This window comes from Rhamphochromis longiceps, linkage group LG23 (assembly GCF_057381845.1).
Source record: "Rhamphochromis longiceps isolate RC_006_pf linkage group LG23, R_longiceps_female_GT1.1, whole genome shotgun sequence".
NCBI lineage: Eukaryota > Metazoa > Chordata > Actinopteri > Cichliformes > Cichlidae > Rhamphochromis > Rhamphochromis longiceps.
The window spans coordinates 19816779-19872300 of NC_140578.1; the positions used below are offsets into that span (position 1 = coordinate 19816779).

The 55522-nt window shown below is 39.7% G+C and overlaps 2 protein-coding genes across 9 annotated transcripts; both read right to left on the reverse strand.

The window, feature by feature from the left end:
• Positions 1 to 216: 216 nt before the first annotated feature.
• LOC146641789 (protein NLRC3-like) lies at positions 217 to 34648 on the reverse strand. 7 transcript variants are annotated; one of them, XM_085399707.1, is made up of 13 exons: positions 34544 to 34648; positions 32911 to 32989; positions 32324 to 32446; positions 32048 to 32170; positions 19523 to 19601; positions 19139 to 19367; positions 16800 to 18576; positions 16507 to 16680; positions 4093 to 4266; positions 3623 to 3796; positions 2850 to 3023; positions 1692 to 1738; positions 217 to 1516 (listed from the first exon to the last, which is right to left on the reverse strand). In XM_085399707.1, the coding sequence occupies exons 2-13, from the start codon at positions 32955 to 32957 to the stop codon at positions 990 to 992; spliced, it is 3648 nt and encodes a 1215-aa protein (XP_085255833.1). In that variant the 5' UTR covers positions 32958 to 32989; positions 34544 to 34648; the 3' UTR covers positions 217 to 989. The 7 variants fall into 7 exon arrangements, with proteins under 7 accessions (XP_085255833.1, XP_085255827.1, XP_085255829.1 ...); XM_085399701.1 differs by lacking the exons at positions 16507 to 16680; positions 16800 to 18576; positions 19139 to 19367; ... (3 more) ...; positions 32911 to 32989; positions 34544 to 34648 and adding exons at positions 4360 to 6157; positions 6306 to 6534; positions 6693 to 6771; ... (1 more) ...; positions 7829 to 7927; positions 8012 to 8357; XM_085399702.1 differs by lacking the exons at positions 217 to 1516; positions 1692 to 1738; positions 2850 to 3023; positions 3623 to 3796; positions 4093 to 4266 and adding exons at positions 12113 to 14399; positions 15230 to 15276; positions 15558 to 15734.
• Positions 34649 to 36317: 1669 nt separating this feature from the next.
• On the reverse strand, positions 36318 to 48716 carry LOC146641790 (NLR family CARD domain-containing protein 3-like). 2 transcript variants are annotated; one of them, XM_085399700.1, is made up of 12 exons: positions 48585 to 48716; positions 48403 to 48501; positions 47802 to 47918; positions 47007 to 47088; positions 46615 to 46843; positions 40196 to 42047; positions 39318 to 39491; positions 39003 to 39176; positions 38441 to 38614; positions 37918 to 37964; positions 37620 to 37825; positions 37257 to 37452 (listed from the first exon to the last, which is right to left on the reverse strand). In XM_085399700.1, the coding sequence occupies exons 1-12, from the start codon at positions 48671 to 48673 to the stop codon at positions 37393 to 37395; spliced, it is 3303 nt and encodes a 1100-aa protein (XP_085255826.1). In that variant the 5' UTR covers positions 48674 to 48716; the 3' UTR covers positions 37257 to 37392. The 2 variants fall into 2 exon arrangements, with proteins under 2 accessions (XP_085255825.1, XP_085255826.1); XM_085399699.1 differs by having other exon boundaries at positions 36318 to 37825.
• Positions 48717 to 55522: the final 6806 nt, after the last annotated feature.

Here is a 55522-nt window from a genome sequence, read left to right on the forward strand (position 1 = left end):
TTTGTACAGGAGAACAGATGCTACCTTTCAGGTGAGCATACACAAACCCTGAATCAGAAAGCCTGACTTACCCAAAAAGTTCATATCCTTATCTAACAGGGTGAGGCTGAATTTAAAAACACAAAGGGGTGAACTTAGGGAGGCAGCTTTATTGCGCTGTGGAAAAAATTTAATTCAGGATATAAGAAACAAAATCCAAAACTAGTAGTTGCGAGGAAACCGAGGAACACGGAGAAACACAGCTAGTGGGACGACATGACGACGGGCCAGGGAAACAGAGGACTCAAATACACAAAGGATAAGGAGGGAATGAGGAACAGGAGGGAAACACAGCTGGGACTAATCAGACACAATGAGACAGGAAGGAAGCAAAAATGAAGACAGGGCAAAGCACTATCAAAATAAAACAGGAAATATACATAAACTCAGACTCAAGACATGCAAGCACAGTGACTCGGGAGACAATAATAAACATGGAAACAGTACTTAACATGCATGGAGGCAAAAAGTGAAACAGACTAGATAAAAAACTCAAAACCAGAAATACAAGTGACTAAACTAGGAACACTACTGGAACAAGTAGGACAAACAAGGAAACTGAACCATAAATAATACTAAATCCCACATTATAAATGAAATCAGAAAAACACAAATACTGGGTCACTGATGCAGTATCATGAAATTTACTTCTTTATAAATCTGAATAACAATGTTATACTTCAGAAGCTTTGTCTCCAAATTTTGATGCTATTATTACGGTTATTTAATGAAGAGGTATCATATAAAGATTATGAGCTGAACTAAACTTCAGAGAAACATAACATACAAAAAAAAGAATCCTGGGATAATAATAGATTCCATTTTTCAATAACTGAAGTTTCCATCATCATTTAAACCATCAACTGATTGAATCCATGAATCTGAAAACATGTTTTTGACTGTGAGAGACAGACATGTACCGACTGAAATGTTCAACAAGACTATTCATACTAAACTACACACAGACACACTGAAGAACCAAATGAGACCGTAAACCCAGGATAAAGAGGTTCAGTGAATGTGGTGTTGAAGGTGTGGAGGTGGATCAGAGTGTTAGAGACTCTGTAGAAGGACAGAGTGCCAGCAGGACAGTCCACATACACTGCTACTCTCTTAGAGACAGAGGAGGAGGAAATGGATGTTTTTTGCTTATTGTGCCACGCAGAGTAACCACAATAATCAGAGCAGCTCAGGCTCCAGGACTGATCATTTTTTCCAAACACACAGCCTATCCTCCCCTTCCTTCTGATTGTTCTGTAACTCACTGATATATAAACTCCTCCTCTCCACTCGACCTCCCAGTAACAACGACCAGTCAGACCATTTCTGCACAGCAGTTGAGGACAGATGCAATCAAATCTGTCTGGATGATCGGGATATGGAAGACCCTCCCACACAAACATCACCTTCCTGTTGTTGTCAGACAGTTGGAGGTTTGTGTGTACTGTGTTTGTGTCGATTGTGAGTTGACAGGAATCTGATGGAGAGAACAAACACAATACAGCTGCAGTTATTGGTCCGTCATCTGTTCATTGATTGACACTTTGATGATGACTCCTGACATCAGAGATGTGAATGAGTGATGTGAGAGTTTGAAGATGGTTGAATGTGTGCTGCTTTGTTTTCATGAATCACATTAAGAACACACTTACACTTCCTCAGACCTGGTCTCAACCATCGGACTCCAGCAGGCTCCACCCTGAAAGGAGGAGGGGGGTCAGACCAGCACAGTCTCTTTCAGCAGGCACACATGGACATTACATCACTCTCATACACATGCTGTTAGACACTGATAAAGGAACAGTCCAACATATTTATAAAAATTGCAGGCTGAGCAGACATTTTGACTTTTTTGTTGTAAGCATGTTATTTACTTTACTCTTCAGTTTGTGTGAAACGTATTAAAAAAAAAAAAATCCCCAAAATTAACTCACGGTGATGTGGTCTGAAAGGTACATATTATGGGCGGCACAGCTTCACCATATAGATTCAGCACAGCCTTATAGATTTAAAATTATTATAATTTATTTATATCAAAGTACTGATATATTTTTGTTTGTTTCATAAAATAGTTTGTTTAATAAATGAGTCCATAATTTATAAAACAAACAAATAGACTAAACAAGTGATTTAAGCAGTGATTAAATTAATATCAGTTCAACTGAATTATATTTTTAAAGTGCCAGTCATGACAACAGCTGCCTGTGGGCACTTTAGTTGCTAAATAAAAAAACAATCACACAATCCTTCATGAGCATTTTTAGAAAGAAGCACTCCACCTTTAGAGCAAACAAATTTGGCCAACGTTACACTGCATGAGCCAGCGTGTCTGTGAAGGTTGTGTGAAGCATGTTCTTGGAGGGTTACACATCCACATGTTGTTATTTATTTATTAAGAACTAGGGTATGTAAACTTTGAATTAGGGTCATGTTGGTATTTTCTGTCTTCAGTAAGATTTTTAAAACAGGCAAACACAGTTGTTTAATAAATGGCTTCCCCCAACCAGTAACTATGAGTGAAAGATAAGTGCTCCCTTATTCTTTTAAGGGAGCACAGTTTCAACAGTAACGGTCAGAAACAGCAGCATAGCAGTGCAATGCATTTTAATTAGATGCTGATGCTTAATTATTTCACGTGACTAATATGTTAGTTTAACTCTTTTGATGGAGCTCATACATGTTTGATGTCCAAATATCATACACATCGAGCAATGAGGCAAGTGTACCAGAGGGAATAAAGGACAGAAAGAACTGTCATCTATTACTGTTATATCAGAGACTGGCTGTGGCTGCAAAAGACTTCTCTATACCTAAGAGTGTGGAGTCCCCAGGATGGATCCTTCAGTATAGCGGACAGCTGCTTTACTTGTTCCTGTCCTGGATGATTGTAGCTCAGGTCCAGCTCCCTCAGATAAGAAGGGTTGGAGCTCAGAGCTGAGATGAGAAAACCACAAGCTTCGTCTGTGATCAAACAACCTGACAACCTGCAGACACAAAGCATGACAGCTAATCTTCCAGAACAGCAGTGCAGTTAAAAAGAAACTTACGCAGAAAGACTAATATATATATATATATATATATATATATATATATATATATATATATATATATATATATATATATATATATATATATATATATATATATATATATATATATATATATATATGTAGTGGTTTAGTGTGTAGTGGACAAACTACAATGTTAACCAGAAGATGGCACTAAATTAAAACATAGATGATCATTTAGGTTACTATAAATCACTGAGAGGAAACATTAAAATCTAAATGTTTTATCATAGTCAATGAAATGATAAACAATGAAATATAATAGTTCAAATAAAAGTAGAATAGTTAAAATGAAAGTAAAAAATATAAATCTATGCTAAACTTAAACTAAGTTGGAACCTATTTTTAGTCTTTAACCAAATTCAAGTAAAAATCGGAATTATTTTTGACGATACATTATGGTGGAAAGAAGGAGAAAATTTATGAAAAATCTTAAAAACCATCTGTCTAACAATCATAAAAATTAAGCTAACGAAAGTGTTTATTAGTAATAAAAACAAATGTAGAATCCTGACCTGAGTGTTTCTAGTTTACAGTGAAGACTTCCTAATCCAGAAGACAACACTTTCACTCCTGATTTTGCCAGGTCATTGTTACTCAAGTCCAGCTCAATTAGACTACAGAACTGGGAACTGAGAATGGAGGATATAATTTCACAGCTTCTCTGTGATAGGTCACAGCCACTCAGTCTGGAAAGACAACAAAGCACCAAAAAATAAAAGATAATTCTTGTACATGCAAAGTCTTTACTGGCCTACTCTGAATAAATAAAGTGCTTAAAATGAAATGCTTAACTCTTTCCAGTAAATGTATATATGAGTTTGTTAGTCTCATCAAGTTGTCTCATCACCAGAGTTTATAAATCTTAATAATAAAAAACATGAATATACATCTGTAAAACATCAAATTCAAAGTCTGGGAAGTTTTCTTTTTAAATATCTACTAATTACCTTCTCACATCAAATTGCAAAATACATTATCTGACCTGATAGTTTTCAGTGTAATGTGTGGATGCTTCAGTCCAGCAGATATCAACTTCACTCCTGAGTCCCGCAGGTTGTTGTTACTCAGATCTATAGCTGTCAATTCACAGTCCTCCATTTTAAGCACAGAGGACAGAGCTTCACAGCTTCTTTCTGACAGGTTACAGCTATTTAGCCTGAAGATACAGTAATATAAAATTAAGCAGTGATAGATGTGTTTGTCATTCCTGTTAAAGGGAGAGAAGGATCTTTAAATCTTTATAACTTACAGAGCTTTTTGAGAAGCTTTGACCACTGGCAGCAGCCTCAGAAGAGCATCCTCTGAAGCAGAATATTTCTTCAAGTCAAAAACCTCAAGGTCTTCTTCTGACGACAGTAAGATGAAAACCAGAGCTGACCACTGAGCAGGAGACAGCTCATCTGTGGAGAATTGTTCTGAACTCAAAGACTGTTGGATCTTCTCCACTATGGCACGATCATTCAGCTCATTTAGACAGTGGAACAGGTTGATGCTTTTCTCTACAGACAGATTCTCATTGAGCTTCTTCTTGATGTACTGGACAGTTTCCTGATTGATCTGTGAGCCATTTCCTGTCTGTGTCAGAAGACCTTGTAGGAGGTTCTGATTGGACTGCAGTGAAAGACCCAGGAGGAAGCGAAGAAACAAGTCCAGTAATCCATTTGGACTCTGTAAGGCCTTTTTGACAGCACTCTCATAGAATTGAGACCCTGTATGTTGTCTTGTTTCAAAGTTCCTGGAGGTGTTTTGTTCCTCTTCCAGCAGATTGACTCCAGTGTTGATGAAGGTCAGATGGACATGAAGAGCAGCCAAAAACTCCTGAACACTCAGATGGATGAAGCAGAACACCTTGTCCTGGTACAGCCCTCTCTCCTCTCTAAAGAGCTGTGTGAACACTCCTGAGTACACTGAGGCTGCTGTGATATCGATGCCACACTCTGTCAGGTCTGATTCATAGAAGATCAGGTTGTCTTTCTGCAGCTGATCAAAAGCCAGTTTTCCCAGAGACTCAACCATCTTCCTGCTCTCTGGACTCCAGTGTGGATCTGTCTCAGCTCCTCCATCATACTTGAACTTCTTCACTTTTGTCTGAACCACCAGGAAGTGGATGTACATATCAGTCAAGGTCTTTGGCAGCTGTCCTCCCTCTCTGGTTCTCAGCACATCCTCCAGTACTGTAGCAGTGATCCAGCAGAAGACTGGGATGTGGCACATGATGTGGAGGCTTCGTGATGTCTTGATGTGGGAGATGATCCTGCTGGCCTGCTTCTCATCTCTAGATCTCTTCCTGAAGTACTCTTCCTTCTGTGGGTCAGTGAACCCCCTGACCTCTGTCACCATGTCCACACACTCAGCAGGGATCTGATTGGCTGCTGCAGGTCGTGTGGTTATCCAGAGCTGAGCAGAGGGAAGCAGGTTCCCCTTGATGAGGTTTATCAGCAGCTCATCCACTGAGGTGGACTTTCTAGGGTCAGTTATGAGCTCAGTGTTGTGGAAATCCAGAGGAAGTCGGCACTCATCCAGACCATCAAAGATAAACAAAACCTGGAAGTCCTCAAAGCTGCAGATTCTTACTTCTCTGATTTCACTAAAGAAGAGATTAACAAGTTCCACCAAACTAAACTTGTTCTCTTTAAGGACATTCAGTTCTCTGAATGCAAATGGAAATATGAACTGAAAGTTCTGGTTAGCTTTTTTTTCAGCCCAGTCTAGTGTGAACTTCTGTGTTAAGACTGTTTTCCCAATCCCAGCCACTCCCTTTGTCAGGACTGTTCTGATTGGTTTATCTCTTCCAGGTGGGGCTTTAAAGATGTCTTCTTGTCTAATTGTTGTTTCTTTTTTGTGTAGTCTCCTGGATGCTGTTTCAATCTGTCTGATCTCATGTTTGGCATTCACATTTCCAGTCCCTCCCTCTGTGATGTAGAGCTCTGTGTAGATCTGATTCAGAAGGGTTGGATTTCCTGTTTTAGCGATCCCCTCAAACACACACCCAAATTTCTTTTTTAGGTGAGATTTAAGTTCATATTGATAACGTCGAGCAAAGATTTCTGAAAACATAAAATAAATAACCCAAATACATGAATTATTATATAGTCAACATCTCATTCCTCTAAAGAGTGAACATATGTTTGTCTAGCTCTTGAGATATTTGTTGCATTTATCCAGCAGCTGCAGTCTTGAGAAAAATCCTCTTACTGTTTTGCAGACTATCAGCAAGTTCCTCTTGCTTAATTTTCCTCAGGAAGTGCAGTGTAATCTTCACAAAAGCCTCTCTGCTGTTTTCCCTCTGCTCTTTAACCTCAGCCTCCAGCATCTCTTCATCCTTGCTCTGACTTTCTAAGTATTCTGGAAAATCTGCATGTAAAACCTTCTGTAGCTCCTTCAGTTGTTTCTTCACAAAAGAGATGATGTTGTCCTCCACGAGCTGGAACAAAATACCACACGAATGATACAATAAATTGAAATAATTGAGCCAAACATTAGATCCATGTTGTACACACTAACAATCCACTGGTCTGCAAAATGCAGCATGGAGATGACTGTGAACAAAATATATGTAAAACTGGTTATACATGTACAGACCATAAATATTGACTCCAAGTGTGTTTGACACAGATGTGCAGATTGCCCACTGGGTACCTCTGAGCTCTCCTGGTCCAAGCTATGGAGGAATCAAAATAAACCTATCATATAGGTAACAAAAATTCTACGAGTGGCCAAATCAATAATCTGATATATATTTTTAAAGAGAAAGAATTCAATCACCACTTAAGCATTATCAAAAGAAAACAACACTGAATCTTAACAAAGTCAAGAACACTCTTAAAGAGGTAGGAGTATAATTGGCACTCCCAAGCCCAATCTAGGCCAAATCAAACATGTGGTCATCAAGAATGTGATTTCTATACCGGACTGGTCAGGACCTGGGTTAACAAACAACTCTGCGTATTAACAGGGTGACAGTAGAAACTGCCAGTATTGGCTAAAGGCAAAAAAAGGAGGAGAAGGGAAAGGCATATTCAAATCCAGTGAGAGAGAAGGAAAGTAACAATATGGGCTTTAAATGGTGGGCCACAATTGGTAAACAAAGCAAATTGGTTGAGCGAAAGAAGGGACATAGAAATGTTGTTGTTTGTGGAAGGACAGCAAGGCCAGGGGCGTTGGTGGATTCAAACTGTTGTTCAAAGGTGTAGATATGAAACATAATGAAGTAGGAGGAAGGAAAAGTATGTGAATAGTGCTGTGTAGGTCAAAAGAATGTCAGACAGGATCTAAGGAGCTTGGAAAGAAAAAGGTCATGAGTTTAACACCAATAATCAACGGGTGATGTTGAGTGTTTTTAGTGGGCATGCCCAACAGGTTCTTCCGAAATGTCATTCGGAAGAGAAACACAAATTATGAAGTAAGCTAGGTGAAATGCAGCAAAACAAAAATTAACAAAATTTATTTGTTTTCTATATCTTAACAAAGTCAACATGCTTCTGCTTACTTTACAGAATTAGCCTGTTCATCTTTAAAATCAGTAGGCTGTTTCCTTGAATTATTGCTCTTAAAGGAGACATTGCTGGATTCATCTTTATATTCATGTCCACGTGTGTCTGGTCTTTGATGAATCCTGACAGAAGAAAAGTTATTAAATTCCGCAAATGTTTCCTTGCACATAAAACCTTAAAATGTGTATTTGAAGTTCAAATCAGTTAATACCAATAACAACTTACATTTTACCAAAGGAACTTTTTTGTCTGAAATTAATCACAACTTCCTTCGAATCACTGCTTTTTAAGGATAAACAGCTGGGTTCAGCTCCAGGTTGGTTCCTGTGAATAAGGATGGAGCAGTGATGTGAGTGCTGAGGTGTGACATGGAGAAGAGTCATGGACAGTTAGAGATGGTCATCTCACCTCTGAGCTTTGGTCTGGCTCTCATGTTCCCCACACAGAGTGGTTTTAGATGGAGGGGCTCCCTCCTCTCTGTCCTCACACTGATCCATGCTGCTGAATTGACGTCAGCTCACACACACTTTCTACCTTCACCTTCCGAGGAAACACAAATCATTCATGTGCACATCAACTGAAATCCTCCTTTCCATCATGTGTGCTGTCCAAATATCAGCTGCTTCTTTTCTGCTTCATCTCAGTGTCAGCTGAATGCAGTCAGACAGCAGTGTGAGGCAGAGGAAGCTGCCATCAGCTGCTCTACTTCTACTATCAGTCCACTAGATGACGCCATGAATCACACACTGAAATACACTGAGTCACTGTAACTGGAAGCTTCAGTTCATTAATAATCACTCAGTTTAACACATCTAAACAGGATTTTAAAACAATTTGGATGATCCATAATTCAGAGAGGATCAGTAGTATTTAAGGTAAAGTGAAGAAGTGGATATTACTGTTTGAATATGTGATGATTATAATTATTGTGAGTACAAGAAAACAATGATTAGAATAAAATGGGCTCAAGTTTGTTTAGATGACAGGGTGCAGCTGTAGATCACACGAATAGGACAGGATTTGTGAATGTGTGTGTTTTAGGTTGGTTTAGCTATAAGCCTGGGTGTGTGTAACTGTAGAGAGAGAAGAATTTATTGACAGTGGGGGTCTGCCTGACATAAAACGAAATAGGAAGCCACAGTTGGAGGGTGCTAGAAATGTGTGGAACAGCTAGAAAAGAGAGAAGTAGTTCGTTGCCCTTCAGCCTGAGGTGCAGAGAGTACATCATACCCCCACACATCCTGTTTATAGGGTGCCTGAGCATTGGTGTTACACACAGACACGCACACTCACACACATATAGTGCTATGTATATTCATATATCATCATTTAGGAAAGTTGTTTTGAATATTGTAGATGACCATTAGAAATAAACACCAAGTCTAAATGTAAGGACCTGCTGGACTGTCCCTCAGATCTGCTTCTAGGTTGAAAGATCTCCCTCCGCGCAGAGCATCAGGGTGTTTGTAACTTCAGAGTGGTTTTTTTTTAGCTGGGTGATAAAAGGACCAGCAGTATAGAATGAAGATTACAACATTATCTACCCAATGTATGAGTTTTAGTTTAAAATTGTATAAATCATGGTAAACTAAGGTTCACAAGTGTTTCTCTAAATTGTGTTTTTATATTAAGTAAAAATTCTTTTATCTTTTGCCTGAACATATGGATAGGAAGTCACACATTTTGTTGTTACACATTAGACCAATGACATCAGTATTTGCAGAAATATATGGAGGTGACTGACAAGTTTCCATGTTACCATGGCAACGTGTTTCACTTCCTTTGGTTGCATTTGTATCTGTCAGAAAAAAAGAGAAGAGAGAAGACAGGAAACTGCTGCCAGCAGCATCTTTGCAATGTGGTTTGCATTTTTACCATGTGACGTCACATGTCTAGGATGAGTTTTAGTATAACAGGCTGACACGGGAGAAATCAGTGTCAGCTTTGTGCATTCATCCCAGTCTTTGCTGTTTCTTCTGTGATATATGCAAGCTTACATACATACATATATACATTATATTATTAAGATTAAATATGTTTAATATTTTTGCTTCAATGTAATAAAAAATTAAATAACTTCTTTTTGACCTATGGAACAAAAGTCTTTACTGCCAGATGTAGCAGGTGTAAATCCTCAGTAACAACCCACCAGGCTGGGCAATGAGTACACAGTGACAGTCAGAAAACTAGACCCTTTAATGGTAATACATACAAATTATTATTAGTTATTATCATTATTATCAAATTATTATTATTAAGCTTTAAAATGTTGGAGCAGGATCAAATAAAGTCCATTATAAATGTGTACTACTCAAAGAAATAATTAAAGCGTTCTGTTAATAGAGCAGGAGCGGGAATGGTTTTACAGGTGGAGGGCACTAACATTTTTCCCTCTTCATCTTTTCTGTCTGTCTTGTCATTAGTTTTGCTTTGGCTAAGGTCATTGTCCCTACTGGCACCAAGAGGTGATACCAGAACGTTTGCTGTAAAGTCTCGAGAGCATCAAGGAGATTCCAGGAGACAGTCACTCTGGTAGAGCTGGACGGGGTCATAAAATGTCCTGAGCCATCAGCAGTATCTGTTCTTTTGTGCAAGGAGGAACAGGATGAGCACTGTCAGAGCCTTACAAAACAACCTCCAAGAGTCCACTGGTGTAAATGACCGAACAATTAGAAACAGACTTCACAAAGGCGAAGATCCTGTGGTGAAGGTCGAGATCCTCTACTGGGCCCCGTACTCACTCCCCAGCACCACAGCACCAGCCTGATTGTCATTTGCTGTGGAGTACTAGAATTAGCAGGTCCACCACTGGCACCCTGTGTTTTTTACAGATGAGAGCAGGGTTACCCTGAGCATGTGTGACAGCTGTGAAAGGCTCTAAAAAAGCAGTGGAGAACGTCATGCTGCCTGTAACATGTCAGCATGTCCGGTTTAGTGTTGGGTCAGTGATGGTCTGAGGACACAAATTGATGGAGGGATACACAGACTTCTACAGGCTGGGCAACTACACCCTGACTGCCATTAGGTATCAGGATGAAATCCCCAGACCCATGTCCTACCTGACAGTGGTGGAGAGGGTCCTGGGTACCTCCTGATGAAAAATGTGGCGAGAGTATGCAGGCAGTTCCTGCAGGATGAAGGAACTGACAGCACTGACTGGCCCCCAAGCTTGCCTAACCTAAATCCAACAGAACAACTATGGGACATTATGTTTGAGTCCATCTGATGCCACCACGTTTTTCCCTCAGACTGCTGAGAAAGTCAGTGATGCCCTTCTCCAGATCTGTGATAAGATCCCTCTGTACACCCTCCACCCTCTTGTCAGGAACACACCCAGACATTGTCAGGCTTGCATACAAGCACATGACGTCCATACAGACGACTGAATACCATTTTGGGTTGGTGCCATTAAATTTCATCAAAATGGACTCAGAAAATTTTTCACTTTGGTTTTCTGAGCATCTTTGAATTCATTATGTTTATTATTTTCATTCCCATCAAACGACATGGCCTCTTTTCATTCCGACCACATTACCCATTTAATATCAGTACAAATATCCACTGTGTCCTTTTTCCCCACTGACATCTGATGTGTTTTCAAAGTGTTCATTTTTTGAGCAGTTACATGTTCACTCTGTTCTAGGAAGAAATCAGTAGAAATACACAAATGAAATGTCAACTATACATGATTATATCATTTCTCCAATAAACAGAAATGTTGAGCTCTTAATAATTAGGAAAAAAAAACCCTTAAAGGTAGGTGTGGTGGAAGACACCAAAATGAAAGCATTGCTCTCATCTTAACAAGTGTTCTCAGACAAATGTAGTAAAAGTAAAAATACTGTTCATTTGGAGCAGCTCCTGTCTATAGTTTAATCATTGAATTATGGAAGGTGTACTTTGAGTTGAAGTAACTGTAGCAGTGGGAATATCTCAAGCAGAAAAAAAGAAGTATTCAAAGTTACTCGAAGAGAGCAGTGAAGAAAAAATATTGAGTTAACTTTCAGGTCCAGGAGAAGATCAAATTTGTAAAGCCAGTTTCAAAATAAAAGACAAATCCTCACGGTGAAAATATTTAAATAGGAATTCAAATATAGTTAATAAGTAGGTAAGTTCCTTGGCTCACATACAAAGAAGCGCACACAGATAAAATTGTGGCTGACACATTTACCTGCTGGCCTCCTTCATTCACTCTGAGTCTGTCACTGTGAGCTATGAGCGGCAGAGTTGTGCTGGAACTAAACAGCGCACAGCTGATGTGATCCAGGAAAACATTACAGACCGCCTCACTCACCTTCACACGGAGCTTCATATGGAAACGATCATCTGATACGAAATACAGGAAAGTGAAATGAAACTTCAATGAGGAAGGAAACACTCAGAGATGCGTTTAAGGCCAATCAGAATCGACAAAATCAACATCTGATCACTTTATAGTTTTAATCTTTTTGGGGAGAGAAATTGACGCATATATCAATGTTTGTCTTACGGTGTAATTTTTTGTCACTTAAACGTCAAACACACAGGCCTATTTTTTTTTAACTTGAAGGATTAAGCTCTTAGTTTCTTCAATGCTTAAAACATTTATTTTTTGAAGTCTGACAGTTTACTGTTGTTTTGTGTGAGCTGCATCCTTGATTAAGTTCTGAACTGAAGTTGGGTTTTTGGGGAGCAGCAAAGCTTCACAGGGAGCAAAATAAATGCAGAACGTCCTACATATTTAATGAAAGCCAGTCATTTATATCAGAATGTAGTTCAAAGTTTTACCAGCAGAGAGCGACAACTCCCCAATTTATGTCAAACTCGTTCACAGTTGATATTAGTTTTACTAGAGCTTCAGTGAACGTTCATCGTATTTTAAACAGATAACTGAGAGAGAGTTCCTCTGATGATGAAACAGTAATGCGCCATTTGTGGTGTTGCAGAGCTGTGGGACTGTACTTGTGGTCATTATGGGACGATTCCTCTGGTTTGAGCAAAAAGATTTTAACGCTGGAAATCCATCAGCTCACTTTAACAGACAGCGGCTCGATTTACTAACAGTCCGCACCAGAGAAACAAACATGTTCAGGCATTAAAAAACTACGGCTGGAATTTTCAAGTGGTGTAGTGTCATTTTTGTGACTGAGAGGCATGGTCACAGCAAGTCTTTTTATGGCAGACCTATAATGTAGTTCACATTTTACATTAATAATAATATTTGTGGCATGCAGTAAATTTAACACTGGGATTTGTGATGGTTTGAGTGTTTACCTGGATTCAGGGGGAAAGGTCAGAAAAATATAAATGGGATGGGTGTACGACTCAAAGATGTGAGTGTAGTGCTAAAACTTTGTCTCTGTCCTGCAACTCTTCACAAAAGGGATTCTTTTCTCAGCAGTGCACACAGAGTGATTTTCATATAGTTCACCCCCCCCAATCAGAGCTATGCAGACCATATTGAAATGCAACTGTTAATACGACTGTGGCAGATTTTAAGAAGAACCTGTAGCCTCACACAGAAAAAAAAGAGCAAAACCCTTGTTTACCTACATTACACAGCATCAGTATGTTCATTAACATACAGAGTTTCAAACATGAAGACCACATGTTCTGGTGAACTGTTTAAAAACATCAACAAAAACACTTTTGCTGTAGCCTATAGATTTAAATCTCTTTATATTCCATTACAGATGCTACTGTTACTTACCCCAAACATTAGGCACTGTTATGCTACTACTATCATCTACTACTGTTACTATTACTACTGCAAAATAAAAAAAGGCAGTATAATAAACAAACAAACAAGATGAGAGACAAATAAAACTATATGTATTAACAGTGTATAAACAAATTTCATAAAGACAAAATAGTCTTTAGCCCAGAATTGTGAAATTATTTTCTTACAGCATTAAAACTAATTAAATTAAAATAAATACAAAATGAAGGTAAACACAACAAACATAAACAGAGCAGTGTACAGTACCTGGTTTGAAAGTTGACCTTTTCCAAGATTTTAAAGTCTAAAAGACCCTTATTATTATAATGTCTTTACATTACAATATAAATATATAATATAGGCAGCTGTTGTTGTGATTTGGCACTATATAAATAAAAGTGAAATGAAAAGTTCAGTGACACTCATCTCACTCTGGGTTTTTGTTCAAACTTGGTTCTGTCAGTTTTCATTCCAAAATCATATTTCACAATCTTCATCAGTTTTAAGGTTAAACAGTATTAATGGAACCAGTGAGTTTTCTGTCCATGCTTCTGGTCTACAGTGTGCACAGAAAGGCTGATGAGTTCAACTTCACCCCATAACCAAACCCAGGATAAAGAGTTTCAGTGAAAGTGGTGTTGAAGGTGTGGAGGTGGATCAGAGTGTCAGAGGAGACTCTGTAGAAGGACAGAGTGCCAGCAGGACAGTCCACATACACTGCTACTCTGTGAGAAACATTAGATAATGACGTTACTGTAATGGGAGTCCCGCTGTTGTTGTGCCAGGCGCTATACCCTCCATCAGTGCAGGTCAGACACCAGGACTGCTCATTGCCTCCAAATTTTGAGGCATCAATGTCTCCGTTCCTTCCGATCCCTCTGTAGCTTACTGCAATATAAACCTTTCCAACCCACTCGACCTCCCAGTAACAGCGACCAGTCACACCATTTTCACACAGCACCTGAGGCCAGTAATCAAATCTCTCTGGGTGGTCAGGATACGGGTGCTCCTTTCTCAGGTCTGTCACTTTTTTGTTGCTTTCGGATAATTTGAGGAATTTGTGAGCTGTGTTTGGGTCCAGCGTGAATTCACAGAAATCTACCAAAAAGAGCATAAAAATCTTTGGTTAATATTGTCTAAAGTTTCCTGTTTTTCATGTATATCTATATTTAAACTGCATTAAGTTGATTTTTGGCTAAGTCTATTTTTTTAGTAAGTGATGTTTCCATCTGGGGTAAAACTACCTCCTCCAGTGTGTTGTAGCCTGCCACTGGGGACGTTTGAGGACATGTCGGTGGACTCATATTTGATATGACATGAGAAAATACTTAAGGGAAACAAGCTCAACATATGCAGTACCGAAAACTGCAAATGGTTTGAAAAGAATCAAGACGTTCAAGATCAAAACTCTAAATTAAAAAGGTTTGCGATCCATCCCCTCCATGTATGAATTAAAAGAACGGGACTTAACATTCAGCCCTGATGTGGTTGATGAAGCACAAATAATACAATATATAAAATGTTTGTTTTAATGTTGCATTAAAGCAGAGGGGCGATCGTGGCTCAAGAGCTGGGAGTTCGCCTTGTGATCGGAAGGTTGCCGGTTTGAGCCCTGGGTCAGACAGTCTCGGTCGTTGTGTCCTTGGGCAAAACACTTCACCCATTGCCTACTGGTGGTGGTCAGAGGGCCCCCTGGCGCCAGTGTCCAGCAGCCTCGTCTGATTGGGACTAGTAAAGCGCTATACAAATACAGGCCATTTACCATTATACAGTAACATTTACTATGCAAGAATGCACAAAATGCTATATCATGATGAATAAGAGAAAGTAATTCAAAAGAAAAACTATGACTCATTGAAAGTGGGGGAGAGAGCTCAACAGGGGAAGTATAAACATAGTACATTAGAAAAAACAAAAAAAGCACTTACACTTCCTCAGACTTGATTTTAACCACTCGATTCCAACTGGGTCAGCTCTGCAAGATATGGGAGGAGAAATTATTATCTTCCTTTGTTACGTCGCAAATACTTCTAAACACTAAGATGCAGATAAAGTTAAATAAAGCAAAACACCAAATATAGAAAGATTGTTGTAATATTTGTGAAGTATCCCTTTGGTAAACACAACTAAGAGCAAATAGTCTGCAAAAGAAATCTTTGCATATCACAGAACTACTGAAAATCCTAATCCTAGTTAAGTTTGCATGTAGATGCGGAGGAGGACTTTTTCATGTTTTTAATCAGGGTGATTGCTGACCTGAGATTTTCTATTCTCCAGTGTGGATCATTCAACTCAGCAGCCAAAAGTTTCACTCCTGTGTCTCCAGGGTGATTGTAGGACAGGTCGACCTCTCTCAGATGGGAGGAGGGGTTGGAGTTCAGAGCTGAGGCCAGAGCAATACACCCTTCATGCGTGATCATGCAGCCTGTCAACCTGCAAACGCAAAACTACCATTAACTAGGATATATTAAATTTTATGAGATAAGATATATTATACTTCTTTTATCCAGGGAGTTGGAAAAGGGTGTCACAGGAGCCAATGCATTAAACAAAATCTATTTAAAAAGGCCATAAATGAAGTAGAATAACACAATTAAATAAAAGCGATTTAAAATAGCCCAGTAAGGGAAAAACTTATAGAGTGAAAAGAACAAGCTGCAAAGTGAAATAAAATAAAATTTAAATAATACAAAAATGAAACAATACTGCAATCTGTGAATCTTAGAGAAAGAGCTCCATTGTCTGTGCAGCAACTGTTGCAGATTGAGGTTATTCTATATTATATTACATATTATCCACACCCATTTGGCTTACCTCTGAATCTGCTGATGGACAAACCCAAACAGTGTATTCAAACTGAAAAGAGCATTTCCCATCACTAGCAGACTTTCAGATGCTCCAGAATCACTGTGGACAAATACTGGGTGACCTAGTCACCTTTGACACTAAACCCCAAATTACCTTCTCTGATCAAACAATCGTCACCCAGCTGTACAATAAAGAGAAATACACACACACTTTTTTGTTTCTTTTTCTTTTTCTTGTTTTTTTTTTAAATGTCATAATGCATATGACTAAACCAAGTACATTTTCTTAAATTGAGATTTTGGAAAACAAATATGAGGTGCAATGACAATGAAAAAAAGTAAATACATAAATGTTCATTTTTAAAGCAACTCAGTAAAACAGAAGATATTGAACTGACCTAAGAGTTTCCAGGGCGCAATGTGGACTTTCCAGACCTCTGGATAGTGCCTTGACTCCTTTGTCCTGCAGGTCATTGTTACTCAAGTCCAGCTCTCTGAGTCTACAGGATGGAGAGCTGAGAATTGTGGACAGAGCGTCACAACTTCGTTCTGTAAGGTTACAGCCACTCAGTCTGGAAAAACATAGGAGAATAAATAAACACATATTTAAAAGAAAAGGAGAAAAAAAAATCTGGTTTTAACAACTATCACATGAACCAAAATACCCAAACCAATATCTGTACCCACTTACAGAGCTTTCTTAGAGGCCGTGACCACTGGTAGCAGCCTCAGAAGTGCAACCTCAGAAGCAGAGTATTTCTTCAGGTCAAACACATCTAGATCTTCTTCTGATGACAGTAAGATGAAGACCAGAGCTGACCACTGAGCAGAAGATAGTTTATCTGTGGAGAGACTTCCTGATCTCAGGGACTTTTGGATCTCTTCCACTAGAGAACGATCATTCAGTTCATTCAGACAGTGGAACAGGTTGATGCTTTTCTCTGGACAAGGGATTTCCTCGATCTTTATCTTGATGTACTGGACAGTTTCCTCTTTGGTCGGTGAGCCACTTCCTGGTTGTGTCAGCAGACCTCGAAGGAGAATCTGATTGCTCTGCAGTGACAGACCGAAAAGGAATCGAAGAAACAAGTCCAGGTGCCCATTTGGACTCTCTAAAGCCTTATCCACACTACACTGGTAAAAAAGGTTTTCTCTTTGGAAAGTTGATTGTTGTTCTTCCATCAGATTGATACCAGACTTAATAAAGGTCAGATGGACATGAAGAGCAGCCAGAAACTCCTGAACACTCAGATGGATGAAGCAGAACACCTTGTCTTGGTACAGTCCTCTCTCCTCTCTAAAGAGCTGTGTGAACACTCCTGAGTACACTGAGGCTTCTTTAATATCAATGCCACACTCTGTCAGGTCTGATTCATAGAAGATCAGGTTGTCTTTCTGCAGCTCATTAAAAGCCAGTTTTCCCAGAGACTCAATCATCTTCCTGCTCTCTGGACTCCAGTGTTTATCTGGTTCAAATTTACTATATTTATTATACTTAATGTTGCTCAGTTTTGTCTGAACCACCAGGAAGTGAATGTACATCTCAGTCAAGTTCTTGGGAAGCTCTCCTCCCTCTCTGGTTTTTAGCACATCCTCCAGAACTGTAGCAGTGATCCAGCAGAAGACTGGGATGTGGCACATGATGTGAATACTTCGTGATGTCTTCATATGTGAGAGAACTTTATCAGATAGCTTGTCATCTGAGAACCTCTTCTTGAAGTACTGTTCCTTCTGAGGGTCAGTGAACCCTCTGACCTCTGTCAGAATGTTAACACAGTCAGAAGGAATCTGATTGGCTGCTGCAGGTCGTGTGGTTATCCAGAGGTGAACAGAAGGAAGCAGTTTCCCCCTTATAAGGTTTGTCAGCAGCACTTCCACTGAGGTGGACTTTCTAGGGTCAGTTATGAGCTCAGTGTTGTGGAAGTCCAGAGGAAGTCGACACTCATCCAGACCATCAAAGATGAACAAAACCTGGAAGTCTTCAAACCTGCAGATTCCTGCTTCTTTGGTTTCAGTAAAGAAGTGATGAACAAGTTCCACCAAGCTGAACTTTTCCTCTTTCAGCACATTCAGCTCTCTAAAAGTGAATGGAAATATGAACTGGATGTCCTGGTTGGCTTTGCCTTCAGCCCAGTCCAGAATGAACTTCTGTGTTAACACTGTTTTCCCAATGCCAGCCACTCCCTTTGTCAGCACTATTTTTGGTTCCTCTTTTCCAGGCAAGCCTTTAAAAATATCTTCTTGTCTAATTGTTGCTTCTGGTCTGTCTGGATTTCTGGAATTTTTTTCAATCTGTCTGACCTCATGTTCTTCATTGACCTCTGCAGTCCCCCCCTCTGTGATGTAGAGCTCTGTGTAGATCTGATTCAAAAGGGTTGGATTTCCTGCTTTAGCGATCCCCTCAAACACACACTGGAACTTCTTTTTCAGAGTAGATTTGAGATTCTGTTGGCACATGGAAGGAGATTCTGAAAGAACAAAGAACACCCTGTACTTAAAAAGAATTTACATCATAATACTGACACACAAAAGTTTTTTACTGTTGGCTGACGCAGAATAATTGTCATTTTGATTCTTGTTGAAGTGCAAATAAAATCAGCCTTTCATTACAAAAAAACCAAAAGCTTGGCATAAATGAAGCATGTGACTTCATTTAAGTACATTGGCACCATTTTATTTTTTACAAATGGTGCCAATGTACCATTTGTAAAAAAAAAAACAAAAACAAAAAAAAACGTAATTCTACTTTAAAGAAGTCTGTTGGTGTTATTAGCTTGCTTGGATGGTGAGGTACATTTGAAAATCGAATCTACTTAGGCTAAAACCAGCCAAAAGCGAAGCTTGATGCTGGGAGGAGGGAGCCCAAAGCCAGAGACGGTCAGAAACAGAAAGCAGACAAAGCACAGGTCCATAGTAACTGATCAAATATGTACAGCATTTGGTGGAAATCTAGCAAAGGTAGCATAAACTAGTTATAAATTATTTATGCTGAGCAAGTCTCTGTTTAAGCCTTTAGAGAAATATTCTTACTGCACTGCAAACAGTCAGCGAGCCTCTCCTTCTTCATTCTCCTCAGGAAGTGCAGTGTGATCTTCAGAAATGCTTCTCTACTTCTCTTCCTCTCCTCTTCATCCTCACCCTCCAACAACTCATCAACCTCTCTTTGATTCTCTAAGCATTGTGGGTAATCTGGACTCAGAACCTTCTGTATCTTTTTCAGCTCACTCTTCACAAAAGCGATGATGTTGTCCTCCAGCAGCTAGAACACAATACTCTGTGAATATCCAATCAAACTGAAATCATCAAGCCAATCAGATTCATGTTGTAAACACTAACAATGTGCTGGACTACAAGTGCAGCATAGAAATGACTGAACCGTATAGATGCCAGAATAACTGTTGTGCATGTACAGACCATAAATATGGAGTCCAGGTGTGTTTGATGATCGTGGGCAGACCGGCCTTTAGGAGCTCCTGAGGTCTGCTGGTCCACGCTGTGAAGAAATCATCAAGAATTAGAGACAGGGATTTTATTTCTCGAAGTTGGCTTGAGTTCCGGTGACGTCACCATCCTGAATGGCGGCCTAAAGTAATAGCTCCCTCGTGAAAATAGTTATTTCGTCCCTTCAGACCATCAAATACTAGACCTACAAATAATACTCGAACAGATGAGAGGGGCAAGAATGGGGAAGACGCGTGCAAACAAAGAAACCACCGCCGCAGAAACTGCAGATGCAGAAAATTCGAGGAGCAGCTCTCTTACGAAGGGACAAGAAGGCGAAGCTAATGCTAACCCAGCTCCCTCAAGTGCCGACGTAAGTTTGACAAAAATCTTGGAGGAGATTCGGGACTTCCGAAAAGACATAAAAGAACAATTAACTGGTATTAAATCAGAGATTATCAGCGTTAATCAAAAAATAACGGAGGCAGAGGTACGAATTGAAAAAGTGGAAGACCGTGTTCAAAATTTGGAACAGACGCTGAATAAGATGATAAAAGTCATGGATCAACAAGAAAATAAGTTACTTGACTATGAAGGAAGATCCCGACGAGAAAATTTAAGGATACAGTGGGGCAAAAAAGTATTTAGTCAGCCACCGATTGTGCAAGTTCCCCCACTTAAAATGATGACAGAGGTCAGTAATTTGCACCAGAGGTACACTTCAACTGTGAGAGACAGAATGTGAAAAAAAAATCCATGAATTCACATGGTAGGATTTGTAAAGAATTTATTCGTAAATTAGGGTGGAAAATAAGTATTTGGTCACCTCAAACAAGGAAAATCTCTGGCTCTCACAGACCTGTAACGTCTTCTGTAAGAAGCTTTTCTGTCCCCCACTCGTTACCTGTATGAATGGCACCTGTTTGAACTCATCATCTGTATAAAAGACACCTGTCCACAGCCTCAAACAGTCAGACTCCAAACTCCGCCATGGCCAAGACCAAAGAGCTTTCGAAGGACACCAGGAAAAGTATTGTAGACCTGCACCAGACTGGGAAGAGTGAATCTACAATAGGCAAGCAGCTTGGTGTGAAAAAATCAGAGGAGGAGCTGTGAATACGGGGAACTGCACTGTGTTGTCCAGTCTATTTCCCCCTATTGGCAAGCTCACGCAAGTAGGGCCGTTTATGCCCCGGAAAGATAATTATACGTGCTTTAAGTTTTCCACAGATAAAGTTAAATATCGGTTGGGGGAAATTGACCCCAGTTGGTGTTCGGTCACCCAGATTGGGAGGACCACCAACAATGTGAGTGATGCAGCCACCCTAATTGGGACTTGGGCTAGGAGCGGGCTGTATTACTATTGCGGGCACAGGACTCTACTGGTTCGTGTTCCTCTTGGGAGCGTGGGGACGTGCGCGATGGTGAGACTAGGAGCGCCACTTATGCTAATCGGAAATAAGGTAAAATCAATTCCCTCACACAATACGCGCACTTTGGCAGCCAGGCGCAAAAGACACATTTTGAGGAAGAGAGGAATACATGACATAAATGTTTATGACCCTAGAATGAATTCCCCCACCTGGATCGACTCCATTGGAGTGCCCAGGGGGGTTCCAAATGAATTTAAACTTGTTGACCAAATAGCAGCCGGGTTTGAAAATATTCCAATAATTTCTGCTTTCTTTCCAGTGACCCCAAACAAGAATGTAGATAGGATTAATTATGTTCATTACAATGTGCTGAGGCTCTCTAACCTGACCAGAGACGGCATGGAGGGGTTGGCGGAGCAGGTGGGTCCGACCTCGTTAATGGGAGTGCAGAATAGAATGGCCCTTGACATGTTGTTAGCGGAAAAAGGGGGCGTGTGTTCTATGTTTGCCGATCAGTGTTGCACCTTTATTCCAAACAATACTGCTCCAGATGGGTCGGTAACCAAGGCTCTGGAGGGCCTAAAGAGCCTTTCTGAAACTATGCATGATCACTCAGGTGTTGGTAATCCGTTAGAAGGCTGGCTGACCTCAGTGTTCGGACGGTGGAAGGGGGTTATCGCTTCGGTCATGTTTTCTTTGTCTGTTGTGGTGGGTATTATGGTTATTTGTTGTTGTCTCATCCCTTGTGCCAGAAGAATGTTCAAAAGTATGTCTGTGAGGGCAGTGGACCCTGGAGTCATTACTCCAATGTCCATGATGCCAATGATGCATGTAGAACTGAATGTGTAGGCCAAGGAGGGACACAACTGTTTGTGACCTCTGGATTCTCCAGAGGTCAACAGAGGGAATTGTAAAATAAGGAGGGGATGTTTTTCTCATTATCATTTAATATTTTAATATGGCATTATTAGTTCATTAGAAGTATATAACCAGCTTTGCATTAAGCATAAATTGAAGTTTTTGACCTTACATTATCTTTTGCATTTACAGTGATGGCTATAATTTCAGTTTGATCTTTTTCCTTGCAGGTACCAGAATAATAACATGATTTTCCATTGCAGATGTAACCCTGATCATTCCATACACATTGCAGTTTGTTGCTTATTTTAGAGTTGTGCTCAAGTTAATTAAAGGTTAAAGCTACAGCCAGCGCGAGTCTGGCTGATCTATGGAGGGCAAAGGCTTTGAGCTTGGAAGGCCGCACGCGCTTACACAGCACTTATAAGATGTTATTCTTGGTGATTTTGTGCTTAGTCATGTTTTAATATGTTTTAAGTAGAAGTAGCTGATCCAGCAATATTCATTTAATATTATATACTTGATTTAGAGCAATACACACTGATGGTCTTAACAAATGAAAGAGTCCTTGTAGCTGCCATGTTGTGTCTTAGCAGGGTACAGACGGTTCCAGGAGACGGGGGCAGTCAGCGTCTGCCCTCGGGAAGGAGACAATGTTATTCTTTGTGTTAAATAAAATTGTCAACATTGATTGTATTACACCTGTCACTACGCATGAAGGGGCGTTCTAATACCCTGATTTCATAAAACTATGGTGATGTGTTTTTTGAGACGAGATCTGAGACTGTCTGCATACAGTGTCCATCTCCCACGTGTGTGATCATTAAATCATCGTTTGACTCAACCCGACCGGACCAGTGTTGTTATTGTGGGTTTTTCCTCTGGTGTCCATCCCCAATATTTTGAACCTTAACAACTATGAAGGAAGATCCCGACGAGAAAATTTAAGGATACAGTGGGGCAAAAAAGTATTTAGTCAGCCACCGATTGTGCAAGTTCCCCCACTTAAAATGATGACAGAGGTCAGTAATTTGCACCAGAGGTACACTTCAACTGTGAGAGACAGAATGTGAAAAAAAAATCCATGAATTCACATGGTAGGATTTGTAAAGAATTTATTCGTAAATTAGGGTGGAAAATAAGTATTTGGTCACCTCAAACAAGGAAAATCTCTGGCTCTCACAGACCTGTAACGTCTTCTGTAAGAAGCTTTTCTGTCCCCCACTCGTTACCTGTATGAATGGCACCTGTTTGAACTCATCATCTGTATAAAAGACACCTGTCCACAGTCTCAAACAGTCAGACTCCAAACTCCGCCATGGCCAAGACCAAAGAGCTTTCGAAGGACACCAGGAAAAGTATTGTAGACCTGCACCAGACTGGGAAGAGTGAATCTACAATAGGCAAGCAGCTTGGTGTGAAAGAATCAACTGTGGGAGCAATCATCAGAAAATGGAAGACATACAAGACCACTGATAATCTCCCTCGATCTGGGGCTCCACGCAAGATCTCATCCCGTGGGGTCAAAATGATCATGAGAACGGTGAGCAAAGATCCCAGAACCACACGGGACCTGGTGAATGACCTGCAGAGAGCTGGGACCAAAGTAACAAAGGTCACCATCAGTAACACACTACAACGGCAGGGAATCAAATCCCACAGTGCCAGACGTGTTCCGCTGCTGAAGCCAGTGCATGTCCAGGCCCGTCTGAAGTTTGCCAGAGAGCACATGGATGATACAGCAGAGGATTGGGAGAATGTCATGTGGTCAGATGAAACCAAAGTAGAACTTTTTGGTATAAACTCAACTCGTCGTGTTTGGAGGAAGACGAATACTGAGTTGCATCCCAAGAACACCATACCTACTGTGAAGCATGGGGGTGGAAACATCATGCTATGGGGCTGTTTTTCTGCCAAGGGGACAGGACGACTGATCCGTGTTAAGGACAGAATGAATGGGGCCATGTATCGTGAGATTTTGAGCCAAAACCTCCTTCCATCAGTGAGAACTTTGAAGATGAAACGAGGCTGGGTCTTCCAACATGACAATGATCCAAAACACACCGCCCGGGCAACAAAGGAGTGGCTCCGTAAGAAGCATTTGAAAGTCCTGGAGTGGCCTAGCCAGTCTCCAGACCTCAACCCCATAGAAAATCTGTGGCGGGAGTTGAAAGTCTGTGTTGCTCGGCGACAGCCCCAAAACATCACTGCTCTCGAGAAGATCTGCATGGAGGAATGGGCCAAAATACCAGCTACTGTGTGTGCAAACCTGGTAAAGACCTATAGTAAACGTTTGACCTCTGTTATTGCCAACAAAGGTTATGTTACAAAGTATTGAGTTGTATTTTTGTTATTGACCAAATACTTATTTTCCACCCTAATTTACGAATAAATTCCTTACAAATCCTACCATGTGGATTCATGGATTTTTTTTTCACATTCTGTCTCTCACAGTTGAAGTGTACCTCTGGTGCAAATTACTGACCTCTGTCATCATTTTAGGTGGGGGAACTTGCACAATCGGTGGCTGACTAAATACTTTTTTGCCCCACTGTATATAATGTTCCGGGAGGAGCCGAGGGCTCGTCTATGATGGACATGTGGAAAAACTACTGCGGGACACTCTGGAGATAAACCCTACCGTGGAGTTTGGCATCGAGAGAGCACACCGGGCGCTGGCATCAAGACCCGCCGGAGACAGGCAAGATAAAACGCGATCAATAATAGTCAAATTTCTCCGCTATAGGGTTAAAGAAGAGATCCTACGTAGAGCTTGGGAAAAGAAGAAAGTTTTTCTGAATGGGAAATTAATATTCTTTGACCATGATTACCCTCCAGTAGTACTGCAGAAGAGAAAGGAGTACGTAGAGGTGAAGCGGGTGTTAAAGCAGAAAAATATCCGCTTCCATACTCCGTTCCTGGCAAAACTACGAGTGTTTTATGAGGATGGAACATGTCTGTATCAGACGGCGGAGGAGGCGACCACAGACATGAAGGACAGAGGGCTTCCAGTTAATGTGACTACATCGAAGGAGAGTCTGGTCGAGCAGCTGTCCTGTACCGCCTGGGAAACAACGAGAGGATCAACTCAGCGAGGGACAGACGACGAGCGAGAGAAAGATATCAGGGCGAGACTGCGAACCTTCAGAAGACAGATCATACCCTCGTCAGAGGAGTTATAAGTACTGTCGGGCTTTAAAAGGAGGTAAAAATACCCGGTGTTATATATATTTCAAGATGTTTGTGTGTATATCTCTACCCCAATTGGATGAGATTATATAGATATAAGCGAGGGATGCATAAAGACACACTTTCTGTGTAATGAACAACGACTTTGTTTTCTTTCGCCTCAAGTGCCATGGCGGGGGCCCTCAGCCCATATATGGGAGAGGCTTTCCCTCACAGCTAGACGCTTTTTCTAGCTCTACCCAGGGTCACTTATTAGAGACCCCAGCCTTGGAACCACAGTTTTTTTTTCTACTTGTTACCTATGTTTGATATCTTTGTTTGTTTAGGGAGTAGATCTGATAAGTTTCATTTTATTTGTTCCATGGACATACGTTGATTACATATGGCTAGTGATAAAGTAAAATTTCTATCTTTCAATGTTAATGGGCTGTTAAATCCAATTAAACGTACTAAAATCTTAACTAAAGTGAAAGCAGAACAAGCCCATATAGTCTACTTACAGGATACCCACTTGACAGATAAAGAGCACGTAAAATTAAAGAGAATGGGTTTTACTAATTTGTTTTTTTCTTCATACAAATCAGGACATAGGAGGAGTTGCAATCCTTATTTCAAGTAAATTAAACTTTGAAAAAGTATCTGAAATGGGTGATAAAGAGGGTAGATTTATTCTAGTAAAAGGAAAAATAGATGGGAATTTGATCACCCTTTTAAATGTTTATGCTCCGCCAGAGAGTGATATTAGTTTCTTCCAAAGGATCATTAATATTATGGTAACAGAAACAGAAGGCCTTTTGATTTGTGGAGGGGATTTAAATATACACCTACAGCCAAAATTAGACTCGTCTAGCAGGAAAACGTATGATAGGAAATCACCATATATCAAAGTGAATGCACTTTTTGAGGAGGTAGGATTAATTGACATATGGCGAGACCTTTTTCCTAATAGAAGGGACTATACTTACTACTCTGCTCCACACTCTCTTTATACAAGGATAGATTATTTTATAACATTTGGTAAAGATAAGGATAAAATACATACTTGTGGAATTGGGACGATAGATATAAGTGACCATGCACCAATATACTTATCCATTGATTTTAACCTACGGTTAAAAAATAATACATGGAAATTGAACTCAAGTCTATTGAATGATTCGCCTTTTAAGGCACAAATTAAATCAGAAATTAGTCTCTTCTTAGAGTTCAATGATACTGGAGAAGTACCACCTTCCATACTATGGGATACTTTGAAGGCGGTACTAAGAGGGAAAATTATAGCAATAACTTCATTTAGGAAAAAAGATAAGAATAGAAAACTAGAGGAGTTGAATAAGAGACTAAAGGAACTAGAAAGAAGACATAAAAGGGACTTAGCACAGGATATATTAAGGGAAATCAAAAACATTAGGAACGAAATTAACAATCTAGCCACACAAGAAATCAAGAAAGATTTAATGTTTTTGAAACAGAGACACTATGAAAGTGGCATTAAATCTACCAAAATATTGGTGTGGAAATTGAAAAAAAAGACAGCGGAAAATACAATTTATAAAATTAAGGACCCAAGTACAAAAGTGATAAAAAATAAATTAAATGAAATACAGGAAGCCTTTGAAAGATTCTATAAAACCCTATACTCGGAAGCCCCTGGCGGGACTGAAGCTCAGATTGATAGCTTCCTGAACCCTCTAGACTTACCCACTTTAGATGAAGAACAAAATCAAGCAATGATAATGAACATAACTGAAGAAGAATTAAAAGCTGCAATTAATAGGCTTAAATTAAGTAAATCACCAGGACCAGATGGTTACACGGCAGAGTGGTATAAAGAATTTAAAAAGGAATTGATACCTGTTTTACTGCCTACATTGAATTGGGTTTTGAAAAAGGCACAAATGCCCCCCAGCTGGAAGGAGGCAATTATCTCAGTTATACCAAAAGAAGGCAAAGATAAAAATGGAATGTGGATCTTTCAGGCCAATCTCCGTTCTTAGACTATAAACTTTTCACATCTATCATGGCCAAACGGCTAGAAGAGTTCCTACCAACATTGATATGTAACGACCAAACGGGTTTCATACATCAACGCCAAACACAGGACAATATACGAAAGACATTACATATTATGGACCATATACAAAAACATAAAATCAAAGCAATTGTGATGAGTGTAGACGCTGAAAAAGCCTTTGATTCCGTCAACTGGAAGTTCCTTTACAGGGTATTATATAAATTTGGCTTTCATGATACGATTATTAAAACTATACAAGCACTATATGACAATCCTACAGCCAGGATTAAAATTAATGGATGCCTATCTAACAGTTTTACCCTAAAAAGGGGCACTAGACAGGGCTGTGCATGGTCACCGTTACTTTTCGCATTATACTTGGAACCACTAGCTCAATTCATTAGGCAAAACGAAGACATTAAGGGAATTTTTATTAAAGGGACGCAATATAAACTGGCTTGCTATGCGGATGACATTTTGGTCTACCTTGGACACCCAACATATTCTTTACCCAAACTGATGCAATCATTTGAACAATACGGCCAATTATCAGGCTACAAAATTAATATAGGTAAAACCCAGCTACTCTTATATAATTATAGCCCACCAGAAGAAATAAAATGTAGTTATCCCCTGGTATGGCAAACGGAGTCTTTTAAATATTTAGGCATAAATTTACCGAAAGATCTTACAAAATTATTTGAACAGAATTACCTACCCTTATACAAAAAAATAAAGGAAGATATAGTAAGATGGAACTTAATTCCTTTCTTTAGCTTTAATTCAAGAACTGATTCTATTAAAATGAATGTATTGCCAAGATTTTTGTATCTATTTCAAACCCTACCAATAGAGATTAACCAAAGTCAATTTAATGAGTGGGACAAAATGTTATCTAGATATATATGGCAACGTAAAAGACCAAGGCTTCGCCTCAAAACTCTACAGCTGGCTAAGCAAAAGGGAGGATGGGGCCTCCCTGACCTCAGATACTACTACTTTGCAGCGCAGATGAGAGCAATAATATGCTGGTGTAACCCGTCATACACTGCCCAATGGAAAACCATTGAGGAACAAATGCTGTCTATTCCTATTCAGGCAATTCTAGCTGACAATAATCTACAAACCTATATAAAAAACATTGATAACCTGTGGGTGAAAAGGACCCTTAAAACATGGAAAACTATTATAAAGGAATATAAACTCGAGACCAATATTACAGTTCTTAAATGGTGTGCTTACGACTCAGAGTTCAAGCCTAATGAATTGGATTCTAGATTCAAGGACTGGACAGGTAAGGGCATAACAGCCCTGCGTAGTATAATGAAAGATGGAAAATTGTTCAGCTTTGACACGCTTAGAAAGACATTTTCATTAGAAAAACAAGACTTCTATCGATATTTGCAGTTAAGGCACTATGCTGACACGAAGATGAGAAATGTAACAATGATAAACACACGCTCGATGGAATTGTTTATAAAAAGCTATAACTCAGAAACTATTGATAGAATTGTATGTCTGTATAAGGGTCTAATGGATTTGAAACCACATTCGACTTCATATATTAGAACAAAATGGGAGAAGGAAGGAGGGATAAAAATATTAGAGGAAGAATGGACGGCAATATGGAGGTATCAGTGGATGTGTACCAGCTCACAAAAGTGGAGGGAATTCGGTTGGAAGTGCATAATTAGATATTTTATAACACCTTCTCAGAAGTCTCATTATGATGATAACTCCCCTGCTTGTTGGAGGAACTGTGGAAATCAAAGTGCAAATCACTACCACATTTTTTGGGACTGCTCTATCTTGAGGGATTATTGGAGAGAAATACATAATGCCTTACAGGATATCTTTAAATGCGAAATACCCCTCGAGAGTAAGACTATGTTCTTTGGATATATACCTCAGGAATGGCCTAAATATGATAAACATTTAGTAAATGTTCTACTGGTGGCCTGTAAAAAGAGTATCACCAGAAAATGTTTATCCCCAGAGAGCCCAAACATAAGTACATGGATGGAAATCACAATGGAAATCTATAACATGGAAAAGATAACAGCTTCTGTTAACCACAAGCTGGAGAAATTTACATCATACTGGGAAAACTGGGTCAAATATATCACGCCTCATAGGCCAGATTTTATTTTTACAAACCAATAACTGTGATGTATGAGAGTATATATTTATAGGATCAGCCCCTACCAACACATCCGTTTTGTTTGTTTTTTTGTTTTTTTTTTGTTGTTGTTTTTTTGTTTTGTTTGTAGGTTTGTTGGTTTTGTTTGTTTTCTTATTTCGGATTATGTGATTGTTTCAATTGCTTCTATAGTTGTAAATATTTTCTCTTTATGACTCGGATATAAATTAAAATACTATTTCGGTATCTAAGGCAGATAACCTAAGCAAGAAGTATGCTTACATGATGTACATACTGTGAATGCCTGCTTTTGAACCTTAATAAAAAAAATATAAATTAAAAAAAAAAAAAAAGAAGAAGAATTAGAGACAGACACAATGTAAGGATCCCTGAAGTCATAATTATGAACTGAACATGAAATAAACATGTAGCAAACTTTGACTTCACTTAAGCAAATGTGCAGTGGGGCTTTATAAATTTAGACTCTAAAGTCCATGTTTAAAAGGAACAATTACTAGTTGGGTTTTTACAAGTGTTTGCACCCAAACAACTTACAATTGTTACATTTATGCAGACCAGAATGTTCCAAAAATGAAATGTACAATTTCACGTTTAATTTAAACTTATGTGAAATAACTAAAGACCTTACTACATTTAATGTGAAAGTATAATCCCTTGTCACTCATCCAACGACTGAAGAAGTCACTCGGCTGAGTAATGAAACTTTTCTGCCACTGAAAACGCTACGTCCAGATGAAGAGAATCAACCTTATGGGAGTTCAGTAATTTCAGCTAGTCCTTAAAACGCCTTTTACTTTCTCACACTTAAATACGTTTTTATCAATTCTCAGTTACAAACTTACATTATCTTATTAAAAAACCTTGAATATGTAAGCACTTATTTATAATATTTATACACTGAATTCATACATTTAAATGAATGTAGACTGCTAAGAGAGAGTGGATTAATAATATTGTTTAGTAACTGTTAACAGTTCACTATAATGCATAAAAATAATAATAATAAAAAATTTAATTTAAAAGCTCCTCTCAAGACACACAAGGACACTTAACAATAGACTAAAACACATAGTAGAACAAAATGAAGAACAATAAAAAAAGATAAAATAAACAATATGTTTACAGTGAATATGCAGACTTGAACAGATAGATTTTGAGTTGAGATTCAAACTGAGGGAGAGAACCAGTGTTTCTTAAATCCGGGGGTAGAGAGTTCCACAGCTTGGGTTCTGCATTTCGTTGTACTATTGTACTAAGTATGACTGTGCAACGACAATAAAGACTTATCTTATCTTGCATAGTGTCCATCTGTGACGTTTAGTGTTTTAAAGCATGTATAAGAGAGAAGATGGAGTGACCCCGATGTAATACACTGTTAACCTTTGTGTCCCAGCTCTCTCACTGGTTAATATAGTTTTTAATCTGGCTACTTTCACTTTTACTTACTAGTGTGACTGGATTTAGAAAAAAATACCGCAACTTACAACAACTTGGGTAAAATACAACAATTTACTCTCTATTTATTGGTATTGTATGCATCATGGGTCTAAAGGTAAAGAACACTAAGTCTCTGAGCTGCCAAAAAATTTGATAACAAAATTATTATTTCTTTATTATACCAACTAATGACAAATAAAAATTAACATTACACCATGGGCCGAGGCTTTTGGTTCCTGTTTTTCTTGTTTTTAACTATTATTCTAGCTGAAACACTGCTTCCCGATCTTTGTCTCAACTAAGTGTTAGTGTTTTCCGTGTTTCCCCACCATAGTCATTATGTTTAGAGTTAAGAGTCAAATAAGACAGAAAAAATTACATCATAATTTATTTTCCTGTTGGAAATGTAAATGATTAAATTTAACGCTTGTAGTTAATATATTTATTATAGTTTTTTATTATAGTTTTTTTATTTAATTTTTTGTTTATAATTAAGTACAGTTTCAGTTAGTTTTCCAGACTAGTTTTTGTTTAAGTTAAGTTTTTATTCTTGTAAAAGTTTAGTTGTATTTGAGGTCTTATTGATTTCAGTGTTTCAGTCTTTTTAATCAGTCTTGTAAGGAGGACACACATCAGAGGGAAAATGACCAAAAATCAGTACAGGTGTTAAAAAAATAAAAACGTTTTAAAAGCAGTTTACTCAGACATCTAGAGTCTCGATAAACATATCCATCCATGCCATCAGGCAAGTTTTAGTAATGTTTTTTTCAACCACACTAATAGACACTAAAACTAAGGATATTTCTTTATATATATTTAATTTTATTTTAGTTTTAAACAATTTTTCAAAAGTCTAGTTTTTATTGTTGTCTTAGTTAAATAAAATATTTTTTCATGCCTAGTTTTATTTATTTTTATTTTATTTTAGTAAAATATAATAAACTTGTGTATAACATTCATGTTTTTATTGTAAACGGTAAAACAGCTTTTGACTTCATTCTAAATAACTATACATTTAGAATTATTCATAGGCTACTATAAACTGTTACACATTATATAAAAAGTAAGGTATTGTTTCTTAATTTGATAAACATACACTTTATAACTACACTGTTACCTGGCGTCCACATATGTGGACATCACATTTTGGGTTATTTAGACCAAAATACTCAATTTTGCTCTACAAGGGCCTGATATCCATTTACGAGGACATTATACTTCTACTGTTCTATCAAAATTTTAAACGAATATCCTCATATGTAGCTCTTATTTTTCTTAAAAACAAAAATAAGGTAAAAAAAAAAAAAGATCTGATAATTCTTTGTATTTACGTTCATCGGGCTCCAATATGCCCAACTATCAAAGAGAAATTAAAAATGCATGCCGTGGAAGAGTTCGGGTCTTAGGAGGTTAAATGTATTTTACTGTGTCTGCAGGTCAGAACTGAAGCAGTTTGAAGACCTCACCTCAGACTGGGATCAGGACAGCAGACTCCTGGTTTAAACAGCAGAGGGTCAGACTTTGACTCGTTGCTCTTCAAGGACAAACAGCTGAGTTTAGACTCAGCCTCTGATGATCTGTGATGGATCCTGTTAGAAGACAACCATGGAGCATTACCCGTGATGCTTTACTGAGCTTCCTGTATCGTATTAACTATCATTAGTCAAGAAATCAACACTTAAGAAACAGTAAAGCTGATCAGGATGTCTTGAGCTAAAACGTGAATGTTAGAAATAGCTTGCCTGTGCTCAGCACAGCAAAGGCCTTCTTTAAAAGGGAGAGGTTCGGCCTTTGACTCATTACTCTTCAAAGACAAACAGCTGACTCCAGAATCTGCTTCAAGAGAAACTGACCTCTGGTAAACCCTGGAAGAGACCAGAAGATAACTGGAAAGACGGCAACCATCATTGTCTGATTGTCTGTCAAGTAGTTGACAAGAAAATACATAAAAGATAGAAGTAACTAAGTAACTAGTTCAGCGAGTAGTGCTTCATTGCAGCTCTGAGTTACTTCTACTGCACTGGATTTGATCTTGATCTTAATTATCATCTGAAGACAGCACTTTGTGATAGTTTTTATTCAAGCAAACAAGGAATCAGCAGATCAATTATAAATCCACGATGAAATAATCATCAGTTACAGTCTGGAGTGAAACAAGGAAAAACAGCTCTGAAAGGAAAATGCTTTATGAACACTGAAACATACAAAATAAAGCAATGTTTCTACTGTAGGACCACATACACATCAGTGAAGTCTTCTGTAAATGATTCTGTGTGGAGTTAAAAACAAGTTACCGTTCATTATACAGAAATGCATAATGCTGACTTACATCATGTTTTCAGAAGGTTGTCTGTCAAACACAATGGGCGGACTCATGGTGGCTCCTCGTGGACCTGCAGGTCATCATTCTGAGAAATGATGGTGACAAAAAACAAAATGTCATGAACGCACTAATACGACTGTCTCCATGTCACAGACGTATATAAGCTGCAGCGTTCATAATGCTTTTCATTCAGAAATATTCAGCTCATTACTGCCATAGATGTCACTGATGGTGATGGTAACAGGAAACTGCAGGATGTTAGTCTGAACCAGATAACCAGCTGTTATATATCTATTACACACATGTTGCATGAGAGCTCATGTGTTCTCCACGTTATTTCACCCAAGCTCTCCTCATAATTTCCTAAAAAGAACCCTCAGGTTCAGTCATGAATCACGGAATATTAAAAGGAAGCATGAAGCTGATTTTATAGTAAAATTATTGTTTTAACACAAAATGAATCTGGTTTCAAGCTGACTGACTTTATGTTAGGTTTTGTTGCTGGTTTGACAGAATCCAGCTGTGCTGTGGCCACCTCAGCTTTAAAATCAGTAGGACGTTTGTGTATACAGACTTTTGATCAGTACTTGGATTTTTGAAAAGCGGCCACTACAGCAACATCACAGACTTTAAATCAACCAAAAACATCTAATGAGAGACTTTCTGGATACATTTTAAATCCTTACATCTATAAAAGTTTCCATAAAATTTGATGCAGCTGAGCATCAGTGTGTTAACTTTGCTCAGCTTATCTTGTTGCTCTGTGTGCAGTTTAATATTTTTAATCATGTTTTTAATGGAATTAGTGTCAGTAAATGTAACTGAGTTATAACAATCATCACTCAGGCCACTCACACACGGACTTTTCGTGTCTTTTCTTTGCACTTTCTCAAGGCACTTTGCAACTATTTTGTTTTCCAAAGTTCGCCTTTCTTATTTTTTCGATACATTTCTCTTAATTTAATAACTATATTTCTCTCCTGATTTCCATTTATTCCCACTGTCTACTAGTAGTTTTATAATCTTGCACAGTTGGTGTGGCGCATCTACACTTTCGTTCTACATGTAAAATTACAACAAAGGGCTCTTCTCTTGTATTTATAGGAAGCAGGAGGCAAACGTTCAGAATTTCATCATCCTGGATAAACCCGGTGTGTTTTCCCCGCGGGCCGTCACGGGGCTTCCCCGCCCACCTCAGTGAAAACAGATCAGCGGATGTGGGCGTGAGACACTCGGTGCATTTAACAGGTGTGTTTTGTTTCAGAGAACTCGGACACCTTCAACTGCGGCTGCGCAGACTCACCTGTCCAGTCCGTTCACAAACATTTCCGGTGAGCAACCGAAACTGAACAGCTGCCCAGAAACAAGCAGAGAGAGAGACGTCTGTAGACACTGAAAACACGAAACAAGCCAAACGGAGCCCACGCACCGCGGGGCAGGTCACAGAAAAACATGTGACACCCAGAAAATGTCATTGAGACTGCTAAAACTGCAGACTGAGACACTAGAAAACATTACAAAGATGTTTATCCTCCTTCGGAACATGACGCAATGAGTAACAGTAATAATATATCATATTGTGGACGCACAAAAACGGCCACTTAACACTATAATCACACCTCTGATCTCAGCCACTCACCTGTCTTTAAAAAGCTTCCAGCTGCGAGGATTCAGTCATTACAACGAGCCTCGTCCCGGAAGCCTACTCACAAAACTCAGCAAAGATCGCGAATCCTCTTAGTCCCTCCCACCAGAGCTCTGAGTGGAGGAGGCGGAGGAAGCGAAATAAAGAGGGAGGATTGTTAACTACAGCATGGACAGTTTTGTTTGCTGTATTTTACGAGCTCAGGTGTGACAGGACGTGTTTCATATTTACAGCCGCTTTAAACAGAATTCATAACATGAAGCATTGTGACATCAGGTGATCTGTTTATGCAGTAGCTGTTTAAAGACTTTTCATTCCTCTGTTCTTCCACATTGAGAAGGTAAAAATACTTCTAAAGGGTACAACTGTGCATCCTTCATAATGGCTTCATCTCCCACTGTGACACATTTTAGGACCCGAGACATCCTTCATCATGCTGTGCTGAGACTGACTTCTGCAACAGCATGCTCATCCTTTTGTTCTTTGTGCACACTGCCACGCAGCCATATAGTTTTCACACATCAGATATTTCCTGATAAGTAAACATCTTTTTGAGTTGCTTATCTTCTCAGTTACCACCCCATGTTGCTTACAGTGTCTTGTTCAGTGTTTGGGCCAGGCTGTGACCTCTGACACCTCAAAAGTCAATCATAACACTATAACCGTGATTTGTGATAAAACTGCCGCTGCCCTTTGGAATTTGTTTGGCAGGTTGTTTCCATAAAAATGGATGAAAATCGCCAGAGTTACTGTCTGGGCATATCTGATACTGCAGGTGGGGTCACAGGATTTCCGTCACTGTTACCAGGATTGTGTCGTACATAAGTACCACTATTAGGAGGACTTAAAGATGAGGGGCAGCCTGATCAGAATCTGGTTAGAGAGACAAAGCTGTTGTGATGTTTTGCTTGTGTGTGGTTTGTTGAGTATTGAGTTATGCATTAGTTATGTGTGTATTTGACCAGATGATGTCAATCCTTTTGATTTTCTGATGTAGAATTAGCCCTTCGCGCCATGTTCACCAGGTTAAAAAGAACAACGTGAAAATAATTCTTGAAGTGAACCTGTGTGAATGAGGATTTCTCCAATCTAAACTATGCTGCTGGCTCTGGATTGAATGAAGCTGACTGACTGTTGTTCAGGCTGAAGCTGAAACTGAAGTGGAGTGGGGCACGCTAAGAAATAGTAACGCTAGTGCCTCTGATGTTCCTTTGATGTTTGGTGCCTTTATTTTGTGAAAAGCAATGCAGTATATTTTTTTCTACTTGGGACAGAGAATAGAGATCAATCTGATGGTCACCGCATGTTACTCGATCTTGGGTTCTTCTGTGATTTCGGTCTCAATGTTTATATTGTGACAGAATTAAAGCAACCAGTGAAGTGATGTTTTCTCGTTTATACCAGAAAATTAATCTGGATCTGTTCTGATAATTGTTGAATCATCTTCCAATCATCTGCATGTTGAAGCTCTTAACTGTTTTGAAGTTTTTATTTTATCATCCCTGGCTGTAATCGGATTATTTGAAGCTTTCGTATTGTTGTCCCGCTAAAACAAACAGTGGGAACCTTTCAGCGATTGCTGGTATTTACCAGACAAATCAATGTTTTGAGTAAACAGTCTGCAAACTGATCAGTGAGCAAGAGTCTGCAGCTGCAGCCACAGATAAATAGAAAAACAGAGACATCCAAACAGCTGATCTTTGTCATATGACACCATTTTATTGAAAAATTAAACAAGTAATAAGCTGATATAAATTCACCTTCAGTATATAAAGTAATGCAATAATAAGTGAGTGAGAAAAATGATCTGGAATTACAATTACAACATCAATTAATTAAAAATCTTAAGATATTATTTTCACTGTTACTCTTTCAATCACAGAAACCAGCCAGAATAAGAAGTGGAGAAGTGTTGGATTAATTACTTAAACCTCAGAAAGAATGAGTAGAAACAATTTATTTAATTGGAGGAAAATAAATATCGGCCATTCTAATGCAAATGTGTAAAATATTCACAGATTTTTAAAGAAAGAAAAAAGCCCTCCACTTAGGTTCAGGCAAGTTTGGGTTGAACTTGTATGGGTCTGTTCCTAGTTACCCAGGGTGGAGTTACATATTTGGTGATATTAGTAATTTGTGCACTTTATTTAAAAGATAACATTAGATTAAGAGACTAGAAGTTAAACATTGGGGCAAGGCAACTGTGAGTAACCTTAGCTGTCATTTCTTTTCTTTTTGTTTTTGTTCATATGAAATTGATCCCTGGTTGTTTATAAACAACCGAGTCAACAGGCTGTTAAAGGCAACCGAAGGTCTCAGTTTTAAGATGTTTTCTAATTTGTTCAGATTTTGGCTAAAAAAACACAACACAGCATTTTGTTTTAAACACCAAATACATATTATATAAACAGGTGCAGTGTAAAAAACAAGGAACATTGTCTACAACTGCAAAAATGTAAACATCATTTGTAACATAACAATAATTTCCTGGTTATTTATACATCACAAACAGGTTACAGCATAGTTATCATTTCAGTATTGTAAGAGTGAGTATGAATAAAAATAGGGTGAACGAAAACTTCTTTAGGTAATAATGTGTGAATGTCTCTGAGCAGTTTTTAAATTTGTCTTAATCCAGGAATCTGAAAATGTGTGTCTAAGTGAAATAGACAGATATTTACAGACTTAACTGTACTCTGATTCAGCTGAGTATATTTATAACAAGAAGACACTCTTTATACTAAACTACACACAGACTCACTGATGCTCTATCCCAGAGTGTAAATCCAGGATAAAGAGGTTCAGTGAATGTGGTGTTGAAGGAGTGGAGGTGGATCAGAGTGTCAGAGGAGACTCTGTAGAAGGACAGAGTGCCAGCAGGACAGTCCAGATACACTGCTACTCTGTGAGACACAGAGGAGGAGGAGGAGGAGGAGATATGTGTTTTTTTGTTATTGTAAGAGACACAGTAAGGATTACTTTCAGAGAACCACAAACTCCAGGAATGATCATTCCATCCAAATGCACCAGTATTATTTCTTCCTTTCCTTTTGATTTTGCTGTAACTTACAGATAGATCAGAATATCCTCTCCACTCAACCTCCCAGTAGCAGCGACCCCTCAGGGGATCACGACACAGAAACTGAGGCCGTTCAAATCTTTCTGGATGATCAGGATATGACTGAAATGGTCGTCCACGTGTCACTTTCCTGTTGTTGTCAGACAGATGAAGTTCTCTGCTAATTGTGTTCATGTCAATTGTAAGTTCACAGGCATCTGATGGAGGGAACAAACATAATAAACATCTGTTGAAGATGGTTGAATGTGTGCTGCTTTGTTTTCATGAATCACATTAAAAACACAATTACACTTCCTCAGACCTGGTCTCAACCATCGGACTCCAGCAGGCTCCACCCTGAAAGGAGGAGGAGGGTCAGACCAGCACAGTCTCTTTCAGCATGCACACATGAACACTACATCACTGTCATACACATACTGTTAGACAGTGATGACAGAAGAGCACAACATTTGAACTAATCCAGACTAGTTAACCAAATGTTTTCACATACATCTTTTTTTATTTGTTGTACTGACCCATGGCAAATATATTCTTTGTCACTTTGGTGACAGAAAATTTAAACGTAGCACAAAAAGTGAGGAAATTTGTATTTAAACGATTATTTCCTTGTTGTACAATGCTTCTTGGCAGTAAATCTTGTATGGAAAACCATTTGATTTCCCCTTAAATGGTACCATATTTGTACCATAAGAAAAAGGTATCTGTGGGTTAAGGAGGAGAATTGAGGTTGCACCCATAAAAACTTGCCAAATCTTCTTTGAGGATTTGGCAAGTTTTGCAGCATGAATTTGTTGCGGCAGCTCTCTCTATACCTCAAAGTGTCAAGATTCCAATGTGGATCCTTCACTCCAGAAGACAGAAGCTTTACTGCTGAGTATCCTGGATGATTGTAGCTCAGATCCAGTTCTCTCAGATGGAAGGGGTTGGAGCTCAGAGCTAAAGCCAAATCATTACTTCCTTCTTCTGTGATCAAACAACCTGAAAGCCTGCAGACACATAAACCAATTCATATCACAGGTTCTCTGAAAGAATTGTTTTCTGCTGTGAATAATATAAGAGAAAACTGTTTCCAACATATAATTAAACAGTCACTGAGTAAGGGAGTTGGTGAGTTAGAAATGACTGTGAATATATGTTTTGTAGATGTTCATCTGTGTTACAGTTAAGACACATTGATGCTTTGAGCAAAATTCTACAGCCACTAAACAATACTTATATGCTGCTTCAAAATTTAGTTATACTGACATCTAACATATATAAAGTTTAATTGCCTGCTAACTTGGTTTTGTGGACGCGTTTGAGCCTTTGAATTGTATTGGTAACAATTCTTAGTGGTTAATTTTCTCAAACAATAAAAATAGAGCTCAACATTACCTTAGAGTTTCCAATGTACATTGTGGACTCTTCAGTCCAGCAGAAAGCATCTTTACTCCTGAGTCCTTCAGGTCATTGTTGCTCAGGTCCAGCTCTTTTAAAGATGTGGGATATAGTCCAAGAATTGAGGAAAGTGCCTCACAGCTTCTCTCTGAGAGGTTGCACATACTTAATCTGAAAAAAATACAATAATATAAATATGTAGAAGATGTAGACACTTGTTTTAGCTATGTCTTAGAAACTAATGAATTTAATAGTAAAAATAATGTCTCTCTCACTCTCTCTAATATCCACATACAAACATACACATCCGACCTTAATGTTTCCAGTGTACAGTGCTGACTCTTCAGTTCAGCAAACAGCATCTTCGCTCCTGAATCCATTAGGTTGTTGTTACTTAGGTCCAGCTCTCTCAGACTGGAGGACTGGGATCTAAGGACTGAGGACAGAGCTTCACAGCTTCTCTCTGAAAGGTTACAGTTGCTCAGTCTGAAGAAACATAAATATGGAGAGAAATATAAAGAAACATGTATATCTGGTTGAAAATGTGGTAGAATATTTCTAAAAAAAAAAATCGAGTGATATAAACTTATTAATTTATATAAAAGACTTTAGACTGAATAAGACTATAAATTGGAACCCATCAGTGTAGCAGGCCGTGCTGTGTATTTAGTTGTGTATTGTGAGTGTATTGTGTAATGAAGTTTTTCTTTATCTCGAAGAGCTAGATTCGTTATTTTTTATATATATTGTAAATAATGTTTTGGTTTTGTAGAGATTGATCTGGTAGCTGTAGGGGTGGAAAGCCTTTTTCTTTTAAAGCCTTTTTTTCCCTTAGGTTTAGGTTAGGAAGACAGGTCAGAGGCCTGTATTTTCTTTTTGCTTCTTGTGATAGGTACATAAGTTTGCTGAGTTTCCTTTCTAGAATGTTTTGTTTATTGTTTTTGCAATGCCCACCCTGATTTCTATGGCTAAAGGGAAATAAAATGTCCTGTGTTTGAAATTACAAGTCCTGCTGTACCTTTCCTCGGGGAGCAGGGGAGCCATCTGCATGTTGCGCTTTGGGTTTCCCCTAGGCCAGGGCTTAACATGATTTAACTCAAACCTTGATGATAATGATGTCCAGTGCCTTAATTTTCATAAAAGAACTAGTATATTCATTAATGAATATATTGTAGTATATGTGTACATACAGAGCTTTGTTGGAGGCTTTGATCACTGGCAACAATCTCAGAAGAACCTCCTCTGAAGCAGAGTAACTCTTCAGATCAAACACTTCAAGAGCTTCTTCTGATGACAGTAACATGAAGACCAGAGCTGACCACTGAGCAGGAGACAGTTTATCTGTGGAAAAACGTTGTGAACTCAACGATTGTTGGATCTTCTTCACCAGAGAACGATCATTCAGTTCATTGAGACAATGGAACAAATTGATGCTTTGCTCTGTAGACAGATTCCTACTGAGCCTCATTTTTATATACTGAGCTGCTTTTCTATTGGTCTGTGAGCTACTTCCAGTCAGCGTCAACAAACATTGTGACAGAATTTGATTTGTCCGTGAGCTATTTGATGTCTGTGCCAACAGTCCTTGCAGAAGACTTTGATTATTATGAAGCGAAAGACCCAGAAGAAAGCGGAGGAACAAGTCCAGATGTCCATTTTGGCTCTGCAAGGCCTTGTTCACGGCACTCTGGTAGAAATGTTTCTTTCCAGGTTTTCTTGTTTTAAATTTCTGGGAGGCTTTTTGATTTTCTTCCATCAGATTGACTCCAGACTTCACAAATGTCAGGTGAACATGAAGAGCAGCCAGAAACTCCTGAACACTCAGATGGACAAAGCAGAACACCTTATTCTGGTACAGTCCTCTCTCCTCTCTAAAGATCTGTGTGAACACTCCTGAGTACACTGAGGCTGCTCTGATATCGATGCCACACTCTGTCAGGTCTGATTCATAGAAGATCAGGTTTCCTTTCTGCAGCTGATCAAAAGCCAGTTTTCCCAGAGACTCAATCATCTTCCTGCTCTCTGGACTCCAGTGTGGATCTGTCTCAACTCCTCCATCGTACTTGACCTTCTTCACTTTGGCCTGAACTACCAGGAAGTGGATGTACATCTGAGTTAGGGTCTTGGGCAGCTCTCCTCCCTCTCTGGTTTTCAGCACATCCTCCAGAACTGTAGCAGTGATCCAGCAGAAGACTGGGATGTGACACATGATGTGGAGGCTTCGTGATGTCTTGATGTGGGAGATGATCCTGCTGGCCAGTCGCTCGTCTGTGGATCTTTTTCTGAAGTACTCCTCCTTCTGTGGGTCAGTGAACCCCCTGACCTCTGTCACCATGTCCACACACTCAGCAGGGATCTGATTGGCTGCTGCAGGTCGTGTGGTTATCCAGAGGCGAGCAGTAGGAAGCAGATCACCTCTGATGAGATTTGTCAGCAGCACATCTACTGAGGTGGACTTTCTTGGGTCAGTTAGGATTTCTGTATTGCAAAAGTCCAGAGGAAGTCGACACTCATCCAGACCATCAAAAATAAAGACAACCTTGAAATCTTCAAAGCTACAGATTCTTGCTTCTTTGGTTTCAGTAAAGAAATAATGAACAAGTTCCATCAAACTGAAGTTTCCCTCTTTTAGCACATTCAGCTCTCTGAAAGTGAATGGAAACATGAACTGGATGTCCTGGTTGGCTTTTTCTTCAGCCCAATCCACAGTTACCTTCTGAGTTAAGATTGTTTTCCCAATACCAGCCACCCCTGTTGTCAGCATTGCTCTGATTGGTTTTTCTCTTCCAGGTGAGGTTTGAAAGATGTCTTCTTGTCTGATTGTTGTTTCTTCTCTGTCTGGTTTCCTGGCTCTTGTTTCAATCTGTCTAACTTCATGTTCTTGATTGACCTCTGTAGTCCCTCCCTTTGTGATGTAGAGCTCTGTGTAGATCTGATTGAGAAGGGTTGGGTTTCCTGCTTTAGCGATCCCCTCAAAGACACACTGGAACTTCCTCTTCAGCTTAGATTTTAGGTTATGCTGATAAAGTGGAGCAAACATTTCTGAAAAATACACAACAAATAAGTCAAATAAATGAATTATAGTACTTAAATAATCCCAACATCCCATTCCTCAAGATAATTATTATCATAAATATACAGTCCTGTGAAAAACTGTGTAAAGTGCTTCAATGCTTCAGTCCACTCGTGAGTTGAATTTTACTGAGCCATATTTGATTTGCTGCTGCCCTTGTCTATGGCCCAATTGTGGCCAAGTTTTAGCTTCTGGACAGTTATCATCATTTTGAGAATTTGTCTCTAGAATAACTTTTTATAAAGAGGAGTTCATGGCTAATTTAATGACTGCAAGGTGCCCAGGTCTGTGCTTCACAGTTGGTATGAGGCATTTGTGCTCCTGTACTGTGTTTAGTTTTCTCTAAACACAAACTGTGCCTTATGACCAAACTTTATTATTATTGTCTGTCCAAAGGACATAAGGCTTAATTTACTAATATTTGCATGCAAATATTCCTATCCTATGCAAACAATGAGTTCTCACACAAAATTACCATGGGATCTATTCAATTCAATTCAATTTTATTCAATTTTAATTATATAGCACCAAATCACAACAGCAGTCGCCTCAAGGCGCTTTATATTGTACAGTAGATCATACAATAATACGATCTACTGTTGTACTCTATTGTTTCAGAGACTCTGCCTAATAATCTCTAATGTGCATACTAGTCTATTTTTTTGGTATATTTTGTTCTCATTGCCATGTGTATGTTTGTGCAACTGTGCAATCTGTAGAGAATTTAAACAGTGTCTGCATACTGACCGACTCACATTTCTTATATAACAAAACACATTACGGTGAAGCAGAGAAACTGATGATGATTTTTCTAAGAGAAAAGCCTGCACTTCTAAGGCAAAAAATAAGGCAAGGCAAGGCAAGTTTATTTGTATAGCACAATTCAACAACAAGGTGATTCAAAGTGCTATACAGAGACATTAGAAACAAAAACAAATAAAAAGCATGATTTAAAATTGATTAAAACAAGCAAACAAACTAACTAACTAATTACCAAACAAACAAACAAAACAGTATATGACATCAAAACAGATAAAATCAGTAGTTAAATGTAAGTTTTGAAATTTAAGCTTAAAAGTGTGGATTTGGTGCTTTATTCAAATGCAGCTGAGAATAGGTGAGTCTTCAACCTGGATTTAAATAAACTGAGTGTTTCAGCTGATCTGAGGCTTTCTGGGAGTTTGTTCCAGATATAAGGAGCATAAAAGCTGAATGCAGCTTCTCCGTGTCTGGTTCTGACTCTGGGAACTGATAAAAGACCGGATCCAGATGACCTGAGGGATCTGGAAGGTTCATACTGGGTTAGGAGGTCACTAAAGAGAAAGTCTCACTATGGAGAAATGAATAGTACTGTCCGGGCTCCAATGAGGAAGCCAGAAGAGATGCTGTTTTCCAAAGTGTTTCCATGGAAGTGATGACTGTTTAAAAAAATTCTACAAAAAAATTATAATTAGTAGAATATTGTGGCGGAGGTGTGGTCCCTGGCTCAGCTGCAGTGGAGGAGTGAACAAATATATAAATATAAGTGGAAATTTTTTTTAAAGATACTTGGGCTCAAATAACACGTGTGCTGAATATAATTTTCCCCAAGACACTCACTCTGACTCGAGTAAAAAAACAAACAAACTGGAATCAATGTTCATATGAAAAAGACTAACAGATTACAAGAAAAACAATAAAACATGTGGAGGTCTGATCTGTCAGCTTCAGATGAGAAACTTAATGCAATGAAAAAAAATCCAGATTCACTGGTATTCATGGGATCAGTGCCAAGAAATTATTCTGTAAGTGACAACATCCACAGTGTTCTTCAAACTCAACACTAAACCCTCCAGGTTGAGCTGGATGCCACCGCCTAATGTACCCAACAGAACAACATCATCTGCAAAAAGAGGAGATGAAATTCTGAGGCTATCAAAGTGGAATCCTTCTGCCATCTGGCTATGTCTAGAAATTCTGTGCATAAGAATTCTGAACAGGATTCAAGTGACAAAAGGACGGCCGCTGGAGTCCGACACACTCTGGGAACAAGTTCAGCTTATTGCTGGCAATGCAGAACAAGTTCATGTAACTGTTATATGGGGAATGAATGGCTTGTAGCAACAAGCCAGACACTCAATACACCTGAGCTACTCCCCACAGGATACTCCAAGGGATGCAGTCAAATGCCTTCTTTAATTCCACAAAACATGAATGGCAAACTCCTACGTACCATCAAATATCCACAGGAGGATAAAGAGCTGGTCTAGTGTTCTTTGACCAGGTTGAAAACAACATTGTTCTTCCTTTATTTGAGACTCAACTAACCTCTTCAGCGCCCTGGCATAGACATTCACAGCGATGCTGAGAAGTCTGATCCCCTCTTCCAAAGAGACTGTTTCATTATCCCAGGACGTTACTAATGACATTCACACCACTAGATCAGATAATTTCTCCCACTCAATCAAAATCTCCTCATCAATAGTTCAGCCTTTTCCTGTTAGCAAGGTACCTCAAAGTCCGCCATTCCCTTCATCCTGCTCAGGTGAGGGCAGTTAATGTTCAGCTATTGCCTGTTCCTGTGCCAGCTCCCAGGACGAGGGCAGCTGTGACCCAGTCTACCTCCACAACCATTCCTGTTTCTCAGGTGGGGATGACTGGTGTCCAGCCAGAATCCAGGCTGACCTCCCTAGAGGCTCGGAAGAGCTAGCCTCTCCACGTGCCAGTCTACCACTTCATCCACCTCCTCATCCATCTTTTCACACCGTAGCTCAATCCCTGGTTAAGTTGACAGACCTATTCCCAGCTCAAGCACCCGGTTTATTATCTCAGGCTGCAGCACTGTCACCATCTCTAACCCAACCATCAGCTCAGCCATTAACCTCACCAACAGTAACACAGTCACCTGTAGCTCAGTCTCCCGTCCTCCAGTCACCTGTAGCTCAGTCTCCCGTCCTCCAGTTGCCTGTAGCTCAGTCTCCAGCCAGACAGTCCAGTCTCCTTCTGTTCCGTCACCTGTAGCCCAGTCACTGGACTACAGGTGACGGGAGGACAGGAGGAGACTGTCCTCCCGTCACCTGTAGTCCAGTCTCTTCCTGTCCTCCAGTCACCTGTGGCTCAGTCTGTCGCCCAGTCCCCTGTATTCCAGTCAGTCAGGTCTGTAGTCCACTCTCCCGTAGCTCAGTCGCCCGTTGCCCAATCTCCTATCCAGTCTCTGGCCTTGTCACTCATTCATCCTCTTGTTCAGTTCTTCAGGCAAAGGTTTCCGTCCCTGCTGGCCCTGCACCGCCAGCTCCCACACCGTCGCCTGCAGCTGCTCCGCCACCACCGGCTCCCACGCCGTCGCCTGCAGCTGCCCCGCCACCGCCGGCTCCCATGCCGTCGCCTGCAGCTGCCCTGTTGCTATCTGGTCATGGTTCTTCTAGTCCAGCGATTCCCATGCTACCTCCTCGCCCACATCCGATTTGACATTGGCGGCCACCTTGCAGGCCGCTGACTGGACCTTGTCACCGGCGTGGTCGGCCTCTGGATCTGCTAAGTTGCCGCTGCTGCCTTCCCTGTGGCCGCCCCCCTGAACTGTTCATGTTTGGACTCTGTCCCTTCGTCTTGAACCCCCTCTGCCCCCTCTGGTGTATTTTCTTTGGGCCGCCGGGTACTGGCCTTTGAAAGGGGGGGTACTTCACCATGCCAGCCCTCTGTCTAAGTGTCATTAGTTCTACTTTCTGTTTCATTATGTTCAGCTGTGTTTTCACTGGTCCCCAATCATCATCATTAGCCAGTGTATTTCAGGACTGGAGCCCTTCTCAGGAAGGAAACAGTAAGGGGGGGTTGTAGGACACTGGTGCAGCAGGGAAGCCTCGGAGACTCCAAAAATAAGTGTGCACATTTTAAAGAAAATATTTTTAACCTGGCCTGGTTTTGCTTTTAAAATAATCTGAGGATGTTGGAGGGAGGACTCATTTTAAATGGGATTTGTGTGGATCTGCTGGGAGAAAGAACACTGGATTGGAGACTCTCTGTGCCCATGAAAAGGAAACTGGACAAGTTTTAGGGAAATTTCAGCTCGAGAGTGGAAGCCCCAGGATTTTAATGTGGAGGCCCAACCTCAAATGACACCTTTCTGAGGAAGATGCAGGATTGATATGTTTTTGGCTGCTTGTTCTTCCAAGTGACCACCTTTCCCCTGTTTGTAACCAGGCTTACAACCCTGACCGTGGCGGCTTTGGGCCTTGGATTCCTGGCCAGAGTTGTCTCAGCCAGTAGTTTGACTCTGAGGAAAAAACTCTTGTGTACCCCATTGCAGTGTGCGTGTATCCTTACTGGTCAATATTAGAGCTACTACTTTCTTGCACGGCGCCCATTTGGGGCCTTACGTAACATGATTGTATAAATTTTATAGGACATCCACTCTTGTTAAGACTCTGGCAACGTCTTAAAACACACCTGAATGCTCCAGCAATAAGTATGATCATTTTTCACAGGACTGCATAGATTCTTTTGCAAACTTTCTTCATCACATTTATGGAGCAGTTTAAATATTGAGAGAAATCTTCTTACTGCTCTGCAAACAGTCAGCCAGATCCTCCTGCTTCATTCTCCTCAGGAAGTGCAGTGTGATTTTCACAAATGCCTCTCTGCTGCTGTTCCCCTGCTCTTGATTCTCAGTGTCTAACACCTCCTCATCCTCCTTCTGACGCTCTGGGTTTTGCCCGTAACCGGGATTCAGAACCTCCTGGATCTTCTTCAACTCATTCTTCACAAAAGTGATCATGTTTTCCTCCAGCAGCTGGAACACAACACTGCATTAATAAACCAGTTAGACTGAAATTGTGGACCACAATATAAGATCCATGAAACACTGACATTGCACTGGTCTATAAACAGCATCATGTAGATGACTGTGAACAGAATAGATGTAAAAATACAGTAGTTGTTGTACATGTACAGACCATAAATATGGAGTCCAGGTGTTTTGGATTCTGCTGCTGTGCAGAATGACCACTGGGAACCACCGAGGTCTTCGTGTCCACTCTGTGGAGAAATCATGATTAGTTCAAAGTGTATGTAGTAACTGATATTTTGACAAAACATTGAAGCAAGTGACTCCCTGTGGTTGTAATAACCCCACAGAAATAGTTTCCACTCCCGCTGAGATCACTTTTTTTGACTCTTGTTGCTCCACATTGATTTCCTGGTTTTAACAGTTACTGTGTTAGATCAGTTAATGATAATACAGAATTTAAAAAGAAAATTACAATTTAAAAAATCACATGTGTGTATATTTCTAAACTCTGTACTTTATCAGCTATAATAGGACTAAATATTAAAGCCATTATTTAGAGATTTCAAGTTTAATGAGGGGACTCAACCTCTTTGACACATCAGACTTGCATACACTCCAGTTCATTTACTGTGTGCCGCTAGAACAGCACATCACCCAGAAAACCAGAGATGCATTCCTGCACTCTGAGGTTCTGTACTTGTAAATATATTTAATGGTCAATAACATTATTATTAATATTTATTACTGATAATTCATTATTTAACATAATTTTTGATTGATTATTTAAAAACAAACCTAGCTGCAGCTGAAAGGACAGGCATTACTACTTATGTTTGATCAGAAAGACTAAGGTATTATTATTATTATTATTATTATTATTATTATTATTATTATTATTATTATTATTATTCACTCAAATGTGTGTAAAAAGAGTTGAACATTTATTAAAAAAGCAAATTACCTCTCTGCTGGAGAATGCTGTTGTCTAAAATCTTCACCAATACCTTTTGAGAAGTTGCTTTTTAAAGACACACAGCTGGGTTCAGGTATAGGCCAAGGCTCAAGTCTAAGTTGGTTCCTGTGAATAATGATGGAGCAGTGATGTGAGTGCTGAGCTATGACATGGAGAAGAGTCATGGACAGTCAGAGGTGGTCATCTCACACATCAGAACTACAAATGCTACTGCAGTTACACTGTGATTCATCAATGTGAGAGGCACTCCTGCACTCCAAGACTCTGTCCTTGAATTTTTTTTTTCCAATATACAAGGTTCAATAACATTATAATATTTATTATTCACTATCATTATAACTGGAAGATTTTTTTTTCTTTTTAAAAAACTGAGTGTTTTGTGTCAAAATATGTTGATTGTTTCGTTGTTTACAGCTTCTGGGAGTGAAGTGTGTCCTGCCACTGTTGAAAGGACAAACAACACAACTTATATTTGTTAAGAAAGGCTAAGGTATTCTTATTAAAACAAAAACAAACTTTAACACAGACCGTGTAGCACATGAACACAAAAATGTATGCGTAAAAAAGAGTAAAGACATTTACAGGTTACCTTTCTGGTGGAGAATGTTGTCCCATAAAATCTTCACCGATACCTTTTGAGAAGTTGCTCTTTAAGGACACACAGCTGGGTTCAGGTCCAGGTTGGTTCCTGTGAATAATGATGGAGCAGTGATGTGAGTGCTGAGCTGTGACATGGAAAAAGTCATGGACAGTTAGAGATGGTCATCTCACCTCTGAGCTTTGGTCTGGCTCTCATGTTCCCCACACAGAGTGGTTTTAGAGGGAGGGACCCCCTCCTCTCTGTCGTCACACTGATCCATGCTGCTGAATTGACGTCAGCTCACACACACTTTCTACCTTCACCTTCCGAGGAAACACAAATCATTCATGTGCACATCAACTGAAATCCTCCTTTCCATCATGTGTGCTGTCCAAATATCAGCTGCTTCTTTTCTGCTTCATCTCAGTGTCAGCTGAATGCAGTCAGACAGCAGTGTGAGGCAGAGGAAGCTGCCATCAGCTGCTCTACTTCTACTATCAGTCCACTAGATGGAGCCATGAAGCTACTTTGACTGAATATTTTAATTTCTTCCTCATCACCTGAACCCCTAATTCGATAATCAGAAGGAAAAAGATGAAAAGCTGTACAGTAATGAGTTAGCAGGAAAAGTATGCAAACTCATTGCCTCGAAAAAACAAAGTTATGCTTACTTAGGATAGATAATTTGGCCGGTTCCGGTGACGTCATCCCAACACATGGCAGTCTAACGAGTAGCTCTCTCTCATAATTAAGTCGTTCACCCCGTGAAGTGTCATAATTATTACCAATTTTTGATAGATAGTAGAGGTATAAGCGGGGTGAACATGGGGAAAAGAGATAAACAGAAAGGCTCGGCAGAAGAACGCGTAAACGAAGGGTTTTCGGCAGCGGCATCGCCACCTCGACATGAAGCCAATGCTAGGGCTAACACGGACGAAGGCTCGGCTTTGATCACGATACTGGAAGAACTACGGGACTTTCGGAGAGAGTTCCAAGAATTTAAATCAGACTTGGTCAGAGCCAATAATAGGATAACCGAAGCAGAAACCCGTATCACGAAGATGGAAGACCGGGTCCAAAACGTGGAACAGGTGATGCTAAAGATGCTAAAAATTATCGGCGAGCAAGAAAATAAAATCGCGGATCAGGATAGCCGGGCCTGGCGAAAGAATCTGAGGCTGTATAATGTCCCCGAAGGAGCAGAAGGGTCTTCAATGCCAGTTTTTGTGGAAAAAGTATTGACGGAATGCCTCGACCTCCCGAGTATCGAGAGATCACACCGGGCTCTGGGAGCAGTGAGGAACCGAGAGGGAACCCCACGTTCGATATTGATCTGTTTTGCCCGCTTTGACACAAAGGAAGAAGTTCTGCGCAAAGCGTGGGCCAAGAGAACTGTTCTGCTGAACGGTCAGAGAATATATTTCGATCAAGACTACGCGCCAGCTATCCTGCGAAAACGTAAGGACTACGCTGAAGCTAAAAGAGATCTGAAACAACAGAACATAAGATTCCAGACGCCCTATCCTGCCAAATTGAGGGTCTTCTATCAAGAGGGAACTGGGCTCTACTCGACTGCGGAGGAAGCGACGGCGGATATGTGGACAAGGGGATTCCAGATCGCTAAAGTCGTCCCGAAGCAGACCCTAACGGAGCAGCTGTCAAATTTGACGTGGGAGAAGACGGGAATGTCACAGCGGTGTGACTCGGAGGGACACAGAGAAAGACCCATTCGTGAGCAGCTTCAGCTTTCTAGAAGGTGCTCCCCCTCTACGACAGGAGATTAATGGAGATATACTGTTCTGTCGAAGTGGGTGAGATAACAAATACTTTCCCCTTACTAAATGATTAAAAAAAATTTTGTGGGTTTTTTTTTGTTTTTTTGGGGGGGTTTGTCCGGTTTTGGACGGTTGTTGTTGTTCATTGCTCGGGTTTTTAAAGGGAGTTTACCAGTCGATAAGTTACTTAAGTTTGGATACTTTATTTCGGAAAATGCTAAGTGCTAAGGGAATTAAGGTTATATCCTTTAATGTGAACGGGCTCACGAATCCTATTAAGCGAAGTAGAATTTTGACTAAAATGAAGAAAGATCGAGCACAGATAGTATACTTACAAGAAACACACTTAAATAATAATGAACATGAAAAACTTAGGAGGATGGGCTTTACAAACATGTTCTCCTCAGCGTATGAATCCGGCCGCAGACGGGGTGTGGTGATTTTGATTTCCAGGGCATTGAACTTTGAAAAGTCATTCGAACTTAAAGATAAGGATGGGAGGTTTATACTGGTCCGGGGAACAGTTGATGGTAATCAGGTTACTTTAATGAATGTGTACGCCCCACCAGGAAGTGACTTAAGTTTTTTTAAGAACATTGTTAATATAATGGTGACAGAAACTCAAGGCCCTTTAATTTGCGGCGGCGATCTGAATGTACGCCTGCAGCCGGATCTAGATAGCTCTAATAGAAAGAAGCCGGGAGTACCTTGAGTACCTTATATAAAAAAATTTCAGCATTGTTTGATGAGGTGGGTTTAATTGATGTATGGAGAAATCGCTTTCCTACAAGGAGGGATTACTCTCATTTCTCAGCCCCACACTCCCTTTACACGAGGATAGATTATTTTTTGATGTTTGGAAGAGATAGGGATAAAATCTTAACATGCGAGATGGGCTCGATAGATATAAGTGACCACGCACCGCTGTATCTGACGATTGATATGAACGTATACCCCAAAATTTCAATTTGGAGATTGAATTCATCTCTGCTTAAAGATGTGGAATTTAGGAAAGTAACAAGGAAAGAGCTCAAAGTCTATCTCGAAATTAATGATAATGGGGAGGTGTCACCTCCGATACTATGGGATGCATTAAAAGCTGTCATGAGGGGGAAGATTATAGCGTTTGCCTCCTTCCAAAAAAAGTAAGAGAGAAAAAAATGGAAGAATTACAAGAGATTCAAAAACAATTAGAAAGGGAGCACAAACATACGCCTTCAGCGGGTACTCTGCAGAAATTAACAACGATCAGAACTGAAATAAATACGTTGAGTACACAAGCGATAAAGAGAAAATTTTTATATTTGAAACAGAAGTATTATCAAGGGGGATCGCAATCAATGAAAATTTTAGCGTGGAAACTTAAGAAGAAGATAGCGGAGAATACTGTAACTAAAATTAAACACCCAGAGACAGGAAATATAATGACTCATCCTAGTAAGATACAGGATGCCTTTGAATTATTTTATAAAACATTATATGCGGGAGTCCCACGGGGGGCTGAGTATGAAATGGACGATTTCCTGAATTCTTTATGCCTACCAAGCCTTAATGAGGAACAAAATAAAATGATGATAGCGGAGGTGACGGAAGCTGAACTTATGAATGCCATCAATAGGTTGAAATACAATAAGTCACCAGGCTCCGATGGTTACACCGCGGAGTGGTATTGGGAATTTAAACAGGACTTGATCCCTACATTACTCACTACTTTTAACTGTGTGTTAAAAACAGCGCAAATGCCGCCGAGTTGGAAGGAGGCTATCATCTCGGCTATCCCGAAAGAAGGGAAAGACAAAATGGAGTGTGGCTCATATAGACCCATTTCTGTCCTTAACATAGATTATAGACTGTTTATTTCGATAATGGCCAAGAGAATGGAAGAAATTTTACCCGACCTGATTAGTAATGACCAAACAGAGTTCATAAGACGACGACAGACCCAGGATAATATACGCAGAACTCTTCATGTAATACATCAGATACAGACATCTAAGAGTACAGCCATGCTTATGAGTATTGATGCAGAAAAGGCCTTCGACTCCATAAATTGGGACTTTCTATACAAAGTCTTGGATAAATTCGGCTTACATAAGGGAATTGTTGATACGGTGAGGGCATTATATACTAATCCCACCGCAAGAATTAAAGTTAATGGTTCTCTCTCAAATAGCTTTGTTCTGCAGAGAGGAAATAAACAAGGCTGTGCTTGGTCCCCGCTTCTGTTTGCTTTGTATTTAGAACCTTTGGCACAATCAATTAGACAAAATAAAGATATTAAGGGGATTACCATTGCAGGACAGGAACACAAGCTTGCTTGCTATGCGGATGACATATTGATATACCTAGATCAGCCCACTAACTCCCTGCCTTCGTTGATGAATTTATGCCAAAAATTTGGGAAACTCTCTGGCTATAAAATTAATATGTCTAAAACTCAAATTCTCAGTTATAACTATAGCCCTCCTGCTCACTTGGTTGTTCAATATCCAATGAGTTGGCAAGCACAATCATTGAAATAGTTGTCTGTGAAGGTTCTCAGTCATCCAGGTCATCGTAGTCAAAGGAGCCTGCAAAGAAAAGCGTCTGGACTTCTTTAAGTTGCTTGAAGACGTTTCACCTCTCATCCGAGAAGCTTCTTCAGTTCTAAGGTCAAATGGTGGAGAGTCCCAGATATAAACCTAGTGGGAGTAACCCCCCACAGAGGGACAAAAGGACCCCCTGATGATCCTCTAATCGCCTGAGCCAAGGTGTGGCTCAGGCTGATTTGGACCCACGCCCAGTTTCACACATAAAAATACATAAAAATACAGTTAGAAATCCAAAAAATTCCGAAGTCGTCCAGCAGGTAGGATTAGTCTTTGCTGGGCTGATTCAGTACACTGAGCCTAATGCTTGACACCCCTGACTTAGAGGGAACTAGCAGGGGGCTCTTAGCAATTCCCGTTAAATATTCTCCATGAATTATGGAGAATATTTAAAAGGAATGAACTATGATCCTTCATAAAACAATCTCATCATCAACATGAAATACAGGATTTTTATAGTTTTACAGTTTGATGGTGAGCTTGTTCAGAGTCCATCTTACTAAACATCACATTACAGTCAGACTTTTTCTGATCGGATCTGATGTGACGTGCACACTGAGACACATTTCATGATACTGTTAACAACCTGTTGTTGCCTGATAAAGAAAAGCACAAGCTGTCTGTCTGATGTGATGTGATGTGAGGGGGAAAAGATCTTCTTACATGGATTGGTTTGAAAAGCTCTAAATTGGATATCAAAGACTTTTTTGTTAAAGGAATTTTGTGTATTGTTTTTATTGATTTCATCCAATACCAGATGTATTCACAGATGTATTCACAGATGTATCAGATATGTAATGAGTCTCAATCTGTTCCCCAAACAAACACACATTAACAAAGAGCAGCAGCTCTGTGATGAAGAAGAAATCTCAGAGACAAATGAATCAAAGTTGCACTTACTCAGCTTGTTCCTATGAACTTCACTCTGCAGCTCTCTGCTGCCTGGACCAGCTTTCTATTGAAAAACAGAAAATGCTCTGCTTCTTTTCTGTGATCGCTCCTCTGCGTCAGGAGACTTCTGCCAAATAAAACACTTCAAACCACTAAAGAATCCTACTCTGCAGCTCACATGTCAAAGATTAGCTTCACACTGAAATGACTTTAATGCCATCAATAATTAACCTGCAGCTGCTATATGTTAGAGATACAATATTTAACAGTGCCAGCACCCACACTCTGTGCTCTATTTGGAATATCAAGGCTGCCCATCCTGTGACATAGAGCTACGTTTTTGTCCTCTATTGCATTAAATTTAGTACTTTTTTGTTTTCCCTGCCCCAAAATAATTTAAACATTTTTCTGGCATGAAATTCAGGATTGGAAAAGTTCAAATGCAAAAACTAGAATTAATTAAAACTGACACTGAATGAAATGTCTTATTTAAATTACATTTTTCAAATAATTTTTTGTTTTGTTTTTATTTTGTGCAGAAACCTTTAACACCAGTTTAGACAATTCAGAGGAAATTTAAGATGCAACCGAAACATTACAAATAATGAAAACACAGTTCACAAACAAGACACTGAATAAATTATCAGCAATAAAATGACCATATAAACAATAAATTATAAGCAGAAGACAATGCACAAAAGTTGCTCCACACACTGCTCAAAACAAGGATAAACATGAAATCAATATAAAATGTAACATATGTCTGTGAAGGTTCTCAGTCATCCAGGTCATCGTAGTCAAAGGAGCTTGCAAAGAAAAGCGTCTGGACTTCTTTAAGTTGCTTGAAGACGTTTAACCTCTCATCCGAGAAGCTTCTTCAGTTCTAAGGTCAAATGGTGGAGAGTCCCAGATTTAAACCCAGTGGGAGTAACCCCCCACAGAGGGACAAAAGGACCCCCTGATGATCCTCTAATCGCTTGAGCCAAGGTGTGAAAATGGGTGTGGGTCCCAATCAGCCAGGGTTTTGGGTGAGCTCATTTTGAAACCTCGCCCCACCCTATCATGTGATTTCCTGAGGTCAGATAGCCCAGGATGTGAGTGGGCATTAAGAAGTCTTGGGAGGGAACTCAAAACTGGATTATAGATGGCAGACAGTTGGTGTCGTAAACCACCGCCTCTGTTCAAAGATGGTCGCTCAAAGTGGACATAGATGGCTTCTTTCACTCCTCTTTCAAACCATCTGTCCTCTCTGTCCAAAATGTGAACATTGGCATCCTTGAAAGAGTGACCTTTGTCCTTTAGATGCAGATGGACTGCTGAGTCTTGTCCTGTGGAGGTGGCTCTTCTGTGTTGTGCCATGCGCTTGTGAAGTGGCTGTTTGGTCTCTCTAATGTAGAGGTCTGGGCATTCCTCGCTGCACTGTACAGCATACACCACATTGTTAAGTCTGTGTTTTGGAGTTTTGTCTTTCGGGTGAACCAGTTTTTGTCTGAGCGTGTTGCTGGGTCTGAAATGCAGCGGGATGTCATGCTTGGAGAAAACTCTCCTGAGTTTTTCTGATACACCGGTTACATAGGGGATGACAATGTTGTTACGTCTATCCTTCTTATCCTCCCTCGCTGGTATCTGATCTTCTTTTCTGTGCCTCTTTGCTGACTTTAAGAACGTCCAATTAGGATAGCCGCACGTTTTGAGTGCTTCCTTTACATGTGTGTGTTCCTTCTTTTCCCCTTCAGGCTTAGAGGGAACATGTTCTGCCCGGTGGTGTAGGGTCCTAATTACTCCAAGTTTGTGTTCCAGAGAGGCGATGGGAGTTAAAGAGGAGGTACTGGTCCGTGTGTGTGGGCTTCCGGTAAACTTCGATGTTGAGGTTGC

Bases quoted from the DNA above. Each gene is read 5' to 3' on its own strand.
- LOC146641789 (XM_085399707.1), bottom strand. From the start codon at position 32,957: ATGAGTCCGCCCATTGTGTTTGACAGACAACCTTCTGAAAACATGAT. The intron at 19,368-19,522 runs GTCTGTACATGC...ATTGTGTTCTAG, and splicing joins ACCTGGACTCCATATTTATG to CTGCTGGAGGACAACATCAT. The intron at 16,681-16,799 runs GTAAGTGGGTAC...ATGTTTTTCCAG, and splicing joins ACGGCCTCTAAGAAAGCTCT to ACTGAGTGGCTGTAACCTTA.
- LOC146641790 (XM_085399699.1), bottom strand. From the start codon at position 48,673: ATGGATCAGTGTGACGACAGAGAGGAGGGGGTCCCTCCCTCTAAAACC. The intron at 39,177-39,317 runs GTCGGATGTGTA...TATTTTTTTCAG, and splicing joins TGTACACTGGAAACATTAAG to ATTAAGTATGTGCAACCTCT. The intron at 37,826-37,917 runs GTAATTGTGTTT...TCCCTCCATCAG, and splicing joins GAGACCAGGTCTGAGGAAGT to ATGCCTGTGAACTTACAATT.